Source organism: Tenrec ecaudatus, chromosome 5 (assembly GCF_050624435.1).
Source record: "Tenrec ecaudatus isolate mTenEca1 chromosome 5, mTenEca1.hap1, whole genome shotgun sequence".
NCBI lineage: Eukaryota > Metazoa > Chordata > Mammalia > Afrosoricida > Tenrecidae > Tenrec > Tenrec ecaudatus.
The window spans coordinates 113,222,059-113,294,147 of record NC_134534.1 but is presented as its reverse complement, the minus strand read 5'-3'; the positions used below and the strand labels follow the sequence as shown (position 1 = coordinate 113,294,147).

At 40.9% G+C, this 72,089-nt stretch overlaps 2 pseudogenes; both read right to left on the bottom strand.

The window, feature by feature from the left end:
* Positions 1–42,421: 42,421 nt before the first annotated feature.
* On the bottom strand, positions 42,422–43,496 carry LOC142448906 (ataxin-3-like; annotated as a pseudogene).
* Positions 43,497–68,731: 25,235 nt separating this feature from the next.
* LOC142448905 (triosephosphate isomerase-like) lies at positions 68,732–69,537 on the bottom strand (annotated as a pseudogene).
* Positions 69,538–72,089: the final 2,552 nt, after the last annotated feature.

Sequence of the window (72,089 nt, the reverse complement as noted above, 5' to 3'; positions counted from 1 at the left end):
GAAAAACTAGGAGGACTTTCAGCAAGATGGCAACCAGGTAGGCAGGCCACGCTGGGAGCTCCGTGGAAATCAGTGAGTAAGGAGATCGGGAGGCCCCAGCCCGTGCTGCCCATGCTGCTGCAGATCCCAGCATGGCTACCACCCCCTGGTCATCCATCTATGCCCAGGAAACCATGCCCTAAGTTTGCCAGCCAATCAGTGGAGGCTTTTGTAGTTGCAGATTCACACACACACACACACACACACACACATCACTGCTTTCCGTGTGCAGCTTTCCCTGCCATACCCAGGACTATCCCTCTGCCCCCACCATGACTGGCATTCTCCCACCGTCTGTACAGACCTGACAGTCACGCTGGGACCTCCATGCCACCTGCCTGTACTGCCTCTAACTGCAGACAGACCTCCCAGTGCCCCCACCCCCACTTCCCATGTCTGACAATCCTGTGCCCAGATCTACACTTACTCCTTCAGACCATGGCCTGCACCACTATAGTAGGGTTCATCAGTCATCCAACTGCAGCTTTCACAGTCGTGGTTTCCACGCCTATGGAAGCCTGAGCAGTGTTCAAACATGATACTTCACGCCATGGCCAGGTCGCTCCACAGAGTCTGACTGTGATACCTGATGCCTGAGAGGGCCACCCTCCAAACAAGGAAATCCTGATAGGCTATGGTGAGAAGAAAACACCAGTGGGAAAAAGGGGTAGCCTGACCCACTATCACAGTATGCTATGGACAGTCTGCAAATGCATTCCTAAGAGCCTCCTGAAGGGGGAGCTCAAGGCTGTTTAACTCCCTGGAAAATGGAACGGAGCTACTCCAAAATGACATCCATCTAGCAACCAGCCACAACAGCCTCAATGGGAAAATAAAAACGGGAGAAACACTACACAATGTCAGAGGCAGTCCTAAACCTCGCAACATCCATAGAAGAAACAGAAAGTGATCTATCACAGAGAGAAATCTTCAGAATGCTGCTTGGAGTCACGTAGGATATGAGGGAAGCAATACAGAAAAAGGATGAAATGATAGAGGTGATAAAGGCCACACACCAAAAGGAAATACAAGCGTTAAGGGATAAGGTAAGAAAAGCAAATAACATGTTAACAGACTTCCCCAACAGACTAGAAGAGGCAGAGAATCGTACCAGTGACCTTGAGGGTAACTAGACAGACTTCAACAAATGGGAAAGACAGTCAAACAAGAAAATCGGAGAAGCTGAAGAAAACCTGAGAACAATGTCTGATGTTATGCAGAGAACAATATTCAAATAATTGGACTACTGGAACAAGACACATCAAAGAAATCAACGCCAAAATTAGTGAGGGGTTTCTTAGAGGAAAACTTCCCAGCTTAATGATTCAAAATCATTCAAAATCAGGCAACCATTCAGGAAGCCTAGAGGACAGGAGCTGGACTGAATCCCAGGAAGAATTTGCTAAAGAATATAATAGTTAAACTATCCAACTTAGAGGAAAGGGAGAAAATCATAAGGGGAGCTAGGGAAGAAAAGGAAATCACCTACAAAGGTACTAAAATAAAAATATGCTCAGACACATCAGCAGACACAATGAAGAAAATAAGAGAGTGGAATAACATATTCCAAAAGTTGGAAGAAAATAATGCAAACCCAAGATACTCTATCCAGCCAAATTATCTATCAAAATAGATGGAGAAGGAAGAGTCTTCCTGGACAAGGAAATCTCAAAGGATATGTCAAAAGAAACATAGAATGGCATATTATGCTGGAAGAAGGAAGAAGAAAATGCCAATATTTCTCCCAAACTATTAAGGATTATGAGTGGAAGATAGGTGGCCCAGATGTGGGGATTCCAAATAATGTGATAGAAAAAGTTATATAAACACTGTGGGAGTCTAAAAGAAGATTTACCTGTTTGACTAAAAAAACACTTGGGGAATAAAGTTTTCTATTTCATTTCATCTATGCAAAGACACAGAACATTTCTAAATATCAGGAAATGTTATTCAGAAAACTCAATGCCTTTATTTGTATTCAAATGTAATTGGAGCCCTAATCTCTGACAATATTGATCTCACAGCGCAAGCAATGACAAGTGATAAAGATGGCCCCTACATAATGCTCAAGGGAGCAGTAGACCAAGAACCAGTAAGCATAATAAATATATATGTACCCAACAAGAGATCCATGAAATTCACCAAACACTCCAAACAATGAAAAAGAAATCACAGGCTCAACAATCATAGTGGGCAACTTTAATACACTGCTCTTCAAGAAAGCTACAGAACTAAAATCTGCAATTGGGCAACTTGACCTGATAGACATTTTCAGAGCTCTCCACCCAAATGCAAAAATATTCAAATTCTTCTCAAGCCCAAATAGCACATACTCGGAGAAAAACCACATGCTGGGTCACAAATTGAGCCTGTGTGAATTTAAGTACATAGAGATCACTCAGATTTCCCTCCTGGACCACTATGCCATAAGGATGGAAGTCAACAAAAGGACAATTAAGAAAATGAGGGCAAACAATCGGAGGATAAATAACTCCCTATTGCAGAATGAATAGGTACTGGCCCAGATCAGAGACACAATTTGGAAGTTTTACAAAATCAACAAGAATGAGAATACGACATTCCAAAACCCTTGTGACACAGCAAAAGCAGTTATCAGAGGAAGTTAGATAGCAATAAATGCACACATGAATAAGGAAGAGAGATTTATGAATGATATGCTGGTACAAAACCTCCAGCAATTAAAGCACAGTCAATAGGACAATCCTACTAATAACAAAAGAAAAGAAATAATAAAAATCAGGGCTGAAATACAGGACAGGGAAAACAAGAAAATAATGTAAAAAAATCAATGCACCAAAATCTGGTTCTTTGAAAGGATTAACAGAATCAATAGACTGTTGGCAAACATCGCCAAAAAAAGGAAAGGAACAAATATCAATAGCCAGGATGAGGGATGAAACAGGGGACATTACAACAGAACCTAATGAAATTAAAAAACTAATTACACAGGACTATTGATGTCTGTCCTGCAATGAATTCAACAACTTGGAAGGCATGGAAAAATACTTGGAAAAATAATCCCTCCCTAGACTCTCCCAGACGGATGTCAGAACCTCAACAGACCCATAGCAATAGGAGAAATAGACAAAGTTATCAAGGTTATACCTACTAAAAAAAACCCCTTTGGACCAGACAGCTTCACAGGAGAATTCTAAGCATTCAGAGAAGATAAGGGCCAAAAAACATCAAATGGGAAGTGATGCCCTCTTCAATAAGTGGTGCTGAGAAAAAATGGATACCTACCTGCAGAAAAATTAAGCAAGAGCCTTACCTCACTACATGCATTAGAATAAGCTCAAAGTGAATCAAAGACTTCAAGGTGAAACCCCAAACTATTAGGGCCATCAACGAGGTAATTTGAACAAACCTAAGAACTTTGGAACAGGGACTATATAGGCTATTGGAAATGGGAAAGGACACAAACACAGAAAATGCACAAATCGACAAGTGAGATATACTGAAGATAAAACACTTGTGTACAATGAAAGAAAATGCCAAGAGAGTAATAAGAGAGCCCACAGCCTGGGAAAACATCTTTATAATGACACATCAGACAAAAAGCCTTATTACTAAAATCTACAAAACTTTGCTAGCCTGAGGAAGGGACAAGCCAGCTAGGGTACAGTATAGCACTGACAAAACATACAACATTCCTCTATTTCTTTAATGCTTACTCCCCCTCTCCCCCTACTATCATGAACCCAGTTCTACTGTACAAATCTGGCTAGACCACAGCATGTACACTGGTACAGATAAGAGCTGTAAACACAAGGAATCTAGAGCAGATAAATCCCTCAGGAACAATAATGGGAGAAGGGATACCCTGAGTGTAGGGGAAAGGTGAGGGAGAGAAAGGAGCAACAGATCGCAATGATAGACATGTAACACACACACACCCTACCCCCCAGGGTGACGAACAACAGAAACATGGGTGAAGGAAGATAGCAGATGGTGTAAGATATGAAAACAATAAGAATTTATTATTTATCAAGGGTTCATGAGGGCGTGAGGGCGGGGGGTGGTGGTGAATAGGTGATACCAAGAGTTCAAGTAGAAAGAAAATGTTTTGAAGAGGATGATGGCAAAAGGATGGTGTCAACATATTGTGCTTGACACAATTGATACATGGATTGTTACCAGAGCTGTAAGAGCCTGCAATAAAATTATTATTAAAAAAGAAGAACTCTCCCCTTCTATATTATTCACAAAAACCCAAAATAGAGTTTTAGTCACTAACATGGACAGATAATAGACATTAAATTGTTCTACTTAGGGTAACACTTCCCTTCTTAGCAGACCTTATAGTTATAACAAAAATCCACTTATATTTTACTTATCAGTTTACATATTACCACTGCAACCATTTCTTTTAATTTATCTCGAGCACATTTTTACCTGAATGTGATATTAATGGTATTTGTTGATGACTTCCATTTCCTATTGGGTCACCTTTCTTTGGGTTGGGCACAAATATAGACCTCTTCTAAACTGCTAGAAGAACAAACAACTTGCCTTCGAACAAGTACAGCCAGAATGCTCCTTATAAATGAGGAAATTCCCTTCATCTCACATACTTTGGACATTATTGAGAGACACCAGTCCCTGCAGATGAACATCATGCTTGGCAAAGTAGAAAATCAACAACAACAAAAAAGATCTTCAACAAGATGGATGGACACAGTGGCTGCAACATAGCACCAATTTTGAGAATGATGCAGGATCAGGCAGTCTTTTGTTCTATTGTGCATAGGCTATCTATGAGTCAAAAACAATTTGATGGTACCTAACAAAAAAGTCTTTATATATTACATTCATTGAAACTATTGACTATATTAAAATCTTATTCCTCTAACACAAAACCTTTACTTAATCCAATGATCAAAATGTTGCACAAGCCTGTAATTAAACAATTTTCTGGAAGCACGAACAGATTCTATTAACAGTCTGTTCCTATGGCATGGTGGTGCACATCGAAAAGGTTAAACAAAAGAAGTTGTCATCTTTTAAACAGGAAAGGGATAGTTGCATCAGAGGAATGTGTTATTCTGGGTACACTCGAGAAACAAATTCATAGACACTCATATGTGTATAGCAAAGAGATTTATATAAAGAGAATTATACATTAGAAAGCATCCAAGCCCGGTCCAATCCAAGTCCATAAGTCCAATATTAGCCCATATGTCCAGTACCAGTCTATAAATTCCACTTCAGACTCAAGCAACATATGCAATGATGCCAAATGCAGGAAGATCACAGGCCAGTGGGTAGAAAGTCTTGTGGGTCCAGTGGTGGTGTAAGCATCTCAGCATTTGCATGGGTCTCCACGTGGCTCCTCGGGCTCAGGTTCTATCAGCCTCTCTTCGTATGGCTTGGCAACAGGAATGTCTCACAGGGAGTGTCTGTGTCCCGACTCCAGTGAGCTGTTTACCTCCATAGCGCCTCCCAAAATGAGGTCTCTAAGCTGCAACCTGATTGACAGGCTAAATTCCACTCTTCACTCTTAAGTCTAAAGTTGACGCCAGATTATGTAACTGTCACAGGAAGAAGAATGAGAAGTGTGTGCATGTTCTTTGAGATGTTCTGAGCTATAGAGCACGCATTTCCTGAGTAGTGCTGTTCCATGTTGATTAGAGTTTGGTGATTATTATATCTGGTACTTATATTTGATGAGCCCTTCCTATCTGCTCAGTTTTAAACCACTGTGTTTTACCAGTGTATTCTGTCCATCTTCATCGGTACAAAATAGAAGTTTACTCTTGAAATGTAAGTGCTCTCACCTGTAATGTTTCGTTAGCATCTCTACAATAGTTTCACAGGATTTTCCCACAATTCAGCCATTTTTAATATGCCTAAAACTTAACACTTTGACTGTTATAAATGACAAATGTTGCCCAAAGACACAAAATCTCTTAAGGAGTAAATCTTCAAAAACTCATATAACTCTTATGTGTTACTCTATTCTATTTTAGAAATATAGGAAACCTGCTTTAGGATGAAAAATCTTAATTTCAAAATATTAAGTAAATGCTCAGCCACATTTAGAACTCTCACTTGTGATTTATAAGGACAAATATGTTTTCAATGACTATTGAGTGCTTACTCATTGGAGTCACCAGGGAAGTAGAAATCAGACCAGCTAACCTCTAGGGACCTGTATATGGATGAAGGAATAAAGGTAGTAAGGCAGCCCCAAGAAGGTGAGGGGAGAGTGAGACAAGAGGGATAAGGATTTGTGGAACAGGAATATTACACAGCAGGCTTAAAAAGTGAGCGGATGAGAGATGCAGAGTAGACCAATTGGCAAACGGGAGGAAAAGTGATAAGAGAAAATGTATTATTTTTAAGAATTATCATGTCAAATGTCTCATGGGCTCATAAGTAAGGGAAGCTAAAAGGTGAATTATAACAGGCTGACCTCACCCAAAGGCATTCAAATTCAATTGAAGGATAGAGGGGGGAGGGGGAATCAATGAATACCAACCAAAACAGATCTGAGAGCCAGATTCAGCCTGTTAAATGATAGTTTTTAATTTCTAAATTAAAGAAGTTAATTTTCTGGTCCTAGTGGTAAAAACAGCCTCAGGAGCCAGGCTACTCAGATTCAAATCCTACTCAGTCACTTACTATCCATATGACTTTGGATAACCCCTTGTGTGTTAGACCAGGTTGACTAGAGAAGCAAATCCAGAGGCACTCATATAGGTATAACAAAGAGCTTTATGTCAAAGAGCAATTGTATATTGAGAAAACATCCCAGCCCCATCCAGATCAAGTCCTTAAGTCCAATATTAGCCCATATGTCCGATACAAATCCATAAATCCCTCTTCAGACTCATGCAGCACATGCAATGATGCCTAATGCAGGAAGATCACAGACCGGTGGGTGAAAAGTCTTGTGGTTCCAGTGCCAGTGGAAGCATCTCAGCATGGGTGTGGATGCGGGTCTCCACGTGGCTTCTTCAGCTGTCTGAGTGCCTTGATAACAGGAAGGTGAAGCAAAGAGAGAGTGTATGGGCTGCCTCCAGGTAGAAAGAGAGGAAGTTCCCAGAATCCTCATGAGAAGTTCATGCCCACAGGAGGTCTTATCAGGCTGTTAGCTGATTGACAGGCTAAACTCCACCCCTTTACTCTATTATCACGTTAACATGAAATTCTGTAACTACCACACTTTGAAACCTCAGGCTCCTCCATTGTACATTATGGAAGTATCATGTGTACTATATTCATTGTTCGTTGTTAGATACCATCAAGTCAGTTACAATGTACAGCCACACTATGTACAACAGAATGAAGCACTGCCCAACCTGCACTTTACCAAGTGGAATGTTCTTCCTCAGGGCCTGGTATTTTCTAATAATATGTCCAAAATACATAAGACTAAGTCTCACCATCCTCCATTCTAAGAAGCATTCTTTTTTTTAAGTTCATTTACCATATACTTAAAAAAAACCATTTTATTGAGGGCTCATACAACTCTAATCACAATCCATACGTCAACTGAATCAGGCATGTTTGTACATATGTTGCCCATCAGCAGACACATAACAAATCAAAACATATTGTTGAGAATGAGGGGGCTGGAGCAAAGATCCAAGTCCATCTGTAGACAGTGGAACAATCTCCCCACAGAGGGCCACAGGGAGGGGATGAGTCACTAGGGTGCAGTAAAGCATCGATGAAACACACTATATTCCTCTAGTTCCTTGAGGCTTCCTTACCACCCACTACCATGACCCCAGTGCTGATTTCCAGGTCAGACTATATCAGCCCATGTACATAGGCATAGAAATGGATGGGAGCTCACAACACAGAGAATCCAGGAGTGGGAATGGTGATGTCAGAAGGGTAGGGGGAAGAGGGTGAGAGGAAGGGGTAAAGGGGAAACTGATATCAATGATTGACACATAACCATACACCCCTCTACAGCGGGAAGAACAACAGATAACATGGGGAAGGGAGACAGTGGTCGGTGTGAGAGATGAAAATAATAACAATGTACAATCTATCAAGGGGCTATGAGGGTGGGGGTGAGGGGAGAGAAAAGAAAAGAAAAAAAAAGAAGCATTCTTTCAAAACAGTTCTGCTTTTTCTTTTGGAAGTCCATGCTACTTTCAATAGTCTTCACCAGCACCATAACTGAAATACATTGATCATTCTTTGGTCTTCTTTATTCAATGCCCAGCTTTCAAATGCATATGAGATGATTAGAAATACCGCGACTTGGATCAGGCACACTTTAGTCCTCAAATTGACATCTTTGCTCTGCAACACTCTTGTGCAGCAGATTTACCCAATGCCAAGTTCTTTGATCTCTTGACTGCTACTTCTTTGATCTTTGATTGTAGAGCCAAGTAAGACATAATCCTTGACAACTTCAAACTTTTATCTGTTTGCCATGATGTTACCTATTGGTCCAGTTGTGAGGATTTTTGTTTTATTTACATTGAGTTGTAATCAATATTTAAGGCTGCCATCCTTGATCTTCATCAGCAAGTGCTTCAAGTCCTCCCCACTCTCAGCAAGCAAGGTTGTGTCATTTACATTTCAAAGGCTGTTAATAAGCCTTCCTCTAATCTTGATGTCATCTTCTTCACATAGTCCAACTTCTCAGAGTGTTTGCTCAGCACACAGATTGAATAAGTGTAGAAAGGGATACAACTCTGCACACCTTTCCTCACTTTAAACCACACAGGTTTAGTAAAGGTTGTAGAAAAGGTCATTGTAAAGTACTGAGCTTAAAAGCCTACCCACTGACATCAAGTCGATTTCAACTTATTGTGACCCTTTACAGGATTTGGGGGGCTTTGTAAGTCTTTACAAGCACACTTTTCTCCCTTGGAGTGGTTGTTTAAACCCTTACCAGACAGCACAACCAGGATTCATTCAAAGTATTGAGCATAGTGCCTAATATATACAGTATATTAAGTGCTAAGTTACAAAGATATGAAAATTATTTTATGTAAGATGAAACCTATGCAGAATTAGGCAGTGAGGCAGGTTTGTCTTCAGAATTCCCTTTCCCCTCCCCCCACCCCCCCCCTGAACATTCCAATTCCTTCAGGTGACCTAGAACTCTTCACATTGGCTTTGCTCACACACTTGAACCCTTCCACGGCCACTCAAAACTTACCTGCCCCAGTAGGTTAAAATGTAGCATCTATGACTTGATCTTTCTTCAGATCCATTTTAAACCTGTTTCAATTTTATTTTGTTATTGTGTGTTGTGCTACACACACGCGCGCGGGCGCACACACACATGGAGAATGCATTGGAAAGTGTATTGTAGCAGATGCAGTCAGGTTAAAATTTAGCACCCTTTCATGATCCATTTAAATTTGTTCTAGTTTGTAATATTTTCTACCTTCTTTTGTTTTTGTTTTCCTTTTTTCTCTTTTTTTTCTACCTTCTTTTGATTGAGATTTTTATCTGTTTTACTTGTTATTCTTGTTAGATTTTAGTTTGTTTTTAAATATTTTTCTATATGTGAAATCCAGGATAGCTAAATCTTTTCTTAAATCATTTTATTGGGGGCTTGTACGACTCATCACAATCCATACATACATCCACTGTGTCAAGCACATTTGTGCATTGTTGCCATGATCGTTTTGAAAGCATTTTTTCCCTACTTGAGTCCTTTGTATCAACTCCTTATTTTTTCCACCCTCCTTCATGCACCCTCCATCAGGACCCCTTGATAATTTTTAAATTATTCTTATAATGTCATGCGTTACATTGATCAATGTCTCCCTTCACCCACTTTTCTGTTGTCCGTCTCCCTGGGAGGGGGTTATATGTAGATCATTGTAATAGGTTCTCCCTTTTGTCCCCCACCTTCCCTTTGCCCTACTGGTATTGCTACTTTCAATATGGGTCCATAGGAGTTTATCTCTCCTGGATTCCTTGTGTTTCCAGCTCTTATCTGTACCCATGTACATCCTCTGGTCTAGCTAGAATTGTAAGGTACAATTGGGGAAACATTAAAGAACTAGAGGAAAGTTGTATGTTTCATCGGTGCTATACTACACCCTGACTGGCTCATGTCTTCCTGTGACCCTTCTGTAAGGGAATGTCCAATTGTCTACAAATGGGTTTTGGGTCTCCACTCTGCACTCCCCCTCATTCAACTCAATATGATTTTTTGTTCTGGGTCTTTGATGTCTGATACCAGATCCAATTGACAACTCATGATCACACAGGCTGGTGTGCTTCTTCCATATAGACTGTTACTTCTTAGCTAGATGGTAACTTGTTTATTTCCAAGCCTTTATGATTCCAGATACTATATCTTTTGATATCCAGACACAATCAGCTTTTTCACCACATTTGCTTATGCACCCACTTTGTCTTCAGCAATTGTGTCAGGAAGGTGAGCATCAAGGAATGCCAGGTTATTAGAATAAAGTATTCTTGCATTGAGGGAGTACTTGAGTCAAGGCCCAATGTCCAGCTGTTTCCTTAAACCTAAGCTATAAATATATGTACATAGATTTATTTCCATATCATTATATAAAAATATATTTGCATATGTACATGCCTGTATTTAGACCTCTACAAATTCCCTTTGCCTTCCAGTTCTTTCCTCTATTTCCTTTTACTTCAGGATAGGTAAATCTATGGAAACACTAACTGGATTAATGGTCCCTTAAGGGTATTTCAGGGGAGGTTGGGTGGAAATGGGGTGCTAATAATAATGACTACAAGAATGAAGACAATGTTCTAAAACAGATTGCAGTGATGATTATACTACTGTTCTTGATGTGATTAAACTATTGAATTGTATGTGTGAATTATATACCAGTACAACTATTGAGGGGAAAAGACAATGAAATTTTCCATGAATTTAGAAGCTCCCTCATATAAGAGGATTCGGCCAACTCTAGATGTATCTTTTCATTCATATATTTTATACAATAAATGAACATTTTAAAACTTTTTAAAAATTGATAATTACCTCATTTAAAGAATTCAGACCTAATTTCTCAGCTCTTACCCCTTGAAATACCTAGTTAATCTAGATAAGTACTCAATCTTACTCAACTTTATTGAATGGGCAAGAAACAAGCTCCCAGATGTCTGAACAAATAAGGGAGCTAAGGAATGAATGGGATAGACAGAGATGAACAATTTGAGAAGACGCCACATTGAAGTTGTGAGAGGAAACATCTGTTGTCCTCTTTACTAAGGTATTTAGTAGTCATGAAGATGGAGTAAATGAACAATCTGCATTGAGATTTAGAGCATGAACACTGATGTCAATGTTTGCAGTTAATTAGATAAAGTGTTACATTGTGTCTTGAATTTTACAGAAAAGCACAATGTTCCTCTCCATCAGTTTACTCCCTATTTTCAAACACAACATGGTCTCATTCCCATTTCCCTGGCAACATAATGAGCAAGAATGAATTACAATAACCAAAATGTAGTTGTTTAACCCAGCTGTCCAGGTTTCACTAGTTTGAAGTGATGTAATTAAGGCATATGCTTTCTTATAATGGAAAAATTGTGGCTCTCAAGTTCTCATCCACTGGGTCCTAGAAAGTTTGGTGTTTCTACCAGGGATCTCCTAACCTGGACTCCTGGAACTTTTGTAGACTCATTTGTGGTCCCTGCAGCCTCAGCCAATGGTCAAGCTCTGGCCCATTGCTGGCAGCTCCTCTCTGGTCCCACACATTCTTCTTTTTGGCTGCTACCATTTTCCTTTGTCTTAAGAACAGATCCCTTCCCCAGGTTTCACCAATGAATGCAGTAACAAAGGAGGATGTTTAAAAGGAGGATGGGGAGGAGTTTGGAGTTATTACTATGTGATATTGACTCATAGCAATCCTCTGGACAGCAGAACAAAAAGCTGTCTGGTCCTGTACTACTCTCCTAATCATTATTATGTTTGAGTTCATTGTTGTAGCCACTGTGTCAATCCATCTCATTTAGGGTCTTCCCTTTTTAGGTTGACCCTCAAGTATGAGGATTGTTATCTCCTGGTGACATGCCCAATATGTATGAGAGAAAGTCTTAACATTCTCATATCCAAGGAGCTTTCTAGCTTGACTTCTTCCAGCACAGATTTGTTCATTTTTCTGGCCGTTCATGGTGTATTTAATATTCTTCACCAACATCATAATTCAAAGTCATTACTTCTTCTTTGGTCTTCCTTGTTTATGTCCAATTTTGTATGTATATGAGGTGATTAAAGATAACATGATTAACCACACAGCCAGTGGTTCAAATCCATCAGCCACTCCAAAGGAGGGAGTTGAGACGGCGACTGTCTGTTCCTATAAAAATCCTACTTGGAAATTCTATGAATCAGAATCAACTTCATGGCAGTGGGTTTCATTTTTGAATGATATGTTTAATATTGTTTAATATCTACATTCTGTAAAAGTGTGCATAAATATAGATCTCTCATAGTCGGTTGGCCATGTGACTATCTCTTGGCATAGGCAACTAAGCACCTCCAGCACTGCATTGATTTATTGAAATATTTCAACCAGTATTCAATCAATTCCTGGAGCCTTGTTTTTGTCAATGGTTTCAGTGTAGCTTAGACCTTTTCCTTCAATATCATTGATCCTTAATCAATTGGCCACCACAGTATGATAAGCTGGCAAATGGTATCAGAGGAATCACGAGAGAGAGAGAAACATAGTTGAAAGCAAATATGTTATCCATAGTTCACAAATATTTTATCCCTTGTTAGATGCCTCTTTGACTGGTGCCTCCTTTGGATTAGCAGGTGGTGCTAGCTTAATTTTACCCTGTGGAAACCCAATCCACTGCCATAGAGTCATTGCAACTCAAAGCAACCCTAATGTCCTCAAATATTTTTTCTACTTAAAACCAAGAGCATCAACTTCTCTAAGAACACAAAAGAGGAAAATATCTTTTCCCATTTTATCCCATGGACTGCCAGAAGAGCAAACAAACTGTCTTGGTATATGTTCTACCAGAATGCTCCTTAGAAATGAAGACAGCAAGACTTCATCTCATATGCTTTGGAAATGTCATCAGGAGGGCCAGATCTTGGAAAAGAACATCATGCTCAGTAATGTAGAAGTCAAGGGAAAGAGGCATGGGCTGACACAGTGGCTACAATAATAAACTGGAATACAACAATTTTGAGAATAACACAGGATCAAGGAATGACTCCTTCTGTTGCATGTGGGGTTGCTATGATTTGGAACCTTTTAAAAAGCACCTAACAGCAGCCAACACCTCAGCCCATCTGAGTCCTTTACTGGTCCCAGATCCTACTTCATTATGAGGTTGATTGATTCCCACAATGTCCAGTCCCATAAGGAAGAAACTATTCCCAAGACAAGGATGGCCCTTTGTTCTGGCAATATATTTCTACTTTTCAAAATCTACTTTTATTATACCATGCTGAGATCCAGACCTGGTGTGGCAAGCCCAGGGAAGTTCTCTCCTTCTAGCCATCTCAAGCTCCCACCATGCCTCGAATTTCTCCTAAGCTTTAATATTTACACACACACACACACACACACACACACACACACACACACACACACACACACAAGCACTTCCCAGGAACAAGCAAGAAATACAGAGATGTACATTCTTAGAAATAAAGCAATAACTTCTGCCTGCACCACTCAAGAGAGCAATCAAATCTGCAGAACTCACCAAAATGCCAATCCCATTACTTTGACCCACCAGACCCCTCAAATCCAGGAATACAAGAATGGGTCTTCAGGTAAATTCCCAGCATCTCCTTATTTCACTATAACAAAGCAGTGTCACTTGCCACTGAGTGAAAACTCATTGTGGTTGTTTTCTCAGAATAAAGGGATGCTTCAGAGGTATATACCTTTTGGAGAAGAAAAACTCCACTCTGGAAGATTGAAATTGTGAGGCTGTTATGTCCAAGTCATACTCGCTCTTCAAAGGAAGACACCTGGCACTGCCCATTTACAATTTTAAAATGTACGTAAAAAGTGTATGCTAACCTGACACTGTGCTATCTCTCAAGGTCAAGTAGAAGATCTTGAAGAAAATTCTCACAGACACAATTAGAAAGCGCAGTTTTGAATGCCATTTTTATTTATTCATTTATTTATTTTAATATATTATTAATTGGAAGTTAATACGGATATTATGTCATTCCATAGTTCAATCACATCAAGCAGCGTTGTACAATTGCGACCACAACCAGTTTCCAAACATTCTTTTCCATGCTGGACTCCTTGACATCGGCTCCCTTTTACCAATCCCACCACCAGCCCTGTACCACCCACCCCAATCCTGAAATTCTTATTCTACTTGCTGTCCCTATATGCTCATAAATCCTGGTATCATATACCAAAAAACATATAACTTCAAGAGGGTAACTCCCCAATGGCATAGCACCTCTGAGATAAATCCTAATGTGAACAACCAAACAAGAAGATACAGGGAATGTTGAACACCAGATCAGGTCCAGTGTGCATCAGAGGGGGCGATCAACTGACAAAGGTTTCACTGTTCGAGGCAGATTTGTCCTTGATCTTCTATGCTCACCTCTTGATGCACTCTGTTTTGTAACCACTTTCCCTTCCTCCGTTAATTATGGATAGAGGGAGATCACTAGAGGCTTATTTCCTATGTAGTTCCCACAAATGTACCTTGGGCTCCCGCTGTCATCCATAGTCTTCTGTAAACTGGATCCTCACAATTTAGGCTCTAATAGTAATCCCTTCTTTGACTCTGAATCATTTGATTTACAATCCTTCAGTGACTGGTAATGGTGTGCTTCTTCCATGTGCTCTTAGATGACATCTCATTTAGATGGCTGCTTGTTTTAAGACAACTTTAAGACCTGAGACTATTTAATCTGCTATCTGGACATCTAATTTCTTTGCTGCATTTTATTACAGCATCCATATCATCTGTATTCCCTTCCTGAGAGAAAGGATTGAGCGGCAACTGTGGACTTTTCACTTCCTGTTTTCCTAAATGGAGCAGAGTGGGCTAAGCATTCAGCTGCTAATCACAAGGTCATTGATTCAAACCACAGATACTCCACTAGAGAAAGATGAGATTGTGTGGACCTATAAAACGTTACAGCCTTGGAAACTCAAGGAACAGTTTTACTCTGCCCTATAGGACTCCAACCTAACTTATCCACCAAGGTTGAATAGCAGTGTGATAATCATTTTGATAAAAAGTGGTTTATTGAGACCAAACAAAACTAAAAGATTCCATCCTAATTCCACAGAGATGCAGTTCCCTCGCCACCACCCCTCTCTAATATATATATATATATATATATATATATATATATATATATATATATATATATATATATATATATATATATATTATATATATATATTCATTAGATTCTGATTTATCCTCATCAATCAGGAAAAGACTTAAGAGATTCACATAAATTCATCCACTATGTAATTCAAGGCTTTGATGTTGGCCTTCCTTTATTCACTTATTAATTCACTCAACTAATGATTCACATATTGATTTAATCATTCACATATTGATTCATTCAGTTGTTTTAATTCATGCAATCATTTGTTCACTACTTCAATCATCTAAAAAATTTTTAAAATGGCAGTAGCTATTGTATTGACTCTGACACGTGTTGACCCCATGCACAACATTGGCTGACTTTTGGAAGTAGATTGTCAGGCCTTTCTTCTAGGCTGTTCAGTCTAGAAGCTTCACTGAAACCTGTTCAGCATCCTACCAATTTCATTCTTTCAACAGTTGTAGAAGGCAGTTAATATTATTCCCATTTTTCATATGGAGAGTTATATCAGAGAGGTTTATGTAGCTTGTCTAGAGTTAAATACCTAGGAATTGGTGAAGTTAGAACTTGCACTAAAGGAGATCAATTAGAAAACTCTTGTAGTCATCTAAGCAAAAAAAAAATGTAGCTCACACTTTTCCCATTGGTTCAGTCTGCTTCTCCATGCAATTCACAGTCTCTGTGTCACTTACATCCTACCATTGACAGAACATGAGTCCTGGCCTCTCCAAAGTGATCAAACTTGATTCAAGGTGATAAATCTGGAAATTTAAAAAGAATTATAAGCCAGGCAGACATCTAGGAGGTACAGGCACAGAATCTTTATGCAATCTTTTCTCATCAACTGATTATTCTATAAAGAATGCAATCCAACCACACCAAAGACATTAGAGAAGCTGCTACTAGGACCACATGGGCTTGGCATTGAAGGTTAATATTCCATGTAACACTCCAGATCCACTCTATTCAACATAAAGTCACATACACTTACATTTGTCAAGATCTCCCTGGAGTAGGACTCTCTAAACAACCTTTATCTCCTGTTGTTTAGATCAAAGCTTCCACTGATACCCCGCACTTGAACTGACTGTTTGATTTGCTTTTCCCTATGGCGCTGAAGAGTTCAAGCTATTGATTTCTATTGACTGTCGTTCACAATCTCTCTTTTAATTGTAGTTCCGTCCTTGCACTGCTCTCTTTTTAAAATAGTTTAATCATCATATAACTCCCACATCATAGAATTTAATAGTTCAATCATATTAAGAAGAGCTGTGCCATCATCACCTTTAATCTAGCTTTGCTTACTGTTGATCCAGCTAGTCTTATATGTGTATATACGGACTGGGAATTCCTACATTTTCAACAAAGAGAAACCTGAGAACTCCTACACATATATCTTACCACTTCATATTCCCACCTGCATGCTTCATGTTTCTGTTGTTAAAACAGAAACAGGCAAAACTTGTATAGGTGATAACAACAAACAATAGTTGTCCTTGAAGTGGGGTGGATAGAATAGAGCATAAGAAATGTTCTGGGATAATGGAAATGTTCTCCTTGGAAATTAGGATGGCAGTTAGCACAGGGCTTATGTTAGATAGGGTTCTCTAGAGAAACAAAACCAGAATGGTAATAATTTTATATATATTTGTACAGATAGATATATAACATAAGAAATAAACAGTTAATTAAATTATAAAGCAGTACAAATGGCTCAGTGAAACTCACTCCTGTGAGACAGTTGTGAGACACTTGCAGTCCTTCAAGTCTTGAGGGCCGCCGGGTAGTCCTCGGTAGGGCTATTCAGGCTATCCAGGCACAGGCAGCAAACAGCAAGACAGGTCACCAACAGTCAGCCAGATGACAGGGTCCAACAGTCCCCAGCTCAAGAGAAGTAAATTCCAATGGTGTGGCGAAGCAGGTCCCGAAGGAACCTCAAGTTACAGCGACACAGTCCACGAGTTAGGTGTCCCACAGGTAGTGTAGCTTGCAAATTGAGTCACAGAACAAGCATGGCAGCGCACACTGGTCCAATGATCAAAGAACAAGAGACAGAGAGGTGAGGCATGCTGAGCCATTTATCTAGCCGCCCTTCAACTAACCCCACATGTGTTCATTGGCCAGGTTGGAACAATAAACTAACTACCTCAGGGATATGAAAACTAGTCACTGTCAAGTTGACTGGCTCACAGCAAGCCCGTGTGTCAACATAGAACTGTGGTCCACAGAGATCTCAACAGCTGGCTTGAGAAGTAAGTCACCAGGCATTTTTTCCAAGTTGTCTCTGGGTAAGTTCAAACCTCCATCTTTCCATGAGCAGCGAAGGGCATTAACCATCTACCCAATCATGGACTCTCCTTGAGTATATATGTTTGTCAAAACTTGTTGAACCTCAGTAGATTAGAAAACTGTGGCACATGCACACAATGGAGTACTACACATCACTAAAAAGCACTGGTGATCACATGAAGCACATCGTATCATGGGAAGAGTCGGAGGAAATCATGCTAAGCAAAGTTAGCCAATCACTAAAGGACAAGTACAATATGAGTCCCCTGAGGTAAGTATAATCAGCACAGTAGGAATAGAAGAAAAGTCACTTATCTCACACTATACGGGTTGAGGTACAGGCAGTAGGGTAGGGGACAGACCAAACCCAAGATATACATGTTACTCCAACACAAAAAAGGTGAAAAAGGGAAGGCTGAGGGAAAACAGGGAGGGTGGAAAAGGAGGGGAGGAGAGGGTGGTACTAACTCAGCCAGGGAGAGAGTATTGGTTATGTCTCCACAGAATAGGCTGTGTGAATACAGACCCCACACAAAACCTTGAGGCCAACATAACCACATGGAGCAATCCATGAAAAGAGTAAGCTACAGGGCCGGCCCCAATCAGAGCCAAACTGACCCCCTCCCTAGAAGCATGTGTTACAGAGGGAGGGGAAGGAGCCAGTATGCCACGCCCTCACGAAAGCAAACCAAGAAGGTAAAAGAGAGAGTGAGGGCCTAGACTCTATACCAGCAAACCAAGCCTGGAGGACATGCACAGAGCTACTAAGGCACAGGGAGGACTGTCGGACTGACAACAGTTCAAGACATGATGTCCCCTCACTGGAGCACACCACAACAGAAAACAATACTAGGGACACACAGCGGGGAGTTAGTCCGATCTGAACCCCCACACAGCAGGGCTAACCAAGACCAGAACATAACAGACAGCAACGGGAGCAAAGCAAAGCCACAAAGCCCCTAGGAGCCCCCAAAATAGACTTCGGGCCAAGAGGGGCAGTTCCCATCCCAGAATCCCCCCAGGGCCAGTGGGGAGCTAGTCATAAAGGTCAGCCGACAGACCTGGAATTATGTATGCTGTTTCGTTTTGTCTTGTTTTAATATCTCTTTCTTTCTCTCTTTTTATTCAATCTTTTGTTTTCTTTTTGTTTTGTCTCAGTTATTGTTGGTTTTGCCTACCTATATAAGATAGGCATGGAAAGCAAGTTTGAAGAGAAAGCAATGGGTGGGGCGGGGGAGGAGGAGGCAGGGGAAGGGAGTGGGGAGCAAACAATGCCATGGGCACGGGAACAACTAGGAAATTAAAGTCAACAATGAGGAAAACAGAGACCTAAAGTCAACAATGAGGAAAACAGAGACCTATTGGAGCAATAGCAATCTAGCTGACAGGAAATTCTAAAAGACAGGAAAAGGGCAAATGTGATGATGGGGCAGGAAGAAGGGAAAAGGAAACTGAGGAAAGATCTAGGAAGCAAAACTATGAATGGAGGTATAAGCACAGGCATGTGTGTATGTAAACACATTAATTCATAAAAACAGAGGTACTGGCCTATGTACATATATTTATATGGCAAAACACTGAGGAAGTAGATTGACTTTGGGCCTCTGCTCCAACCCTCCCTCAACCCCTGAACACTTTGTTCTAACAACCTGGCATTCTGTAATGCTCACCCTCTCAGCATAATCGCTGAAGACTAAATGGGTGCACAAGAAAACATGGAGAAGAAAGTGGATGGTCCCAGCAATCACAAGATATACTGTCTGTGGTCTTAAAAGGCTTGAAATTAAACATGAGGCCATCTAGCAGAGAAGCAACAAGCCCACATGAAAGAGGCACACCAGCCTATGTGATCATGAGATGTTGATGAGATCAGATAATAGATATCAGAAGACTCAAAACAAACAAACAAACAAAGACATATTGTTGAGAATGAGGAGGGTCAAAGCAGAGACTCAAAACCCATCTGTAGACAATGGGACATCCCCTCACAAAAGTGTCACAGGATGGTGTGAGTCAACCAGGGTGCAGCATAACATGGATGAAACACACACTATTCCTCTGGTTCCTTGAGGCTTCCTCACCCTCCACTATCATGACCCCAGTCCTGTCTTTCACTGGGGGTTAGACCAGAGCATGTACACACATACAGATAAGAGATAAGAGCTCGAGACACAGGGAATGCAGGAACAAGAATGAAAGTAGTGATACCAGAAAGTTAGGGAGAAGGTTGGGGAAGAAGGGAGGAAGGGGGAACCAATCTCAGTGATCGACACATAACCGCACCCCCCACCCCAAGGGGATGAACAACAGAAACCACAGGAGAAGGGGGACAGAGGTTGGTGTAAGATATGATAATAATAATAATTTATAATTTATCAAGGGGGTGGGGAGAAGAGCTGATACCAAGGGCTCAACAGAAAGCTAATGTCTAGAAAATAATAATGACAACATATGTACAAATACGCTGGATATAATTGATGTATGGATTGTTGTTTTGTCTTTTAAATAATTTTTTTGGTAGCTCATACAACTCTTATCACAACGATGTATGGATTGTTGTAAGAGCTGTAAGAGTCCCCAGTAAAATAATCTTTTAATTTAAAACAAAAAAGAACTCTCGCTGAATCACATACTTAAAATCTATACATCTTATTTGCATGTAAATTATCTCAGCATTGTAAAGTGGATTGCTGCAGTTGTAATTAGGTTAAAATGTGACACCTTGTCATTGCTCGCCTTCTTGATCCAATATAAAATTGCTCAAGTTTTCAATATTTTCCACTTTGTTTTTTATTGAGGTTTTCTCTGTTTCATTCTGTTTTTGTTGCTTATTGTCTTTTATCTTGATTTTGTATGTTTTTCTGTACATAGAATCCAGATTAGGTAAACCTGTACAGACAACAACAGGATTAATAAATTCAAAGGGACATGACTGGGGAGGCAGGAGGAAAATAGGGAACTAGCAACCATGAGTTCAAGGAAGAAGAAATGTATTGACTGGTATTGACTGTGGTCATGGTTGCACAATTCTTATGAATGTGATGGAGCTATTGAAATGTATGACATGTGAATGTCAGTGAAACTATTAAAATAAGCAAATTAATTTTTAAAAATCATTTCATCTTAAAAAATAATAAAATGACTACTGTGGGAAAAGAGTCAAGGGAAAAAATTCCAACTGAAGTGAAAAGGGCAGAGGTCCATAGTTTCTGTGCTAATATAAACTCAGTGTTTCATCTTTGCATCAGCTGAATTTTCATTACCATGGGATTATTGAAAGTCATAATCAGTCAGATGACTACAAAGAGAAGAGAGAGACCTTCCAGAAGTAATTTTCCTTGTGATTTTTTTAATGCACATTTTTAAGTCATTATCTTGAGAGCAAACAAGCAGCTGGTTCTCTTAACAAAAAGGCTTAATAGGATCCTAGCAAGGAAGGAGAGAGATGGAGGCAATGTTAACAATGCCTGTGCTAGTGCCACCATACCAAAGCAAGACGCACAGGTGTGCTAGTGCCAGCCATACCAAAGCAAGACGCACAGGTGTGCTAGTGCCACCATACCAAACAAGACGCACAGGTGTGCTAGTGCCAGCCATACCAAAGCAAGACACACAGGTGAAACTCTGTCTCCTGTCTGCCAGCAGCATCATTAGAGGTTCAGCACTCAACAAGGAAGGGTCCCCCAATTATTGGCATGATTTGAAGCATATTGTTCAAATATTCTAAAAGCTGAAATTGCAGCAGCAAACGCGTTTATGGCTCTCACCTTCATCTGTGAAAATAGCTGGAAATGTTACAGGAATGATGCTCAGGAGATTTTTCAGGTCCCCATATATTGTCTGGGTCTGGAACCAATGCCTCTCCTGTTTGTACCTTCCTGGCCACTCCAAATTCATCTGGATTTAGTTGTTGGTTTCAAAGTTTTCATCTGACCCCAACCCATTTGGTTTAGCTTTTACCTCCTTTCCAGTTTTGCCCAAAGTTAGCAAAATACAAGGAATGGATTATTTTTAAGGACATCACAGAATGTTCCAAAAGGACAAAAATAAAGCATAAAAGAAGCATGGGTTTTGTGTAGCAGGCTTCACCCTTCTGAGACCTCACACACCTGCTGTTTAATTCTAGAGCTCCGATGTTGAATGGTGGGGGTGGGAGGGTGAAGTCGGATAACAAAGAAACCCTGAGACGCCTTCTAAATTCTACTTAGAGTAAATTAACTACACGGGCAACAATGTCGGTGCTGCTTTTGCCTTTACAAGTATATATTAACAGAGATGCAGGCTAAATAAATAGTGGTTAGTAGGAAATGTATTATGTCAATGTAATTTATAGCATTAATTTAATCCATTCAGCATAGAAAGAGTTCCGTGCAGTGAATATTTCTAATGTTGTTTAATATGTTAAAATAAATACTGAGCAGCTGACATAAAAACATGTACTTTGCATCACAAAAGCTGTTTTGAAACAACATAACTGCCTACTGAATATTAACAACCATGAGTTTCCAACTCTTAGGTAAATTTTCTTCCTAAATATTCCTAAAATATTCAGTGTGCAGGAAGATTCAGATGACAACAGATCGAAAAGCATGCATGCCAGGAACGTTTTAGGTAAATAAGTAGCACAGTAGGGATTGGAGAAAGGCTTTTGTTTTGTTTTTTGCCACCTAGAAAGCTGCAGAAATACAAATATGTTATACCTGAAGTCTTTTTAAAACTAAACAATAGTTTGTATCCAATGTTCACCTTGAGGAAGCATCTCTGGTAATCACTTAAACAGTAAAGGGTGAAAAAATGAGCAATTTTGAAGCATCTTATTTAAGAATAAATTGAAATTTTATAAAGTTTTTTTTTTTAATTAAATGAAGGTTGTGGAAGGACAATTAGTCATGGACCTCTTTCAGTGGGGGGATAAAAGAAAATGCAAATATATTTAAAGGATTGCTTATAGGCAGACTTCGGGGAGGTCGCCTGGATTCTGCTAGTAACAAGATTTCATTGGATTATGGAGAACTCTAGGTTTGTCCTGCCTACCTGGCCAGAAAGGCTTTTATGACCATCAGGTGGGATTACGTGGGGGGAAGAAGTTTACAAACTCTCACATCAGCAATTCGGTGTGATCCCAAGTGTTACAGAATAGAACTGCCCCTGATCTGTGTAAAGGCAGGGGACAGTTCCTCCTGCCCTTGTGCTGCTAAAAGGGTTCGAACCATAAACCTTTGGGGGTAAGTAGTCAGGGGCAAGCTGTTTGCACCACCCTCAGAACTTTCTATTCAGGAAGGGATCATTTTGCATTTCTCAGAGTTATAAGCAGTGGTTCTCAACCTTCCTAATACCGTTTAATACAGTTCCGTATGATTTTCGTTGCTACTCCATAACTGTCATTTTGCTACTGTTATGACTCTGGCAACCCCTTTGAAAGGGTTGCTCGACCCCCAAAGGGGTCGTGACCCACAGATTGAGAACCGCTGGTTTATAGGCCTGGGAAGAGGAAAACCTAAAGGAGACACCACATGCAGGAACTCTATTCTCTGGACTAATCCTAATTTTATTCTAGATATTCCATGTAAATAGGATCATACACTGTGTCCTGAGTCTGACTTCTCTCCCTCAGCACACTGTTTTCAAGGTCTATCCATGTGTAGCATGTTTCAGAACTTCATTTCTATTTATGGTTGAAGGATATTGAATGTACTCCATTTGTCTTGTCTAATCATCTGTTGTCAGGCATTGGGGTCATTTCAACCTTTTAGCCACAGTAAACATTAGTGTCTGGGCTGTGGCTTTCAGATCTTCTGGCTATATTCCTAGAGTGAAATTGCTGAGTCATATGGGAGTCCAACGTTAACATTCTTAGGAACCAGCTACCTGTTTTCCGTAGCCACTGCCACATTTTGCATTCTCCTCAGCAGGATAAGAGGATTCAAACTTCTTCACATTCTCTCCAACACTTGTTACCTTTCCTTCTATTTCTTTTTTACAAGCAACAGTCCTTCTTGCATATTGTGAAGTGGGATCTCCTTGTGGGTTTGATTTGCATCTCCATCAGGAGCCCTAGTAAGAATCAGACTGCTAACAGAAAATTAATGGTTCAAATTCATCGACCCAGGGAGAGATGAGGGTCTCTGCTCCTGTGAAGAATTATAGCCTCAGAAACCACTGAGTCAGATTTTACTTCATGGCAGTGAGGTAAAGGGGACTGACTATTATTATTAACCACATTTTCATTGCTTATCTGGCATTTGTCTGTTCTTTGGGGGAAAACTTCCACTTATCACATCCTAACACACCAAACCCTGAGGACGATATTCCTGCTCAGAGCAGCCAATGCAAAGAGAGGACCATACGGCCAACTCCACCACGAGACACAATGTCCCTCACTGACCCATAGCTCTACAGGGGACAACACTGGACACACAGTGTGGAAATTGCACCTGATCTGATCCTACCACACCGAAGTGAAACATTAAGGGCATGCAACAGAACAGTAAGGGGAGCAGAGCAACAAAGCCCACATGGAATACCAAGAATAGACTTTGGGGCCAGGGCATGGCATCCCACCAGACTGGACTAGAAAACATTCCTAAAGGTCAACAAACAGACCTTCAACTATTTACAGGCTTTTCATTTTTGTCATTTTTGTCATTGGTTTTGTTGTTGTTGTTTTTTTCTTTTGTTGCATTACTTTGCTCTGTTTTGTTTTTTGTGCATATTATTATCTCTGCGGGTCTATCAAGATAAGATAGGCAGAACAAACAATCTGGAGGCAAAAACAATGGGACCAGACCAGTTCCAGGGGGCCATGGGAGAGGGGGAATTGGGGGAAAGGAAGTGGGTGTTAACAAACCCAGGGACAAGGGAACAACAAGTGACAGAAAATCAATGGTGAGGAGGGTGTAGGAGGCCTGGTAATGCTTGATCCAGGGCAATGTAACCGTAAAGAATTCCTGAAACCCAAATGAAGGCTGACAGTGGGACAAGAGGAAAGGAAAAGGAAAAGGAGGAAAGAACTAGGAGGCAAAGGGCATTTATAGAGGTCTAAATACAGGCATGTACATATGTAAATATATTTATATATGAGGATGGGGAAATAGATCTATGTGCACATATTTATAGTTTTAGTGACATTAGGCCTCTACTCAAGTACTCCCTCAATGCAAGAACACTTTGTTCTATTAACCTGGCATTCCATGATGCTCACCTTCCCGACATAATTGCTGAAGACAAAGCAGATGTATAAGCAAATGTGGTGAATCAAGCTGATGGTGCCCAGCTATCAAAAGATATAGTGTCTGGGGTCTTAAAGGCTTGAAGATAAACAAGTGGCCATCTAGCTGAGAAGCAACAAAGTACACATGGAAGAAGCTCACCAGCCTGTGTGATCATGAGGTGTCAATAGGATCAGGTATCAGGCATCAAAGAACAAAAAATCAGATCATTGTGAATGAAGGGGTGTGTGGTGTGGAGACCCAAAGATAGGGTGACCAGATTTTAACATTGGTAAAGCGGGACACCATTGACCAGGGGGAGGGGGGGTTCTTGATTTAAAATTTAGTCTATATGGAGCAACAAACATTTTCATAGAACACAAAATAATATTGTAATATTTTAAAAAGTTAAACATAAGTACAATTTATAAATATAATATATGAAAAATTATGTATAATATTATTTTATTCTTTCGCATATTTTTCATTTGAGTGAATTTTTTAGTAGATTGCTATCCTTGTTTAAAAGGTCATGAAATTTTTCACAAGAATTTGTTACATTATATTTCACACATAAAATGGCTTTCAAAGTCTCAACACTTAATTGTGATTTTTCTGATGTCCTCACTTTATCTACCGTAGGAAAAAATGCATTCAGTCGCAGCATTAGTTCCTGTTAAGGACAGCGCATATTCCACAATTTTTAGTGCATTAGTGTATGGAACATGGTTTGTTTGAAAATGATGAAATACTTCTAACCATTTGTTCTCTATTGTGATTTTTGCTGATGCCTAAGATGTAGCCTTTTCCTTATCAATATTTTTAATAGTGATACCTCGTTAAAAAGGTCATTTTCAGAAATATTTCTATATGGAAAATTTTGAGAAATATGATCGAATGATTTTTGCACATCATTCCACTTAAGTTCTTGTTTTAATGTGCAATGTACCATCCACTCTTCTAAATAATCTATGCAGTTACTATAGAACTTTTTAACATGATTCATGATATCTGCACGATTTATTGCTCCTTGTTCTTCTAGCTGGCTTATATTATTATGGATACTTAATGGAAGAAAATTATTTTCTAACCGCTCTTGACATGGAAATTTTAAATTATTAACTTCATTTGCTACTTCGATTAACCAAATTTTGTCACCTTTAATAAGTTTTATAGCATTTTGAAAAAAAGCTGCTTGACTGTATACAAACTCTAGCCAAATTTTTGAAGATTCTTATTCAAAAAACTCTTCTAAAATTGTAGGACATTTATCCTGTGATAGAAAGTAGGATTTCAAAGGATGGTATATTTTTAAAATTCTTTCGACAGCTGGCGAAAGAGTTAACCAGCGCATTTTACTGTATCCAAGTATTTTCTGATATTCAACTTTCGCACTTTCATAAAATTCTTTAAACATTTCAATGTGCACAGTGTATATAGAGAAATAAAAATATATTTTAATAACAATATTTTCCACATCTACGGGCAACAAATCAGCAGCTGTTTGAATGGCATTATGTATTATGTGTGCTGCACAACCAACACTAGTAATGTTTTGATTAAGGTTTCTGTTTAATTTATAAAAATTATTATTTGTACTTCTTCTCACTTTTCCTCCAAAATTTGCATTCGTGTTGTCTGCACAATATGCAATCATTTTATGTTTTAAATTGTTTTTTTTCCAAAATGTTAATAATGGAACTGAAAATTATTTCAAAAGTGTCGTCAGGCACAGAAACAAAATCTAAAATCCTAATTTTTATTCCAGTTTCTGCATCAAAAAAATCTAATAATTGTTGGAAATAACTTTATTTCTATGAGATGCATCAGAATATATGGATATAAAATTAATTTTTTTAGATGTTTGTTTAATACTGAAAATGCATATGGGACACACAGTTGCCTCGGGTTTTATTCTAGCACAGGCAAATTTTTTGTTGATTAACTTTTTGACAACTTGTGATGTACAGTCCATAGATCTGAAGGAATGATTGTGATTAATAGCATGAAAAGACATAAGTCCTTCTGCTAATGCTAATTTCTTTCTTCGTCTCCATAAGTTGTTTACTGAAAAAAATCCTGTATTTTGGCAGAAGATGCAGCAATATTTAAATATCTTTTATGTTTCTGTGTCTCCAAGTGCTTTGAAATATCATTCTTCCCACCATGCGAAATAGAAAATTCACCATTACGTTTCTCACATTTTACCATGTTATCGCTTTTGGTTTTTTTAATAAAAGAAAATTCACTTCTTAGATCATCGTTAAATTTGCATCCTCTTTTCTTACTTGTTATGTTAAAAATCTAAAAAAATATATCTCAAATTATATTATAAATTATTATAGACATATTGCTTAAAAGCACAGCAAGTAGGTACATAATTACATGAACATATTTTATTGTTAGTTTATAAATTAAATTAATTTGATTGTTATAAAGTAACTATATTTTAAAATAATTTTAATTTTAATCCTATATTTCTTTCTAAATAATAACAATACTAACTTGTATTATTTTTTCTCTGAATTTGCCATAACATAAGTCGTGTCACTTTCAAGGCTGGCGCTAGACTTTTTTTTGAAATAAATAAATAAATTGCTTACCTAAATTATCTGAATAGCTGATTTGTTGACATCACTTGTTTAACTAGCATTAGCACGCAGTATGATGTGTATCGTCTGAGAGACAGTTACAAAATGTTTTTGTCATTGCCAATGCCAAAAAATGCCATTGTTCATTAAGTTCACACAATGGTGGTCGAATTCTAACAACTGATCAACAATGCGAACTTTGATAAGCAGTTCTCGATAATCAGTTCTCAAAAATTATTTGTTACTATTAAAGTTTAACATTATAAAATTAACAAAAATAATATAAAATTCATATCCTGGCGAAATAGACACATGACAGCCGAAAACCATATATTCCCTTACCGTTCTCCCACCATTCCCTAGCTTGTCGTGCATTCTTTCCAAAAATCGGGACTTTTTAAAATGCCCCGGGATGCGGAACAAATTGTTAAAAATCGGGACTGTCCCAGCAAAAGCGGGATGTCTGGTCACCTTACCCAAAGACCATCTGTAGGCAACTGGACATCCCCTTACAGAAGGGTCACAGGGAGGAGAGAGCCAGTTAGGTTGCAGTATAGCACTGATGAAACATACAACTTTCCTCTAGTTTCTAAATGCTTCCTCCCTCCCATATCATGATCTCAATTCTACCCTACAAATCCAGTTAGACCAGAGGATGTACACTGGTACAGATAAGAGCTGGAAACACAGAGAATCCAGGACAGACAAACTCCTTAGGACTAATAATGAGAGTAGTGATACCAGGAGGGGAAGGGAAAGGTGGGGGAGAGGGGCAAAACCAATCACAGTGATCTACATATAACACCCTCCCTGGGTGAAGGGAGAAAAGTGGGTGAAGGGAGACATCGGACCGTGTAAGACATGAAAAAATAATAATTTATAAATTATCGAGGGTTCATGAGGGAGGGAGGATGCGAGAGAAGGGTGGGGGAGAATGAGGAGCTCATACGAAGGGCTCAAGTAGAAAGAAAATGTTTGAGGATGATGATGGTAACAAATGTACAAATGTGATCGGCACAATGGATGGATGGATGAATTATGATAAGAGTTGTATGAGCACCCAATGAAATGATTTAAGAAAAAAAAAACTTCCACTTGTGACCTTCTTTCAGACATACAGACACATTTTCAGGGAGGAAAAGAGAACTCTCGGGTAAATATTTTCTATTTTCCCTTCAGCTGAATGTTGAGGTTGGTGGATTAAGTAGAGTCGCCTTTGTTCTGGGGATCCAAGGTGAGCTATGTTCAATTAAAAATGTTCCAGCGTTTGCACACTCACTCTTCTGTGTGTTTATAAAACAACACTGCCAATACTCCCATGAATCATAGAGCTACCCAAAGAATGCAGGGAGCACGGAAGGCATAGTTTTAGCAAAGCTGGCAGCAGCCTCACTGAGACAAGGGCGTAGGGTCCTCGACTGAACTTTTACACGTGCTAACTTCCACACTCAACCTAAACCCAGTTCCATCGAGCAGATGCCAACTCCTAGCAAGCCTCTAGGACAGAGCAGAATTGCTCCTTCAGGTTCCTGAGACTGTACATCTTTCAAGGCTTAGACAACCTCATCTTTCTACCGGGGAGTGGCAGGCAGGAATGTGTTCAAACCACCTAAGTGGCCGTTACCGGCTGCACCTACTTGACAACCAGGGCTTGTTGCCACAAGAAGAGAACAAACCTAAATTATCCGCCAAAGCTGATCTGATCTGTAGCTGAAATACAACACTGGAAGTAAACAGGCAAAACTCCAGGACCCCTCTCCCTCAGGGGACAGCAATGATGAGAGAACCGGTTCCATTTCTGGGATGTTCAGCCCAGATAACTCGGAGACTGGACAAAAATTATGGGACTTCTTGTTGCGTGTGAAGGACTGGCCAGAAGAGAGTGAGAGCAGAGGGAGGGCAGTAGTCCAAGCTGCTTGTCGTTACAAAGCGCAGAGGGGAAGCCTGCCTCAGTGATGGGACGGAACTCTCCGCTGGTTCCAGAGTGTGCTAGGAGCCTAGGGCTTTGCATTTCCAGCCCGAGCCTTACTCTTCTCTCGTGGCGTGAGTCACATCAGACACAGAGTAGCTGACATATACACAGTGTAGGGTTCAGCCAACCCTCACTCAATGTGCTATGACACAACTGCAATGCCCACAGGACCTTCACTGGCTGTAGGAACCTGCTTTGTCACCTAATGACCAGAGTGCCATGGAATTAACCCTCTATAACAGTAGTCCTCCCCCTGCCCTAGCCCTCTTGGCTGGCAGTGTCCCCATGGGCATCAGCTCCAGCTGTCCATGTGGTAACTTGCTTGATAGTACATCATTGACTTGCTACCTTTCCTCCTTTGTCTCACTCCCACCCTCCACTGCCTGCATTTCTCTCAGCTCCTTGAATCATGGACTGCATCCAGATTCAAATTCAGATGTTGACCCAGCAAAAGAATGCTCAAAGCAGCAGGTGCCCCTGCCAGGATCCATCTGCCATCAATGTAGTGCCATGGGAGCAGGGTCCTAGGGACTGACTGACTTATCAGGGATCAGAGCTGCCCACAGTATCCAATCAGCATTAACTTTAGTAGTCAGAGGTGCTAGGGGTAAAATAGGGGTCCGGTCACCTCCTACCCTGACTCTCCTATTATTCACTTGTACGATGAAAATTCCCCAGTCTACTCTGGTACCAGAGGGAATGTGAGGGTCAGCCTGAGACAAAAGGAGAAGCCTGGCCTACCACCAACTTGACATTGAGTGAGGCTTACTCAGACCTTAGTCCCACATCTCTCAAATGCCAAGGTTATAGTAGCAGGTATTGAATGGCAACTCCTCCATGAAGCCTTCCTTGAAGAGGAGAATACAGTGAATCACTTCGCACTGAAGATTCTATATTCCACTCTTTACCTGGTCCCCTCACTGCCAGCTAGGCAAGCCTTGACAGGTGCCTAAGCCATCTGTTCCTGAGGTTCTTCATCCAGAAACAAAGGGGGGAAAGGGTAAGAATGGTGTATGTGCCATAAGGTTATTTGGAGAAGCAGATTAATTTCCTTAATAGCCAGCCACTGTAACTGAGTCCATCTCAATTCTTAATGACCCTATTGGACAGAGCAGAACTTCCCCCATAGAGTTCACAAGTCTGTGAATCTGTATGGAAGCAGACTGACACATGTCCCTCTCTCAAAGCAGCTGGGGAGTTCTAACTGCTTGTGGGCAACCAAGCATTGAGTCACTTTGCCACAAGGCTGTTTCTGCAAAATAAGCTCTCAATATTTTTTTAGTCGTTATTCTTGTTGTTGATATTACTGTACTCCCTCAGGCATGGTTAGTTGTGCCCTCTGGGTACCCACACTTTCTTATGCATTTCCATGGGAGCACTGATTATCTCGTGGTGTAATTACTTATTTCCACCCTTCTCCTCCCGGTAGATGAGAATGTCCTTCATCTTTGGGTCCTCAAAGCCCTATGTCCTCCACTGTAAAATGAGAATAAAAATAGAATCTGCCTCTCAGAATTATCTGGAAAAAAGCAATCAGCACTGTGGTTGATTAATACATGGGAGGTTCACTTATTACAGACTCTGAGTAGGAGCGTCCATCTTAGGCAACGGGCCAGAAAAAAAGGGAAATTGGGAAGGGTTCCATCCAGACAACCACCCACTTCAATCACTTTACCCTTTCAAGCACTGCAGGACAAGATGCCACGGGAAGTATGTCCTAAAAAAAAAACAACAACTTTGCTTTTAAAAAATATTTTGGAAAGAAGGCACTCTGCCTCATCTCTACATACCAACTGGGGCTGAGAGTCCTGTGTGGTACACTGTAAAATAGCAAGTGTGCTTCCTAAGTGCTGGCTAATAACAAAGCTCAAAACCTGGGAGGGCGGAGAGACCATGAGGACTGACTGCCAAGAACTCTCTGAACCTCTTCATTGTTTATATCCTTAAAGTCTACTTTCAGCATAGGCCAATGGAAATATAAAAAACTACCTCTCCAGTGAAGATCTGACCCTTAAAAACTAATGGAAATAGAGATGTAAGAGCCCCCCAGAAAAATGATTTAAAAAAAAAAAACTAATGGAAATAGGCAGTCAGTTAAGGGAACAGTCAAAATTGCATGGTTTGGGGTCAGAGAGACCTTGATTTGAATTCTGGCTCTGCCCTTTAGTAAGCAGTTCCTTAGGCAAGTTTCTTCTCTAAAGTGGCGGTGATGGAGGACTGTCATCTCTCTGATTTAAAAAAAAACAACAGCAGTGTTGGGTTGATTCTAATTCAGCGACTCCATGTATGTCAGAGTGGAACTGGGTTTCATAGATTTTTAATTATTGCTTTTTTTTGGGAAATAGATCACCAAATCATTCTTCCAAGGGCCCTGTGGATGGAGTTGAGCATCTAATTTTTTGAGTGAGCAAGTTAGCACATTAACCATTTGCACAACCCAAGGACAGCTAAGATGAGATGGCAATCAAAAGAACCTTAAACAATACCTAACAGAGTGATGTTTTTTAATATAGATGATCTCATCTCTCTGTCTCTCATACACCAGTCCTGCTGGAAATATTGCAGAGAAAGGACAAAATGTCTAATCTAAACATTATTTCTTTTGCACCCTCCTTGTTTTTCTCTTTGAGACTATGGAGAATGGGGGGGGGGGGGTGGTCAAAATATGTTGAACAGAAAGGAAAAGTGGGGAAAGACCTCAAGAACCCACAAATTGGACATGCTACTCTAGATGGGCCAAATTTTTTTCAACATCAAGTTTACAGATACTTAAAATGAAAACTATGTTTTCTTCATGAAAGTCTGTAAAAATTTAATTAGAGGTAGCCCAAAAAAAGAGATCAAGTGATTTCATGGCACATTAAATAAAACCTGTACTTGAATATTATACCAAAGATAATCATTTGGAAATACCTACATATAAACTATATGGATAGTAAAGATTGTTGTCATTACCCAGTCCTATCCTTCTCTTTAACAATAGAAAGTTCAGTTGAACCCAAGAATTTACAAACTATAGACTGTATTTCTTATCCTCCCTGTAAGACGGTACGGTTAAGTTCTGTCCAAAAGGTATAAGAGAAAATGGTGCAACTTCATTAATGTGTCCTCCAATGAAAGCTTCTCCTTGTTCTCTTTCCTGCTGGAGTGTAGACATGATGGCTTGACTGGAGCAGCCCTCTTGGATAATGAGGTGAGCAAGGGAATCGAGAAGAACAGTGAAAAGGAAACAATATTCCCTGATAATCTCACCAACTCTGGACCACCTATTCATACTTTCACATGAGAAAAATAATTTTCTATTTATTAAAGCCACTTATTAATTTGCTTTTTTGTCTCCTTGCTAATTCAATCCTAATAGATTCCATCTGAATGGCACAGACACACCACAGGATATCCAACAATGAACGTCTTAACAGTTTTATCTGTAGCAAAATCAGGCACTAAGATGCATTAGCAAGGTTGCTTGTACTTGTTGGTTCTGCTATTAACAAAAGTCTTACTTTACCGAGAAACAAATACAATATTGGTTGTCACTTAAATAAAATATAAAAGTAAACTACTTCATTTACTCTTGTCATTTGATACTTGAGAGATGTGAATACAAAATGAATCTTCATTACTGAAGATCACTTTCCGAGCTGTACACTGGTTGGGCTGTTGTCATCCTTTCCAACTAATAACAATTTTCTGAAGCTATCCCTAGTCCTTTATGGAGGGGCAGGGCAGAGTGGCGATGTCATCTTTTGTAAGTCACCAAGTGACCCAATTGCTCACACACAAACTTTTTTTCCCCCAACTGTGATCATGGCTCTGTCTTTTCATTCCTCTCCTTGTTGCACTAATAAAATATTGTAGGAGAATGAACTTTAAGGGAGAAAGAGGATCTAAACGCACAAAATTTTTCATACTATATTAAGGGTATGTGGAGAGACTTTCTGGGAATCCTACATTAAGAGTCTGTGCCCCCAGGGAAAAAGCTACTGAATGCAAACACTCCAGGGGTGAGGTCCAGGTAGTATGGTAGGGGCCAGGTGAAATCCAGGGGTACATATGGTAGCCAAATAAAACAGGGTCGAGGGAGGAAAGGGGAAAGAAAAAAAAAGATGTGTGATGGGAGAATAGCTCACTGACTCACCCAAGGGGAGGGTTGTGTCTCCACAGGGAAAGAGGGACCAGACACAAAGCCAATGCCAGATGAATGCAGTATGCCGGCAAGGAGTGGGGAGCCAGTGGAGGGGCCTCGGCCCCCATTCCAGCTACATTCAGGGCTCAGCCCCCATTCCAGCTACATGGACAACTGCCCCTCACCCCAGAAGAATTTACTTGAGAGCACAGCACTGAAGCTGCAGTTAGGGGAGAGGGGCATGTCTGATCAGAGCAAGGGGGGTGCAAATGTAGGGGGAGGAAGAGAGAGTGGAATACATCCTGGCCCATCAGGCCTGGAGAATGATATGCCCTCTCTGAACAGCCAATGGACATAGTGGACAATCCCACTAGGAGACATGTCATCCCCTGATGACCAAGGGCTCTAAGGGGGACAACATTGAAGACTCAGTGTTGGGACTGGTCCAGACTGGTTCTGTAACACTGAGGCAAACCACTAAAAGCGTGTGGCAGAGCAACCGTGGGAGCAGATCAGGGAGCCCCTGAGGGAGGTAATACAAAGGATAGAATCTGGGGCCAAAGCATGGTACCCCATAGAACCTGACTGAAGGACATGCCTAGAGATCAAATATCAGACCTTGATGTATTTACAGATTTTTCTTTCTTTAAAATTATTTTTTCTTTTAATTAATTTATTCTTCTATGGGTAATTGGTTTCCTTTTTTGTTGCCATAGCTGTGTTCTCACTCATCGCCTATCTTGCTATGGCTTGATTTTTGGTGCATATTATTATCTCTACAGATCTATCTAGATCAGATAGATTGGATAAATAGTCTGGAGGAGAAAACAACGGAACCAATGGTTCTGGGGGGGTCACAGGAGAGGGGAAGGAGGGGGCAAGGAGGTGGTGCTGACCAACCCAGGGACAGGGGAGCAATAAGTGATCCAAAATCAGTAGCAAGGAGGGTGTTAGTGCTTGGTAGGAATTCAGCAAGGGCAAGGTAACCAAGAGAAATTACTGAAACCCAAATGAAGGCTGAGCATGATAGTGGGACAAGAGGAAAGTAAAAGGAAATGGAAGAGAGAACTAGGTGGCAAAGGATATTTATAGAGGTCTAAAGACTGGAATGTACATATGTAAATATATTTATATGCATGTAGGGAAACAGATCTATGTGCATATATTCATAGTTTTAGTACTAAGGCAGCAGGTGGACATTGGGCCTCCGCTCAAGCACTTATTCAATGCAAGAACACTTTGTTCTATTAAATTGTCATTCCATGATGCACACCTTCCCGACACGATTGCTGAAGAAAAATGTGTGCATAAGCAAATGTGGTGAAGAAAGCTGACGGTGCCTGGCTATCAAAAGATACAGCTTCTGGGGTGTTAAAGGCCTGAAGATAAACAAGCGGCCATCTAGCTGAGAAGCATCAAAGCCTACATGGAAGATGCACACCAGATTGGCTGACCACGAGGTATAGAAGGGACCAGTTATTAAACATCAAAGAACTAAAAACCACATCAGTGGGTGCCCACCTTCCTGATACAATCACTGAAGACAAACGTGTGCATAAGCAAATGTGGCGAAGAAAGCTAATGGTGCCCGGCTATCAAAAGATATAGCGTCTGGGGTCTTAAAGGCTTGAAGATAAACAAGCGGCCACCTAGCTGAGAAGCAACAAAGCCCACATGGAAGAAACACACCAGCCTATCTGACCACAAGGTACAGAAGGGACCAGTTATCAAACATCAAAGAACTAAAAATCATATCAATGGGTGCCCACCTCCCGATACGATCAATGAAGACAAACGTGTACATAAGCAAATGTGGTCAAGAAATCTGATGGTGCCCAGCTATCAAAAGATATAGCGTCTGGGATCTTCAGGCTCAAAGATAAATAAGTGGCCATCTAGTTCAGAAGGAATAAAGCCCACATGGAAGAAACACACCAGCCTGTGTGACCACGAGCTGTCGAAGGGATCAGGTATCAAGCATCAAAGAACAAAAAAGCATATCATTGAAAATGTGGGTGAGTGCAGAGTGGAGACTCAAAGCCCATTGGTAGCCAACTGGAGACCCCTTACTGAAGGGTTGTGGGGAGGAGATGAGCCAGTCAGGGTGCAGGGTAGCAACCATGAAACATATAACTTTCCTCTAGTTCTTAAATGCTTCCTCCAACCCTCACCCCACTATCATGATCCCAATTCTACCTTACAAATCTGGCTAGACCAGAGGATGCACATAGGTACAGATAGCAACTGGAAATACAGGGAATCCAGCACAGATGACTTCTTTAGGACCAGTGGTGAGAGTGGCCATGCCTGGAGGGTGGAGAGAATGTGGAGTACAAAGAGGGAACTGATTACAAGAATCTACATATAGCCTCCTCCGTGGGGGATGGACAGCAGAGAAAAGGAGGTGGGGGAGATGTCGGACAATGTAACATATGACAAAATAATAATAATTTATTAATGATGAAGTGTTCATGAGGTAGGGGGAGTGAGGAGGGAGGGGGGAAATGAGCAGCAGATATTAAGGGCTCAAGTAGAAGAAAAATGTTTTGAGAATGATGATCGCAACAAATGTACATATGTTCTTGATACAATGGATGTATGTATGGATTGTGATAAGAATTGTACGAGCCCCCAATAAAATGATTTTTATAATTAAATAAGTAAATGAAAAGTGTCTGTGCCCCATCCTGGTCCACCAGGACTGGAGGACAATATCCCCACTCTGAACAGCCAGTGCAAAGAGTGGACCATATAGCTGATCCCACTACGAGACACAACGTCCCTCACTGACCCGTGGCCCTATGGGGGACAACACTGGAGACTCAGTGTAAGGATTGGCCTGGTCTGACCCCGTGACACTGTGACTCCAGGTCAAAACACTAAAGGTGTGTGGCAGAGCAATGGGGAGAGCAGAGCAGGGAAGTCCCAAGGGAGTGCAAAGGATAGTCTCTGGGGCCAGAGTGTGGCACCCCATTGGACTTGACTGGAGGACATGCCTAGAGGTAAAAAATCAGACCTTGAACTACTTACAGGTTTTCTTCTTTTTTAAATTTTTTAAGTTTTCCTTTTTCTTTTTAAAAATTAATTTATTATTTTATGGGTCATTTTTTCTTTTTTGTTGTCATCGCCGTGTTCTCTTTTGTCGATTTGTCTTGCTATGCCTTGTTTTTTGGTGCGCATTATTATCTCTGCAGGTCTATCTAGATAAGATAGACTGGATGAACAGTCAGGGGGAGAACCAATGGTTCTGGGGGACATGGGAGAAAGGGAGGCCGGGGAAAGGAGGTGATGTTGACCAACCCAGGGACAGGGGAGCAACCAGTGATCCAAAATTAGTGGTAAGGAGGGTGTGAGTGCCTGGTAGGAATTCAGCAAGGGCAAGGTAACCGAGAAAATTTACTGAAACCCAAATGAAGGCTGAGCATGATAGTGGGACAAGAGGAAAGTTAAAGGACATTGAGTAAAGAACTAGGAGGCAAAAGGTTTTTATAGAGATCTAAATACAGGCATGTACATATGTAAATATATTTATATAGGATGGTGGGGAAATAGATCTGTGTGCATATATTTACAGGTTCAGTATTAAGGCAGCAGATGAACATTGGACCTCCACTAAAGTACTTACTCAATGAAAGAATACTTTGTTTGATTAAATTGTCATTCCATGATGCACACCTTCCCAACACGATCGCTGAAGACAAATGTGCTCATAAGCAAATGTGGTGAAGAAAGCTAATGGTGCCTGGCTATCAAATGATATAGTATCTGTGGTCTTAAAAGCTTGCAGATAAACAAGCAGCCATCCAGCTCAAAAGCACCAAAGCCCACATGGAAGAAGCACACCAGCCTGTGTGACCACGAGGTATCAAAGGGATCAGGTATCAGGCATCATCAGAACAAAAAAATCATATCATTGTAAATGAGGGTGAGTGCAGAATGGAGATGCAAAGCCCATCTGTAGGCAACTGGACACCCCCTAACTGAATGGTCGCAAGGAGGAGACGAGCCAGTCAGGTTTCAGGGTAGCAATGATGAAACATACAACTTTCCTCTAGTTCTTAAATGCTTCCTCCCCCCACTATCGTGATCCCAATTCTACAGTACAAATCTGGCTAGACAAGAGCATGTACACTGGTACAGATAGGAAATGGAAACACAGGGAATCCAGGACAGATGTCCCCTTCAGGACCAGTGGTGAGAGTAGCTATACCAGGAGGGCGGAGGAAAGGTAGGGTAGAAAGGGGAAATCGATTACAAGGATCTACATATAACCTCCTCCCTATGGGGATAAACAACAGAAAAGTGGGTGAAGGGAGACGTCAGACAGTGTAACATATGACAAAATAATAATAATTTATAAATTATCAAGGGTTCATGAGGGAGGAGGGAGTGGGGGAAATGAGGAGCTGATGTTAAGGGCTCAAGTAGAAAGCAAATTTTTTGAGAATGATGATGGCAACAAATGTGCAAATGTGCTTGACACAATTGATGTATGTATGGATTGTGATAAGAATTGCAGGAGCCCCCATAAAATGATTTTTTTAAAGAGAGAGAGAGAGAGAACCTGTGCCCTTGAATTGATTGCAAATCCTGGAATTGCCTTTAAACAACACACAAAGAAACAAAAAGCTTTTATTGATTTTAATGAAAGTTTACAAAGCAGCTTAGTTTGCCATTCAGCAATTCATACACATTCTGTTTCATGACATTGATTGCAATCCCCACAATATAACAGCACTCATTCTACTTCCTCCCTGTCCCTGTGTTTGCTGTTTCCATCTGTGTTTCTTTTCTGCCTTCTGAGCTTTGTGCCCAGGTAAATGCTGCTCTTTTGATCTCATATGATTATTGTTCTAAGGGACTCATATTTCCCCAGTGTTATCATTCACCTTATATTGTTTGACTGAGACTAGAGTCACAGATTTAGACTTGAAGGTTAATTAAGGGCCTTAGTCTTAGAGGTTCCCCCAGTCTCTAGTCAATCAATAAGCCCAGTCTATTTTAAAGTTTTGTCACACATTTTACTCCCACTCTATCTGAAACCTCTTACTGTGATTTCTTTCAGAGTAGTTGGTAGCGGTAGTTAAGCATCATCTCATTCTTCTGGTCTCATGAACATGGAGGCTGAAGTTATGTTGTCCAAGTGTCTGATTTTCTTTACTCTATTTTGCTTTGGATGAGGAGAAACCAACAATCACACTTTAGATAGTTAGCTACTTCACTCACTCTCTCACTCACTGCCATTGAGTCAATGCCAACTCATAGCACCCCTATATAATAATGTAGAATTGCCCTTGTTTTTCCCAGACTGTAAATCTTTATGGGAGCAGAAAGCCTCACCTTTCTCCCATGGAACCACTGGTGGTTTCAAACTGCTGACCTGTGGCTGGCAGCTTAACAAGTAACCACTCTGGTACCAGGGCTCCTTGGGAGCTCCGTATTTTGCTGGCAGCTGCACACTCTAATAGAATGAGCCATTTTCCATCAGACATATCCTTTTGTGGATCTATATTATCACCAATCTGTACAATACTTTGTGATCTGAGTGCCATAACTTCTTACCACTGCCATGAAGTTGATTCTGATTCACAGCAACCTTATATAGGATTTCCAAGACTTTGTAAATCTTTATGTTGAGTGGACAACCTCATCTTTCTCCACCAGAAGAAGTGTTGAGCTTAAACCTTCAGCCTTGGGTTTAACAGCCCAAAGCTTACCAATGCTTAACACAAAGGCCCCCTCCACTTATTACTTTAATTGAATCATATTTTAACCTTAGCTTCAGTAATATTCCGGATATCACCAATGTGATGGACAATTTATATTTTCTGTGTTGTACATAGAATCTCTATGAGTCTAAATAAACTTGATGATGCCTAACTACTATAGTACATATTAAGAGGCTTGGCCATTAATATAAAATATCATTCCCATGTACTAATCTTGTAGCTTGAGTTAAAAGGAGGATTAGAGTTAATCAGATGTCATGACCAACTCATCTTAGCCTCATGTGTGTCAGAGTAGCACTGTACTTTCAAAGGGTTTTCACTGTCTGGTATCTGTAAGTAAATTACCAGACCTTTCTTCCGAAGCAATTCTGGATTGATTTTAATCTCCAAACTTTCAATTAGCAGCCGAGAACATTAACTATTTCCACCACCCAGAGACTCTAGGAATCACTAAGTACAAATTGTTTTTTAGGAGATGTTCCCAGGACCACCTAGATGAGTCGGGGGAAAGAGAGGAGAGAAAGAAGATGACATAGGAAGAACTAAAGAGCAATTTATTGCTATGGTCACTGCAGTTATAAGGCATAGAACACAGCTCAGTATATTTCACTATCTCCCCTTGATCATTGTTTGAAAGCCAATCTTGTAGATATGGGCATTAATTCCCTAGCACAGCAAGTCCACAGGCACAGAGTTACAGTCATTCGGTAATTTGGAATCAGAAGCTATCAGCAAGTATTAGTAACAGCATCCCAGGAAAACATGCTTAAAAGTCTCAATCACATTGACTACAACTTCCTAAAAGGACATGAATTTCACCATTAGGATATGTGCCTACCTTTAAGAATTCCTGCCCAAAGGGTTTGAAGCCAAATTAATTTACACAAAAGGATGTTTAGGTCAGGTGGACTTGTACCTATCTGTATTCTATAATTTCAAGATATCAGAGAAAAAAAATCTCCTCTACAAATCTATCTTTTGAAATTCCTTCTTCTCCTCCACTTCTTACTTAGTTCTTAAGGTTAAGCACTAGACTTTTCATTACAAATGTTATCTGAGAGGAATAAAATGTTAAGTCATAAGCTGTCAGTAGTTTAGATATCATTAGTTTAACAAATCAAGTAAAGATGTGAGACTCTAGCTAACATTTGTGACCATCTATACCACATTTGTCTTCTCTGTAAGAGAGTGGATAGCATGGGTTGGTAGAATCCAAATGTGTTCTGTTCATTGCTTTGTCCCAGGACTTAGCACAGTGCCTGAAATAAAGCAAGTCTCAGTGAATATTTATCAAATGGATGGGTGAATACATAACCAGAAAATAACAAATGGAAAGTTATGCTGGAAGAAGGAAAAAGAAAAAAAAACAATATTTCTTCCAAACTATTAAGGTTTATGGGTGGGAGGTAGGTGTCCCAGATGCAGGGTTTCAAATAACTTGATAGAAAGGTTAATGTAAACATTAAGGAAGTCTAAAAGAAGATTTTCCTACTTGACTAAAAAAAAAAAACTTGGGGAATAAAGTTTTCTATTTCATTTCATCTCCATTCAGGAGACAGAACATGTCTAAATATCAGGAAATGTTGTTCAGAAAACTCAATACCTTTATTTGCATTGAAATGTGATTGGGGCCCTAATCTTTGACAATATTGATCTCAAGGTGCAAGCCATAACAAGCAATAAGGAGGGACACTATAAAATGCTCAAGGGACGAATAGACCAAGAACTAGTGAGCATAATAAATATATATGGACCCAACAAGTGACACATGAAATTCATCAAATGCTCCAAACAATGAAAAAAGAAATCACAGATTCAACAATCATAGTAGGTGACTTTAATACACCACTCTCCGAGGAAGATAGATCAGAGGGAAAGAACCTTAACAAGGAAGATATAGAACTAAACTCTACAATTAGGCAACTTTGCCATATAGATATTTTCAGCGCTCTCCACCCAAATGCAAAAATATTCATATTCTTCTCAAGCCCACGTGGCACATACTTGAAGATAGATCACATGCTGGGACAAAAATTGAGTCTGTATAAATTCAAGTACATAGAGATCACTCAGACTTTCCTCTTGGATCACTATGCCATAAGGCTGGAAATCAACAAAATGATGATTAAGAAAATGAGCGTAAACAATTGGAGGATGAATAACTCTACTGAAAAATGAGTAGGTACTGGTCTGACAGATCAGAGACGAAGTTTCTAGAAACCAACGAGAATGAGAATACGGCATTACAAAATCCTTGTGACACAGCAAAAGCAGGTATCAGAGGAAGTTTGATAGTAATAAATGCACACATGGAAAAGGAAGAGAGACTTTTGATATGCTGGCACAAAACCTCCAGAAATTGGAGCAGAGGCAACAGGACAATCCTAATAGTAGCAAAATAAAAGAAATAATAAAAATTAGGGCTGAGATACAGGAGAAGAAAAACAATGCAAACATCAATGCAGCTAAAAGCAGTTCTTTGAAAATATTAACAGAATCAATAGACTCTTGGAAAACCTAACCAAAGAAAGGGAGGAACAAATTTCAATTGTTAAGATGAGGGATGTAACAGAGGCCATTATAATGGACCCTAATGAAATGAAAAGGCTAATTATGCACTACTATGAAGGCCTGTCCTCCAATGAATTCAACAACTTGGAAGACATGGACAAATACTTGGAAAAACAATCCTTCCCTAGATTAGTCCAGATGGACATCAAGAACCTCAACAGACTCATAGCAATAGAAGAAATAGACAAGATTATCCAGGGATTACCAACAAAAAAATCCCCCACGCCAGTTGGTATCACAGGAGAATTCTACCAAGCATTCATGGAATAACTGACACCAATCCTACATAAACTCTTCCAGAGTTTAGAAAAAGAAAACAAACTCCCAAACCCTTTCTTTTTTTTTTTTTTCCTGAGAAAGCCACTGTGAATTTAATTGCTGAGAGTCTCTCTGACTGGTATTTGGAAGATTATGTAGTCCTATAACTGATACATTTCCCACTTTTCCATCATTCTGTTTGCAAACCACCCACAAGTCTTATTTTCTCTGTGGCACACTGTTCTCTTTGACAAATGACTGGGGAGGAGGGGACCCCAAAACCAAAAGACCCTGTGTTGTCATCACGCAGGATAACGCTGGAAAGTATGAGTATCTGAGTGATCTGTAAAAGGCATTGCTATTTCTCCCCTTCTGGTTTCAGGTGATTTCTAACGGTTTCTAAAGACATGGTCACAGTCGCTTGAAGCATGTCCTCTTTGCCCATGGCAGCACTTGGGTCACTGCCAAGTGCTCCTGAACTTGTGGTTGGCCTTTCACTCGGATGTGGAACTGGTCCTGGGAGATCCACCTGCTGCCGCCCCTGCTGCTGCTTTTCAAAGTAGGCTTCTCTTCCGTAGTTCTTCAGAGCTCAGATTTGTACCCAATGTCTGGGGAGTTTCTTGAGCTGTATTTCTGGAGCTACCTTGCATGTTGAGCTGAATGGCCCTGCAGAGATCGGCTTCCTCATCTTCCATGTCAATTTCATGGTGACTTAGTGCCAGAGCCTTTTGCAATTCCTCCTCATCTTCATCTAATATTCCTGGCCCATCATTTGTTTCCAAGGCTTGTTCCAGGTCTGCTGTCTGGACTCTCTAGTCTTTCAGTTGTGCCAACTCTTCTCCAATAAGTTTTGGTCAATGCATCTGCTGGACCCTGATCATCTGCAGGAGTTGGTCAGCTTCACAATCTGGCAGATCTCCCTTCACAACAAATATGGAATAACCTTCCAGTTGTAACTGAGGCAAGAAAAGTGCAAGGTATGTGTCTGATATTAATGCTGGACCTGTCAAGAGAGAATTCAAGTTAAACCACTGTTTTCCTAATTTTCTAACTGTAAACCAGTGTTCTTTATAATTGCATATAAATGATCTTTCATTTATAGGATCGATCCCGAGCCTCTGATACTCTGGACTGTTGAACAGGATTAGTTCTAAACTCTACACTTCCAAGGCATTGCTTATAACTTGAATCGAGATAAACCCACTGTCATCCATGTTTCCAGAAGGCTACTGTAAAAACGTGTGGTAGTCTTCACTAGTCACACTGCCTTCCGCCATCCTCAGTCTCTCCTCCTCGTCCAGCTGATGGGCGATGGAAGACAGCTCCACGGGGCTGAAATACTGCCCTTGCAGGAGATTGTTCAGGCAATGTTGAGCATACAGGGAGCCTTCTTGTTTCTCGTGGAAGATGGACTCCATGTTTATTTGTCTGGAGCCAACGGCCCCCGCACCGAACCACCCAAACTCTTTCTATAAAGCTACTTTAACACTGATAGCTAAAGTGGGCAAGCATCCCACAAGAATTGAGAACCAGAGACCAATATTTCTAATGAACATCAATGCAAAAACCCTTAAGAAAATACTGGCCAATAGGGGAAATCAACGGTAGCCATGGACTTTTACTGGAACCAGTCCTAGAGCAAACATGTTCTCCATTTCCACTCCCTGCCAAGTGGTAGGGCCCACTAGGCCTCTGGGCATCCCTGGTCTCAAGTAGGCCTCATCTGCCAGAAGGGTGCACAAAAGATGTGAGGCGCCATGTCTCTCAATCCTTATGCCAGCAGTGATGAGAGTAAGCCAGATGAGGATGAGCCAGAGCCAGAGGAAGAGGAGGTGGTGACTCTACATCTGGGCCCACTTTCTGGGGCATGTTTGCTTCTCTTCCTACACCCAAGGATACAGCCTTGCTGCCTGCTCCACCTCAGATGCTGGCCCCAGTCTTTCCTTGGCTGCTGTTGCTACCACCACCCATAGGAGACCCCCAACTTTAGCCTCCTCCCCCTTTGCCCTTCAGCATAGGAACCTTTCCCCACCTCCAGACCTCCCCCTGAAAGAGCGCGACAGAGCAGCAAGGGGAGCAAAGCAATGAAGCCCCTAGGAATTTGGAAAATACACTTCAGACTCAGATGGCAAGGCTTGGCACCTCATCAGACTCAATCGGAAAACATTCATAAGGGTCATTGGTCAGACCTGGAACTATTTATGGGCCCTTCTTCTTCTTCTTCCTCGTCTACTTCTTCTTGTCTATATACACAAGATAGGTAAGATAAATGATCCCGAGGAGAAACCAACAGGACTGACAATTGTGGGGGACAGGGGAGAATGGGAGATGGGGGAAATGAGAGGGGAATCAACAAACCAAGCGACAAGGGAATAGCAAGAGATCTAAAATCTATGAGGAGGAGGGTCTAGAGTGCCTGGTGGGGTCTGATCAAGTTCAATGTAGCACAGAAGAACTACAGAGAGATAAATGAAAATCAAACATGATAGTGGTATAGGAGGAAAGTAAATGGAAAGAGATGCAAGAACTAGGAGTCAAAAGACATTTATAGAAGTATAAATATAGGTGTATATATGTAAATATATTAATATGTAACAATAGGGTTCTAGATCTATGTACATTTATTTATTTACCTTATATACTCATATATAAGCCAACTTTTTCAGCACATTTTTAATGTAGTTTTGTGATAAAATTAGGTGCCTGGGCTCATATTTGGGACAGCTTATACTCAAGTATATATGGTATATATTAAATATCAAGGTGGCAGATAGACATTGGGCCTCTACTCAAGTCCTCCCTCAATACAAGAACACTTTGTTCTAATAACTTGGCATTCTGTGATGGGAAGGTGAGCACCTTCCCAACACAATCACTGAAGTAGAATGGGTGCGTAAAAAAATGTGGTGAAGAAAGCTGATGGTACCCAGCTATTAGAAGATATAGCATCTGGGGTCTTAAAGGCTTGAAGTTAAACAAGTGGCCATCTAGCAGGGAAGCTACAAAGCCTACATGGAAGAAGCACACCAGCCTGTGTGATCACGAGGTGTAGACGGGATCAGGCATCAGAATATCCAAAGCGAACCATCATATTAATGTGAATGAAGGGGGGGGCGCTCAGAGTAGAGACCCAAAGCCCATCTGTATACAATTGGACATCCCCTCACAGAAGGGTCACAAGGAAGGGATGAGCCAGCCAGGGGGCAGTATAGACTGAAAAAACATGCAACTTCCCTCTAGTTCTTTAATGCTTCTTCCCCTCCACCCAAATATCATGAGCCCAGTTCTACCTCATAAATGTGGTTAGACCAGAGCATGTACTCTGTCAGAACACATATACAGATAAGAGCTCTCATCTCACAGAATCCAGGAGTGATAGACCCCTCAGGAACAACTGAAGTAGCAATACCATGTGGGTAGGGGGAAGGTGAGGGGAAAAGAGAGAACTGATCAAAATGATCAACATATAACAGCCCCTCCCCAGGGGCACAAACAACAGAAATGTGGGTGAAGGGAGGTGGTGTAAGATATGAAAACTATAACAATTTATAATTTATCAAGAGGTCACAAAGCTGGGACGGTGTGGGAGGGAGGGAAAAAAGAGAAGCTGATACCAAGGGCTCAAGTAGAAAGAAAATCTTTTGAAAAATATGATGGCAACATGCTGTAAAGGCGAAACTGAAAAAAAGAAAAAAGGTGAAACTGAGGAACAGGAAGGAAGACAGACATAACTGACACAACAAGGGAGAGTAGAAACAGAAATAGCTTTATTAAGTTGGGGGAGCTCCCAGATAAGGTTTCATGACCTAGGCCAACAGGTCAGGGAAATCATACTCAGCACCTGGGGCGAGGACTTTTTAAAGGGGTGGTGAGGAGTGTAGGGTAATTAGCATATAGGGTCTGGGAACCGGAAGAATTGTTTGTCGACTCCTTGAGGCTTTCTCTGAACCAGTAACATCTGGTTTCACTGGATATCTTATCTGGCACCAGCTGCTACTGACCTGTGGGATGTGCAGGGAAGCACATGCAGGTCCCGGACCTACTTCAGCTTAGTCCAAACGGGGCTGCCTAGTTCAGACCTGACCCAAACATTCCAAACTTCTTAATATTGGTAATGGGGCGATGTTTTCTGTCTTAACTACTTCCTGATGAGATAGGGCGAAGAAGGGGGAGATTAAGAGTTGGAAGGTTCAGGGCCAGGCTGGTTGGCAGTGGATTGTAAGGGTGAAGAAGCTGATTGAAGGTCAGGTTGGAGATACCTTTCATCCGTTCCTGCAAGAATCTAAACATACAAAGAGCTAAAAGCAAAAGTACACAGATTATTATCAGAGGCCCGATGAGGGGCATAACCCAAGCCATGGCAGAATCTTGAAACCATGAGAAGCTGGTGCTCCACTGACGTTTCCTGATTTTATTGGCCATGGTGCGGAGTGCCTTCACATGTTGTTTAACTATGCCTGCTTCATTAATACAATAACAACAGTCTTTATTTAGAAACATGCATGTTCCTCTTTTATCCGCTGTTAATAAGTCAAGGGCTTAGCAATATTGTAGGTTGACTCATGCTAAGGAGGTTAACTGCCTTTGGAGGGAGACAAGAGAGTTATCAATTTGATGTTTTTTTGCAATGGATGATAGCTACTTTTGCTAGCGGCTGAAGAGCCTGTAAGAGATTAACTATTAATTTACCATTTACTATGGGGGACCCTTTGGTAGTCAGAAAATCCCCACTCCTTCCAGATAGTGGCATGACAGTGAGCTATAAGGAATGCATAATTAGAATCAGAATATATATTAGCCATCTTTTCCTTTAGCCAGATGGAGAGCTCAAGTGAGAGCAATAAGTTTCACTTTTTGAGAAGTAGTTTTTATTGGGAGGCATGCAGCTTTCCAGACTTGGTCAAGTGAGAGGACAGCATATGCAGCCTACCGTTGCCCCTGGGCATTTATGACAGAACTGCCATCAACAAACAAAGTTAGATCTGGGTTAGGATACCGTTGACCAGCGTCTGGGTCGGGGCAGTGTTAGTGCCTCTACTGCCTGGGGGTAGGAGTGACCACTAAGTTACAGCGAGTCTAGGAGCCGAGGCAAGAGGGTTGCTGGGTTTTAAAAGGGAGCCTGGAGCAGAGTTACATTAGGGTTTTCGATAAACGTGCGATAGATTTTCTGCAAGCATCTTGGAGACAGCAAAGACAGGACTTGGTGTGAGAGGAGGTCCTGCAGCCTGTGGGGATAGGCTTTCCCCGGGGTAACTTTAGGGCTCTTTTGGTGAGAGCGGTGGCTGCCACCAGGGCCTAGAGGCAGGGTTGCCAACACTGCCTGTCATATCTAGTTGCTTAGACAGATAAGCTATAGGGGATAGAGTGGTCCCCAGGGGCTGAGCCAGGACTCCGATTGCTATACCTTGCTTTTTTGCCTGTGTAGAGTAAAAAGGTTTGGCAGGGTTTGGTAGATGCAGGGGTGTGGGTGAATGAGGGCATGTCGGAGTTTGTTAAAGGCAGCTTTGACTTAAACTCTGAGTGGTGGGGGTAGGGCACAGGCTTAAACAGATAGCAGCAGAATGAGATAGTTCTGTCTTGAGGGAGAGAGAAGTTAAGGGAGTTGGGCTATGTCTGCTTTAGATCTGTTTTAGGAGGGGCTGCAGGTAAAGGCAAAGGAATGTTGACAAGCTGGGTTAAGGGAGATGGTGAAAAAGGTATAGTGGAAGGGGGAATGTGGGATAGATGGGTATATGGGTTGGGAGCTACCGGTGTTTGGGGATAACAGCTTCGTTAATGAGACACAGGTCCTGGACCAAGCTATAAGTACCATTTGGTTTTGTTTGGTTTTTTTTACTGGTAAGATTGGAGTGTTGCATGGAGAGTGGGTAGGAATAATGATGTTGTTAGAAAGGAGGCATTCTATGATGGGTTAACATCGGGAAGCAACGGGGTCTGTGGGAACAGTTCTTCCAGGTCGGGTGAAAGAAGGGGAAGGATCAGAGGTGCTCTGAGACCAAAAGTAAGGTGAAAGGAGGTTTTTAACTAATTTAAAATGTTTCTTCCCAACAGAGGGACTGGGCACAAAGGGATTCTAAGGAGGAATGAGTAAAGGGCTAGTACACCTGGAGTAGGTAGGCTTGCCATCAATATCCATGACCAAGATTGAGGAAGGATTGCTTAGCCCAGAAAATGAGGGCAGAAAAGATAGCTTCTGTGTAAGAAGGAAATTTACTCACCCAATACCTTGAGCAATACCCCAGGCTTAGCGAGAGTGATGGGGGTCCAGTCAGGATCTCCTCAGACTTCAGCCAATCCCAGGTGGGTCAGGAATTGGAAAGACAGTCCCCCCACATGGAGACACCGGGCTGGGTTTGGTTGGAGCTTTAGGCCTGAAGCACTTTTGTGACCAGTGCCCTTCTCTGCACTTGAAGCAGGCACCAGGTGGTGGTCATTGTTCCATACATCCTTGCCTCACGCTGCCCTTCTGAGGCCTCAGGGGGGATTCCCAGCCACAAGACTGTTAAGGCTTGGGTTGAAAATTTACCTTCTGTCAGAACCAGGTATCACAGGCTGACTGCCTGCTCCTCACAGGTGTTAAAACCTTAAATGCCATATTCGCTAAACCTTGGAACAAGGTTTGAGGGCCTTTCTTCAGCCTCTTTAAGCTTTTAATGTAAAGCATCAGTTAAGCAGCTTAAAAAGGTGGCTGGATTCTTGTCAGGCTTTTGAGTGATCTTAAGATTTTCAAAATAGACTCCTATATGAGAAATGGCCTGAAGCCGAGCCAGGACACACTGAAGCATTTTATTATGGTGGACATGTCTGTTCCTACCTGCATGATTGTTAATTTGATCATTTTAACCAGGTTTTTGTCTGGGAACTGCCTAGGTCAGGGTCGGCTAAATGCACCTGATCGAGGTGCTGCTGAACAGTGAGAAAAATGTGTTCCCTCTAATCAGTGGTTAGGGTAAAGAAAATGATGACAAAAATATCATGCCAGCACAAAGCATAAGCTTGAGTTAAATATTGAATCTCCTTAATGTAGGTGGTGGGATTATTATAAAGAAGCCCAAACGCTTTTTAATCTGAGATAAATCAGTGAGAGAAGGGAAGATGAATCAGACCACTATTTCAGTACTGGCCACTTCCAGAGTGGACAATGGACAAAGGGGGTTCTGCCATCGCATGTGCTTGCTAACCGGCAGGCGAATGCAGATTTGGGTTCTTCCAGCGAGTCAGGTAGATCGGGAGAAGAAGACATGGGGGGCTCTGGGTTGTGGCCAGAATAGGAGAGCAGTGAGTAGGAGGCGAGGGGAGACAAGGTGTTCAGGCAGGTCTGAAAAGGCAGACACCAGAGGGGGTCCAGAAGCAGGAGAGGAGGAATTTTCTTTAGTTAAGAGGACTTGGGAAGGGGAGTAGGAAATACAGATAAAGGGATGGGAGTGCAGAGAAAAGGAAGCCTGGATGTACAGAATCTCAGACTATTGTTGAGTTTACTGGCAGAAATTGTGTAGATTTCAGAGGATATTGAAATTAAAAGTGTGGCGATAAAAGTTGTTACTTACCGGAGCTTTCTGGCCCCTCCCTCTTGCTGGTTTCAGGGTGCCAACCCTGGATTTGTACTCTGATTTCCTATCTGGGAGGTCTGTCAGAGGCTGCGGGTGTTGGCTCAGAGGAGGCTGAGCAGGGAGGGAGCCAAGAAGGGGAGAGAGGGAGAGACTCCAGGGAGTCTGAGGGGTCTGGCTCTGGGGAGGGGATGGATGTTGGAGGCACAGTGCCTCAGCCTTTGGGAGTTGAGGGGTAGCGGAGGAGGTGATGGCAAGGGATACCCAGAATATGAAGGAAGCCTTACTGGGGGCACAGACAAGGAGTCAGGGGGTCAGGGGAAGGGGAACATTGTCTGGTCCTGATTAAGAGTGTTTGGCTAAGAGACCTTGAGCAGGGTAACAGGTAGTAGAGAGGGATGGGAGCTAAAAAAAGAAAAAGACCTGAACATATAAGACTTCTGATTATTTGTGAATTTGTTGACAAAAATTGTTGAGCTTGCAGAAAATGTTAAAATTGAAAGTGCTATTTTCTGGCTAGCGCAACTCATTGTCCAATTGGTATTGAGGCCAAACTTGGTTACAGAAAAGAACCAGGTGTTTAGGGCAGAGATCAGGAGCCAAACCCAATTCAGTAAAGTTGGCTATAGGCACCCCAAAGGACTATCCTTAAGGGGTTGGACAGAAGACTTCCCGTTGTGTCTCATACTGCAGGGGGTATGGACAGAGGAGAAGGGCATCCCCTGGTCCTTGTTATCACCCATCGGTCAGGCGGTGGCCTGGTAACCCTGAGAGGTGTCCTGGTCAGAGCCAGGGGCCCAGTGGGAGAGTCCTGTACTCTCCGCAACAGGAAGGTTCCCTGGTGCAGGCCTGCGGCTTTAACCGGCAAACAGGGACCTCGGATCAGTGAGAGACACAATGGAAGACAAGGAGGGTAGGGGGTCCTGGCTTTATGGCCTGTGAAAATGGAGATTGGTCAGGCCTTTGTTCAGGGTGAGAGTAAGGAGAAGCAGAACATTTTAGAGAAAACGCTGCAGAGCTGCAAACACAAACACACAAATAGGTAGAAAGGGCTCAGACACACCCTCTGCATTCCAGTCCAGGCAGAAGGTACAGTGACTGCTCAGCCTAGTGCTAGGAGTACTGTTATCAGCAGGAGTTCCAGGAGGTAAGCACAGAGACAAAAGGCTGGAGGCCACATGAGCGAAGGCAGACACAGAGAAAAGATGGCTGTATGAGTTTGCTGGTCCTCTGTGTCCAGAGCAACAAACAAGACAAACGAGAGAGAACAAACTTACACAGAGAGATACTGACCAGAAGCCACTTGTTCAGACAGGCTCCAGAGGTTCAAAAGGAGAGGAGGGATGGGCTGTGTCCCAGCCGAAGCAGGGCCGGGACAGCACGGAGCCCATGTCCCTACCTCTCCCAGGTTTGGGCTCCAATGTAAAGGCGAAACTGAGGAAGAGGGAGGAAAACGGACATAACTGACAGGACAAGGGAGAGCAGAAACAGAAATCGCTTTATTAGGTGCGGGGAGCTCCAGACAAGGTTCCATGACTTAGGCCAACAGGTCAGGGAAATCATACTCAGCAGCTGGGCGCAAGGGATTTTTAAAGGGGTGGTGAGGAATGTAGGGCAATTAGCATATGGGGTCTGGAAACCAGGAGAATTGTTTGTCGACTCCTGTGACTTTCTTTGAACCAGTAACATCTGGTTTCACTGGTATCTGGCTCTGACTGCTGCCAAACTTTGGGATGTGCGTAGGAAAATATCCAACACAAAGGTACAAGATGACATCACAAAGTCCACAGATGGATATAATAACAGTGAATATCAATGGCCTGAACTCAGGCATTAAAAGGCAGAGGCTAACAGACTGACTCAGGAAATATAACCCATCGATTTGCTGCCTCCAGGAGACTCATCTGAAGCTTACAGACAAAAACAGGTTGAGAATTAAAGGCTGGAGAAAAATATACCAAGCAAATGGTAATGCAAAAAAAAGCAGGGGTAGCGATCTTAATATCGGACCAAATTGACCTCAAGATACAGGCCATAACAAGAAACAAGGAAGGGCACTATATAATGCTCAAGGGAACAATATACCAAGAACCAGTGAGCATAATAAACATATATGCACTTAACTGGAGACCTGCGAAATTCATAAGTGAAACACTCCAAAAGATGAAAAAAGAGATCACAGGCTCAACAATTATAATTGGTGACTTTAGTACACCACTCTGAAAAAGACAGCTCATTGGGGAAGAAACTCAACACGAGGTTACAGATCTTAAATAGCACAATTGGACGACTTGACTTGATAGATATTTTCAAAGCTTTCCACCCACATGCAAAATAATTCACATTCTTTTCAAGCCCACATGGCACATATTTGAAAATAGACCACATGCTAGGACACAAATCAAACCTGAGTAAATTCAAGCACATAGAGGTTATACAGACATCTTGCTCCAATCATTGCACCATAAAACTGGAAATTAACAGAAAGACAGTGAAGAAAAAAAGGGTAAACAATGGGAGGATGAATCATTTCCTATTGTGAAAGGAGTGGGTATTGACTCAGATCAGAGATGAAATCAGGAAGTTTCTAGAAACCAATGAGAATGAAAATACGATGTACCAAAACCTGTGGGATACAACAAAGGCATTTATCAGAGGAAGGCTGATAGCAATAAATGCACACATTAAAAAAGAAGAGAGACTCGTAGATGACATACTGACACAAAACTTACACCAATTAGAGCAGGGTCAGCAGAACAACCCCACTAATAGCAAGAGGATAGATCTAATAAAAAAATCAGAAACTAGATACAGGAGAGGGAAAACAAGAAAACTATCAGAAAAAAATAATGCCGCCAAAAGTTGGTTCTTTGGAATAATTAACAAAATTGATAAACCTCTGGAAAACTTAACCAAAGAAAGGAAGGAACAAATGACATTTGCAAGAATGAGGGATGAAACAGGGGACATTACAATGGACCCCAATGAAATCCAAAGGATAATTACACACTACTATGAAGGTCTATATTTAACAAATTCAACAATTTGAAAGACATGGACAAATATTTGGAAACACAATCCCTCCCTAGACTATCCCAGATGGATGTCAACAACCACAACAGACTCATAGCAATGGAAGAAATAGACAATGTAATCAAGTGATTAACAACAGCAACAAAAGAAATCCTCCCAGGCCAGATGACTTCACAGGAGAATTCTACCAAGCATTCAGGGAAGAACTGACACCAATCCTATACAAACTCTTCCAGAACATAGAAAAAGGCAGAAAACTCATAAACTCTTTCTATGAAGCTAGTAAAACTTTGATACTTAAAGCAGGCAAAGATGCCACAAGAATCGAGAACTATGCTTTATACAATTGATGTATGTATATGTATGGATTGGGATAAGAGTTGTATGAGTCCCTAATAAAATGTAAAAAAAGAAAAGAGGAGAAAAAAATGATTAGGGCAAAGACTGTACAGATGTGCTTTATACAATTGATGTATGTTTTTGTATGAACTGTGATAAGAATTGTATGAGCCCCAATAAATTGTTAAAAAAAAAAAGAATCGAGAACTATAGACCAATCAATATCCCTTATGGACATTAATGCAAAAATCCTTAACAAAATACTAGCCAATAGAATACAAAAGCATATTTAAAAAATAATTCACCATGACCAAGTGGGATTCATATCAGGGATGTAGGGATGGTGCAACATACAAAAGAACATTAGCATTATTCTCCACATCTGCAGGAAAAATGATAAGAACCACATGATAATATCAATAGATGCGGAAAAAGCATTCGACAACATCCAACAGGCATTCCTATCAAGAAGATAGGAATAGAAGGAAAATTCCTAAATATTATACAAGCCATATATGAAAAAAAAACAATAGTCAACATGGCAGTTAATGGAGAAAAGACGAAAATAATTTCACTGAAAAAGGGGACCAGACAAGGATGCCCCTTGTCCCCACTCCTATTTAACATCATACTGGAGGTCCTAGCTAATAACATAACACAAAGGGAAGATATTAAATGTATTCATCTGGGAAAGGAATAGGCAAAATTATCATTATTTGCAGACGATATGATTCTATATGTTGAAGATCCCTTAAACTCCACAAGCAGGGTGTTGGAAGCAATAGAGGAATATGGCAGAGTGGAAGGATACAAAATCAACAAACATAAATCTATTGGACTGCTCTACACATCAGACAAGACCACAGATGAGACTATTAAATAGGTAGTACCCTTTACAATAGCTAGACACAAATTGAAATACCTAGGGCTATACCTGACTAAAGAAATGAAAGATTTGTATGAGGAAAATTATAAAACACTACTTCAAGATATCAAGAGTAACCCCACCAAATGGAAGAATATCCCATGTTCGTGGATTGGCAGACTGAATCTAGTAAAGATGTCAGTTATGCCCAAGGCACTATATAAGTTCAATGCTATCCCTGTACAAATACCACCATCCATCAACAGACAAATGGATTAAAAAACTGTGGTACATACACACAATGGAGTACTATGCATCGCTAAAAAGCAGTGATGAATGTATGAAGCATATCGCTGCATGGGAAGAACTGGAGGAAATTATGCTACGTGAAGTAAGCCAAGCACAAAAGGACAAGTATAACATGAGTCCGCTGAGGTAAGTTTATATATATGAGAGAACAGAAAAGGTAAGTGCAAAAGGGGCACAGGGGAAAAGCTACTGTATGCAAACACTCCAGGGGTGAGGTCCAGGTAGTATGACAGGGGCCAGATCAAATCCAGGGATACATATGATAGCCAACTAAAAAGGGGGTGGTGGGAGGAAAGGGGTAAGGAAAAAAAATGTGTGATGGGGGAATAGCGCACTGACTCACCCAAGGGGAGGGTATTGTTTGTATCTCCATAGGCAAAGAGGGACCAGATATAAATCCAGTGCCAGACGAATGCAGTATGCCGGCAAGGAGTGGGGAGCCAGTGGAGGGGCCTCAGGGTTCGGCCCCCCATTCCAGCTACATGGACAACTGCCCCTCACCCCAGAAGAATTTACTTGAGAGGACAGCACTGAAGCTGCAGCTAGGGGAGAGGGGCATGTCTGATCAGAGCAAGTGGGGGGGGGGGTGCAAATGAAGGGGGAGGAAGAGAGTGGAACACATCCTGGCCCATCAGGCCTGGAGGACGATATGCCCGCTCTGAACAGTCAATGGATAGAGTGGACAATGTGGCTGATCCCACTAGGAGACACGCCATCCCTTGATAGCCCAGGACCCTAAGGGGGACAACACTAGAGACTCAGTGTTGGGACTGGACCAGACTGATTCTGTAACACTGAGGCAAACCACAAAATGTGTGCAGCAGAGCAACCGTGGGAGCAGAGCAGGTAGCCCCTGAGGGAATCCTAAGGACAGACTCTGGGGTCAAAGCATGGGACCTGACTGAAGGATATGCCTAGAGATCAAAAATCAGACCTTGATCTATTCACAGGTTTTTCTTTCTTTCTAAATTTTTTTCTTTTAATTAATTTCTTTTTCTATGGGTAATTGTTTTCTTTTTTTGTTGTCATCGCTGTGTTCTCACCCATTGCCTACTTGCTATGGCTTGATTTTGGGTGCATATTATTATCTTTACAGATCCATCCAGATAAGATAGACTGGATGAATAGTGTGGAGGAGAAAACAATGGGACCAATGGTTCCAGGGCAACACAGGAGAGGGGGAGGAGGAGGTAAGGAGATGGTGCTGACCAACCCAGGGACAGGGGAGCAACAAGTGATCAAAAATCAGTGGCAAGGAGGGTGTGAGAGGCTTGGTAGGGATTCAGCAAGGGCAAGGTAACCAAGAGAAATTACTGAAACCGAAATGAAGGCTGAGCATGATAGTGGGACAAGAGGAAAGTAAAAGGAAATAGAGGAAAGAACTAGGTGACAAAGAGTATTTACAAGACCCTAAAGACTGGAATGTACATATGTAAATATATTTATATAAGAGTGCGGGGAAACAGATCTACGTGCATATATTTATAGGTTTAGTATTAAGGCAGCAGATGGACACTGGGCCTCCCTCCACTCAAGTACTTACTCAATACAAGAACATGTTGTTCTATTAAATTGGCATTCCAGGATGCACACCTTCCCAACACGATTGCTGAAGAAAAATGTGTGCATAAGCAAATGTGGTGAAGAAAGCTGATGGTGCCCAGATATCAAAAGATATAGCGTCTGGGGTCTTAAAGGCTTGAAGATAAACAAGCATCCATCTAGCTGAGAAGCACCAAATCCCACACGGAAGAAGCACACCAGCCTGTCTGACCACGAGGTGTAGAAGGGACCAGTTATCAGACATCAAAGAACTGAAAATCATATCAGTGGGTGCCCACCTTCCTGATATGATCAATGAAGACAAACGTTTGCATAAGCAAATGTGGTGGAGAAAGCTGATGGTTCCCGGCTATCAAAAGATATAGTGTCTGGGGTCTTGGAGGCTCAAAGATAAACAAGTGGCCATCTAGTTCAAAAGCAACAAAGCCCACATGGAAGTAACACACCAGCCTTTGTGCCCACAAGCTGTCGAAAGGACCAGGTATCAAGCATCAAGGAATAAAAAAGCATTTCATTGTAAATGTGTGAGTGCAGAGTGGAGATTCAAAGCCCATCGATAATGGGTGAGTGCAGAATGAAGACTCAAAGCCCATCAGCAGCCAACTGAACACTCCCTTACTGAAAGGTTGTTGCTGGGGAGATGAGCCAGTCAGGGTGCAGGGTAGCAATGATGAAACATATAACTTTCCTCTAGTTCTTAAATACTTCCTCCCCTCCACTATCATGATCCCAATTCTATCTTACAAATCTGGCTAGACCAGAGGATGTACATTGGTACAGATAGCAACTGAAAACACAGGGAATCCAGGACAGCTCACTCCTCCAGTATAATGGTGAGAGTGGTGATGCCTGGAGGGGGGAGGGAGCGTGGGATAGAAAGGGGGAACTGATTAAAAGAATCCTCCTTCCTGGGGGGATGGACAGCAGAGAAGATGGCAGGAGGAGATGTCGGACAGTGTAACATATGACAAAATAATAACAATTTATGAATTATGAAGTGTTCATGAGGCAGGGAGGAAGGGGAGGGAGGGGAAAACGAGCAGCTGATATTAAGGGCTCAAGTGGAAGCAAATGTTTGAAGGATGATGTTGGCAAGAAATATACATATGCGCTGGACACAATGGATGTATGTATGGATAGTGATAAGAATTGTACAAGCCCCCAATAAAATACAGCTCCCTTGACCCCCACCCTAGGTGTCTGAATCACAATTTCTAGAGGTTAGACCTGGAAATCTGAATTTTTACATTCCCTATGTTGTTTGTAAGAAACCAATCTGTTACAGGTCAGCCAACCAACAGTTGGGAACATTTGTTACTGAACTTACAGATATGAATTATACCATTATTTTCATCAAGGTTTTTACTACCTGAAGTAGAATTATAAGACATGAATATAAATAACACAACATAAATAGGAAAATAGGTAGGACAGACCTCTGATGTTCTCATGAGAAGATTTCATAAGGGAAGTAGCATTTGACCTAATCCATGACAAATAAATAGAATTATAATAGGGAGGCTAGTGAATAAGGTGGACCTGAGGATGAAATTTAGAAAACATCTTAAACTCAATAAGAATTTTATATTTATTACAATAACATCATAAACTGTCACCACAGGAAGAGAATTTAAAAATACCTCCTTTTTTTGGAAGCTCCAATGTTTAAAAGAAATTCAAGACTCAGAAATATCAAGGGACCACTAGTGGTTCACACAGCTAGTTACTATCAGGACGTGCACTCAAATGTAAATCTATAAACTTCCCAGCCAAGGCTTTCCCCACCCTGCCTCCCAGCATCCTGGTGGTTTGGCCACCTAACTGGGAATGTCTTTTGGTTACTTTTAGGGACACTTGGCTCAAGTTCCTGAGAATACACTACCATATGCAACAGCCTCCTGGGGGTGCACAGACCACAAAGCCAGCTGTCAGGCCACCCACTTCTCAAGCAGAGCCCTGCTTCCCTTTTACCTGTCACTGACAGAATCCCTATGGACAACATTGTTGAAGGGGGTGAAAAGAACACACTTGCTTGCCAGCAAGCACACATGTGCGCATACACATACAAAGGGACATAGATGCCATCACTCCTCCTCCTGGAGCCACAGACCAGCAGCTTCAAATATTTGGACTTGTGACAAACTACCCATGTTGAGTCACATTCACCAGTGAAAACCAGATGACCCAACTTGTCACTAGTGCCACATCATCCGGACACACCAGCTGAAAGAACCCATCAAGGAGCATTCTGCATCCTGGCCAACAAAGGTGGAAATAAAAATCCACTTAATCTGACCTGGTGCCTCTGGTTTAAGGGACTGTACCACAGCAGCTATACTTCTGTGAATGTTAAATATTCAGAAACATTTAAAAATAAACTTTGTATATATTGCATAAAATACAAGCAAACCATGCTACTGGCATGCAGCACATAACATAGTGAATGGCCAGCACCCTGAAGCAAATTTTCTTCCCCTTTCTAGCTTGTACTCCCTGCCCCATCACAAATTAGCTGTTGAAAACCCTATGGAGCACAGTTCTACTCTGATTAACATGAGGTCACCATGAGGCCATATCAACTTGACCATGACTGGTTTGGTGTTTGTTATTAACGCCCACCAAAAGTAGCCACTATCTTTACCTCTAACACAATGTATTGGTTTTGCCCATGTTGAAATATATATAAGCAAGATCATACATTATCTTACACCTTCAAGCTTTTAAAATGAAAACATACAGATTAAGAAGAAGAAGCCTATAAACTTCTTGGGATGTTTAAATAACTATGTCATTGTTTTCAAGTGCCTTGGAGCTGGCTCTGATGAACAACAACCCTACAAACAACAGAATTGCCCTATGCCACCCTCAGAATTGTTGTAATGCCTGAGCCCATTGTGCCAATCCATCTCATCCAGGGTTTTCCTCTTTTTCACTGATCCTCTAATCCACCAAGTTTGATGACCTTTTCCAGGGACTGACCTTTTCTGAAAACATGTCCAAGGTACATGAGTCTCAACATCCTCATCTCTAAAGAGTATTTTGACTGTACTTTCTCCAAGATGGATTTGTTTATTATTCTAGCAGTTCACAGAACTTTCAATATCCTTTGCTAACCATAATTTAAGTGCATCAATTCTTCTCTTGTCTTCTTTACTCCTTGCCCAGATTTCACATCCACGTGAGGCCATCAAAAATACCATGACGTCGCACACTTTAGTCCTCAAAGTGACATCTGCTCTTTAATACTTTTGTGTTAGACTGGCTGACTAGAGAAACAAACCCAGAGACACTCAGATGTGTGTAAGAGAGAGCTTTATATAAAAGAGCAATTGTTTATTGAGAATACATCCCAGTCTAGCCCAGATTGCCCATAAGTCTGATATTAGCCCATATGTCTGGTACTGGTCCATAAATTCCTCTTTAGACTCACACAACACTTGCAATGATGCTGAATGCAGGAAGGTCATAGGCCGGTGGAAAGTCATAGGGATCTAATGGTGGTGGACATATCTCCAGGGCTCAGGTTGCCATCAGTATGGCTCCATGTGGTTTAGCAACAGAAATGTGAAACAGAGAGAGTGTCCGCCTCCAGGGAAGAAGAAAGGTATCAGAAGGCCACACCTAGAAGGAGCCATCAGGCTGTGACCTGTTTGACAGGCTAGACTCTACCCCTTCATTCTTATTTATCAAATTGACATGAAATTGTATAACTACAACTTTCAATAGATCTAGTGCAGCAGATTTACACAGCACAATATGTCATTTGATTTCTGGATTGCTGTTTCTATAAGCATTAATTACAGTAGATTCCAGCAAAGGGGAGTCCTTGACAACTTCAATCATGATGTTGTCTATTGGTCCAATTGTGAGGATATTTGAGGATGCAAGCAAAATTGAGTCATCTGAATATCACAGGATGCTTATGACCCTTCCTTTAATACTGACACTGCATTCTTCTTCATATATTTCAGCTTCTTGGATTATTTGATCAGCCATATAGATAGTGACTAAGTATGGTGAGAAGATACACCCCTGAAGCCCACCTTTCCTGATTTTAAGCCACACAATATCCTCTTGTTCTGTTTGAATGACTGCATGTTGGTCTGTGTACAGGTTCCACATGAGTATAATTAATTGTCTGGAATTCAAATTCTTTGCAGTATTATTCATAATTTGTATCCATACAGTCAAATGTCTTTGCATACTCAACAAAACACTTAATCATCTTGCTGATATCTTCTGCTTTCAATCAAGATCTATCATACATCCAATTATTTTCCTAGTTCCATCTCCTCTTCTAAATTTCTAGCATCTCCCTGCCAATGTACTACTGCATGTTTTTTAATTAACTTCAGCAAAATTTTAATTGCATATGATAGTAAGGATATAGTTTGATCATTTCTGAATTACTGGGGGTCACTTTTCTTTGGAATGGACACAAATATAGAACTCTTCCAGTTATCTAGTCAAATTTCTTGACATAGACTGAGTTTCCATTTTTTGAAACATGTCGATTGGAATTCCTTTAATTCCTGGAGCTTAGTTTTTCATTAATGCCATTAGTGCAACTTAAACTTTTGCCTTCAACATCATTAGTTATTCATACTTCCAGCAACACTCAATATCTTGCTCAAATAATCCATTATTTCAGCTCAAAGCTTGAATTTTCTCTTCAATTGTTTCAGCTTGAGCTATACTGAGCATGTTCTTTCAGTTTAGTTTTTAACCTCAAGTTTTTGCAGATTCGTTATACTTTACTGCCTTTTTTCTCCTTGAGCTAAATCTTGAATTTTCTCTTGAGTTTTTTAACAGTTTTGTTGACATAAAATTCACATATCATGCAATTCAATAGTTCAAACATATTTAGAAGAGTTGTGCAATCAACATCACAGTCAATTTTAGAACATTTTCTTCTCACTTGTACTTATTGTTTTTAGCTCCCCATTTGCCCCTGCCATACCCCTAACTCACACTCGCTTCCATCAAGTCAATTCTGACTCATAGTGATTCTGTTCAACAGGGTAGAACTGCCCCTGTGTATTTTTAAGATTGTAATTCTTTACAGGAGTAGAAAGTCTGGTCTTTCTGCCTCATAATAGCTAGTGTTTTCAAACTGCTGACCTTGAGGTTAGCAGTCCAACTAGTAACTACTACTGTTAATCCGACTACTATCTTCATAGATTTACCTTTCTCATATACAGAAAAACATAATAAAATAAAAACAATAACAAAGTAAAAAGAAGAAAATATCAATCAAAAAGACAGCGGATCACATTCCCCATACAAATGCTGAAGACAAATGTGTGCATAAGCAAGTGTGGTGAAGAAGGCTGATGGTGCCCAGCTATCGAGACATATAGTGTCTGAGGTCTTAAAAGCTTTAAGTTAAACATGTGGCCATCTAGCCCAAAAGCAACAAAGCCCACATGGAAGAAGCACACCAGCCTGTGCAATCACAAGGTGTCGAAGGGCTCAGGTATCAAGCACCAAAGGACAAAAAAATCATATCATCATGAATGAGGGGAAGTGGGGGGGTGGGGACACAAGGCCCATCTGTAGGTAACAGGACATCCCTCACTCAGGGTGAAGTATAGCATCAATGAAACACGCAACTTTCCTCTAGTTCTTAAATGCTTCATACCCCACTCTCCCACCCCACTATCATGATCCCAATTCTGCCTTATAAACCTGACCAGATTCTACCTTACAGACCAGAGGATGTACACAGGTGCCGACAGGAACTGGAAACACAGGGAATCCAGGAGAGATGAACCCCTTGGGACCAGTGGTGAGAGTGACGATACTGGGAGGGTGGAGGGAAGATGGGGTAGAAAGGGGAGACTGATTGCAAGGATCTACATATAGCCTCCTCCCTGGGGCATGGACAACAGTAAAGTGGGTGAAGGGAGACGTTGGGCAGTGTAAGATATGATAAAATAATAATACTTTATAAATTATCAAGGGTTCATGAGGGAGGGGGAGTAGGAAGGGAGGGGAAAAATGAGGAGCTGATTCCAAGGGCTCAAATGGAAAGCAAATGTTTTGAGAATTATGAGGGTAACAAATGTACAAATGTGCTTGACACACAATGGATGGATGGATGAATTATGATGAGTTGTACAAGCCCCCAATAAAATGATTTTGAGGGGGAAAAGACAACAGAAAATATTGAAAATTAGAACAAATTTTAAATGGATCAAAAAGAACTCAAATGATAAAGGGTTACATTTTAACCGAAGTACGACTACAAAATCCAGTATCCAATGCACTCTGATAGCAAGGTTGTTCACCTCCCTGGAGAGGGAATTCACTGGAGGCTGAATCCATATGTGAACCTTGCAAGTGAATTGTGGGCTTTCACCGTCATCCGTAGCCTTCTGCAAACTGGGTGCTCAGAATCTAAGATCTAATGTTCCTCTTCTGGTCTTAGATTTTATTATTTATAATCCTTGGATCACACAGGCTGTTGTGCTTCTTCTGTGTGGACTTAGATGACACCTCACTTAAATGATTACTTGTTTTAAGACAAGCTTTTAAGACCCTAGATGCTGTATTTTCTGATAGCTGGGCATCATCTGATTTCTTCGCCATACCCATATCTTCAATGATCTCTTCATAATGGCAAGTGTCAAGTTGGGCAACGCTGCTGAGCTCTTTTACTTCATTATTTCTCCCATTTGCATTACAAGCACATTTGATATGTGTAAAGGGCAAGGTTTAAAGTCTTTTCTGATATTAATTTTGATCTTTTCTTTCTTGCTTGCTTTTTAATGAGCTTTATCTTTCTTGGTGTATAATGTGCTTGATATTATCCCATAACTTTTCTGGTCTTTGCTCATTAATGCCCAATGTGTCAAGTTTGTTTTGAAGATATATTCAGGTGGGATATACTCAATGTCATATTTTGGTTCTTATGAACTTGTTTTAATTTTCTTCAGCTTCAAAATGAACTTGCATAGAGAATCTTATGGTCTTTTGCATAGTGATCCTTTGGTCTTGTTTGTGCAGACGGCATTGAGGCACTCCATCATCTCTTCCCACAGATATAGTCAATTTGATTCCATCTAGTGAGGTACACATGTATAGTCACTGATAAAAATGTAATTTGCAATAAAGTCAGTAGTCTTGCTAAATTCTATTATGCAATCGACTTCATTTCTATCACTGAGACCATGGGCTCTTCCTCACTGTTACCAATTCTCTAATTGCAATCACCAGTAATTATCAATGCATCTTGATTGACTTCTGTGATAGGTTTATTTTGCCAACCTGGACAATAGGAACATGTGGGATTATATATATGTTTATACATGTGTGTGTATATATAATCATAAATGTCCTGGTTTTGTTTCTCTAGAGAACCCTGCCTAACACAACTTCAAATTGGAGACGTTGATCGATTTTTTCTATTTCCTCATCACTGGCTTTAGTTGTTGGTTCACAAATTTGAATAATAATTTAATTAACTGGTCTTCCTTGTAGACATATAGATATTATCCCAGGGTGGATACTGAAATGTTCTTTCTGAAGATGAATGTGACACAATTCCTCATTATGCTGAGAATTTGTCATGATAATTTGTCATTAAAACTTATTCTCTGCATAATGAGCCATATGAGTACTCAATTCAAAATGGATAATGCCAGTTCATTTCAGCTCACTAATGCCTATGATATGTATCTTTATGTGCTCCATTCCATTTTTGAATACTTAAGTAACAAGAAGAATGGAAAATACATTTAGCAAAGGGTGTATTCTAGGCGAGGCTCAGAGAGCTCTTTAACTTGGACTTCACTTTCAGAAAGAGCCTCAAATTTAGACTTTTGACATAATTTCCAAATGATATTCACAGGTATATTCACAGAGAAAGATACCCTGACAGCACTGAAAAATAGGCCAGTCATACAACTTTAAAACTGGGTCCCATTTTTGGACTAAGTCACCAATTATGAATTAATATTTTAAAGATTTTTATAATTGGCAAGGGCAAAATTATATTACCTTGAATTTCTTGGTGTTAAAGAATTAAATTATTCATTGTAAACACTTCATGTGTACTGCTATTTGGTGATCTTGTATTGTTATCTCCATTTTAATATACTGGAGTCTCAAAAAATTAAAAGTGGGCAAGGCATAGTGGTCCTGCTCATTGAGGATCCTGGGGCTGCTGTGGTGCCAGGCCTGAGTAGTATTAGTTCCCTGGAAGACTAGAGAAACAAGACTGGGAAGGACATAGATTCCCTGGCTGGTGCAAATGGTTAACATGCTCAGCTGCAAACTGAAAGATTATAGGTTCAAGTTTACCCAGAGACAATCCAGTCACTGGATTATGAATGAAATCCCTTACTAAGTGTCTTTAAATCAAATTTGTAGACTAATTAGAACAGATGTGTATAGTTCTTATTTAGAAAGACAGGGCTTTCTACTCCCATCATGAGTCACGGTCTCAGAAACGTACACGGCAGTTCTATCCTGTCTTATAGGCAATTTTGTTTGTTTTTTTAGAGCAGGCAAGAAAGAAGTCCTGGACCTCCTCCCCCCCCCCTCCCACTTACTCTCATGATCCTAATTCTATCTTACAAATCTGGCTAGACCAGAGGATGTATATTGGTACAGATAGCAACTGGAAGCACAGGGAATCCAGGACAGAAGACTCCTTCAGGATGGACGGTGGACAGAATGTGGGGTAGAAAGGGGAAACTGATTACAAGAATCTACGTGTAGCCTCCTCCCTGGGGGAGGGACAGCAGAGAAGAGGGCAGGGGGAGGTGTCAGACAGTGTAACATATGACAAAATAATAATAATTTATGAATTATGAAGGGTTTGTGAGGTAGTGGGGAGTGGGGAGGGAGGCAGAAAATGAGCAGCCAGTATTAAGGGCTCAAGTAGAAGGCAAATGTTTTGAGAATGATGATGGCAACAAATGTACACATGTGCTTGACACAATGGATTCATATATATGGATTGTGATAAGAATTGTACGAGCCCCAATAAAATTATTTTTTTTAAAGGAGTCCTGGGGGGGGGGGGTGGCCTCTGGGGACTAACCATTGGACTACTAGAACAAAATCGGTTGCTTGTTCAAACCCATCAGTCATTCTGAGGGAGAGAAATGAGGTTGTCTGCTCCCACAAATTTTATGGACTCAGAAACCTTAGAGATCAGTTCTACTCTGTCCTAAAGGGTCACTATGAGTCAGAATTTGTGCAATGGGTGGGTGGGTTAGTGCAAGAAAAGATTTAAGCCATTTCAATGATTTAAAACTGAATGTGCTTCAAATGAAGGTGATTGTGAGGAAAATTTTGCTATAGTCGAAATTGGTTCAGTTGTTTTCAAAAAAATCTCAAAAGCAAACTCACTGCCATCAATTTCATACCAACTCCTAGCAACCTGTGTTAGTCTGGGTTGACTAGAAAAACAAATCCAGAAACACTCATATGTGCCTAAGAGAGAACGTTATATCAAAGAGCAATTGTACATTAAGAAAACATCCCAGCCCAGTCCAGATCAAGTCCATAAGTCAAATATTACCCATTATGTAAATACTAGTCCATAAATTCCTCTTTAGACTCACGCAGCTGAGTGCAGGAAGATCACAGGTCAATGGGTGGAAAGTCTTGTGGGTCCAGTGGTGGTGGAAACATCTCAGCACTGGCATGGGTCTCCACATGGCTCCTTCAGCTCCAGGGCTGTGGCTCCATCAGCGTAGCTACATGTGACTTGTCATCAGTAATACAAAGCAGAGAGACTGAGTGTGTCTGGCCTCCAATGAGCTATTCCTCTCCAAATGATGTCATCAAGCTGCAACCTGATTGACAGGCTAGACTCTACTCCTTCCTCAAGTTGACAGTAGATAATGTAACTGCCACACAACCCTATAGGACAAGGCAGAACTGCCTCTGTGAGTTTCGAAGACTGTAACTCTTTACTACAGTAGAAAGCCTTGTCTTTCTTCCATGGAGTGACCGGCAGTTTCAAACTGCTGACCTTGCAGTTAGTAGCCCAAATTTACTTACCATGAAAGGATAAATATAAGCTGTCTAGAAATTAACATTTTTAAGCCAAGCACTTACTATACTTGCAAAAATGTCATTGAAAACCCTACTAAGCACAGCTCTACTCGGACAGGTTTGTTGTGAATTGGAATCAGCTTCATGACAGCTAGTTAAAAGTGGTAAAGGAAGTTATGCAATTCTTCTCTAACAAATTCCTGCCAGTGAGAAATAACATTTTAGTTCTTTCATCTCTTGGCAAATAATGAGCTCTGGTAGCATAGTGGTTATGTGATTGGCTGCTAACTACAAGGTCAGCAGTTCGAAACCACCAGTTGCTCTGTGAGAGAAAGACAAAACTCTCCTGTAAAGAGTAACTTACAGGAAAATTCTACCCTGTCCTATGAGTCAGCATTTTTTAAAATTTCTAATTGTCTTACAGATAATGATTTAGAGTATTTCTAAATTAGTGTTTTTTAATTGACTTCCATATGCCATTATATATATATATATATATATATATATATATATATATATATATATATATATATATATATAAATTAGTGTCATGGTTTTGTTTCTCTAGAGAACCCTGCCTAACAGTTTATTCATGTTTCCTTATTAAAATGTTGAAGTTTTCTGTAGAGCCTTTAGATTAGCCCTATATCTCATATTTCATTACTAAAAATTTATTTTGTGTCTGTTGTTCTCCTTTTGTCTGTTGATGAAGTTTTTTGATGTATGTAAACATCAAATGTTTAGGAGAATTCAATGCTCTACTTTCTTTTCTACAGTGTGGGTGTTCTTCACTGTTTTAGGAAGTGTATTTACACCTTATATTAAGCCCATAAACTTGTCCTTATTTTTTCATTGGTAATCATTATGTTCTAGGGCAGCGAATCTCAACCTGTGGGTCATGGCTCTTTTGAGAATTATACAGCCCTTTCATATGGGTAGCCTACTTCATAACAGTGTAAAAATTACAGTTATGAAATAGCAACAAAAATAATTTTATGGTTGAGTGGGGTCACCACAACACGAGGAACTGTATTCAAGGGTTGCAGTATTAAGAAGCTTGAGAACCACTTTTCTAGGGCTTATATTTAGGTCTTTAATCCATCTTGAGGTCATTTTGTATATGATGTGAAATCCTATTTCATTCTTTTGCAGGTGAAGATCTAGTTTTACCAACACCATTTGTTGAAAAGACTATTTCTCCCACAGTTTAGTGTGTTGAACCCAGGCAGTGTTTCATTCTGCCATATATAGGGTTGCTAGGAGTCAGAACCAACTCAACAGTACCTAACAACAACACATCTTTGTTCAAAACTCAGGTTATCTTAGACTCTTGGTTAGATTTCTGGGTTCTCTGTTCTTACTCTTGGTCTAAAAATCTATCATTGTACCAATACCAATACCTGGCTATTTTGATTACTGTGTTAGTCTGGGTAAACTAGAGAAATAAATTCATAGACACTCATATGCGATGAGCTTTATATAAAGAACAATTGTATATTAAGAAAGCATCCCAGCCCAGTCCAGATCAAGTCCATAAGTCTGATATTACCTCATATGTCCCATACCAGTATATAAATTCCTCTTCAGATTCATGCAACACATGCAATGACACCAAATGCAGGAAGATCACAGGCTAATGGGTGGAAAATCTTGTGGCTCCAGTGATGGTGGAAGCATCTCAGCACTGGTGTGTGTCTCCATGTGGCATCTCCAGCTCCAGGGTTCTGGCTCCATCAGCGTATCTGATATCAAGGGCTCAAGTAGAAAGCAAATGTTTTGAGAATGATGATGGCAACAAATATACCAATGTGTTTGACACAAAGAATGGGATGTATGGATTATGATAAGAGTTGTACATGCTCCCCCAAAATGATAAAAAATATGCTAATGATGTTTGCCTTGTGGCCTAACATATGCTTTATTCTGTAGCACTTTCCATGAGTTCTAGGGGCATGGAGGGGGATGTATATGATGCTGTTGTTGGGTGAAGTATTTGGTATATGTTTAAGAAATCAAATTTATTGTTATTTAGTTATTCTGTACCTTTGTTGATTTTCTTTCTAGTTAATCAATCTATCTTTGATTCAAATCTCTAGCATTATTGTATTATTATCCATTTGTCTCTTAAACACTATAAAACAGTGTTTCTCAACCTTCCCAATGCGGTGGCCCTTTTATAAGTGCTCCTAATGTTGTGGGGACCCCCCCCACCAACCATAAAATTATTTTCATTGCTACTTCAGAACTGTAATTTTGCTACTGTTATGAATTGGGTGACCCCTGTGAAAGGGTCGTTCGATCCCCAAAGGGGCCGCAACCCACAGGTTCAGAACCGCTGCTATAAAACTTGGATTAATGTATTTTGAAAGTCTTTCATTGGGTGCATTGTCTAATTACCTTTTTGTTTCCCTTGGTTCTGTTGTGATGTTGCCCATTTCTTTTCTTTTGTTAGGTTGGCCAGTACTTTATCAATTTTGTTAATCCTTTCAAACTTCTTGTTAATTTTTAGGATTGAGAATTTAGCATATTCTTTAAGGTTGGTTTGTATGTTTTTTCAGAGTGCCAGATATTTATTTCCCCCATGACTGCAACAGCTCACACATGACACAGGCAATGGAATCATGGGAGACAGTAGCACCCCTGGGCCCTGAGGGGCAGACAGGGCCTCCTCTCAGCGCTGACCTCAAGATCTGCGGGAGGGGAAGAGGAAGGTGCTTTCTCTCTCCTGCCTTTGCTGGGGACAGAGCCTAAGGGCACCCAGGGGCAAGCCTCACCCCCCACTTCCACCTCTCAGCTTACAAGAAGCCACCTTGGTAACATGTAAAGTTCCAACCATTATAGTCCTGGGTGAAGTGATTGGCCTGGTCCCAACCATGACAGGGGAAGGTACACATGGTGAGGTTTGGATTAGGCCAGAGAGGGGGCAGATTACATCATCAGAAGCATGTGGCCGGGTGGCAATTGATGGGCTTCTGGACTGCCTAGTCTCTGGTTGGGCAGGAAGGGGGCCAGGGAGATGGAAGGGAGGGGCTTATTGTTTGGCATTGATGATACCCACAAATTCGGGCTTGAGGGAGGCACCACCAACCAGGAAGCCATCCACGTCAGGCTGGCGGGCCAGTTCCTTGCAGGTGGCCCCTGTCACAGAACCTCCATAAATGATGCGGGTGCTTTGAGCCACCGCATCAGACACGTTGGACTTGAGCCATCCCCGCAGCTTCTCATGGACTTCCTGGGCCTGTTGGGGTGTTGCAGTCTTGCCAGTTCCAATGGCCCACACAGGTTCATAAGCCAAGACAACCTTGCTCCAGTTGGTCACATTATCTGCAATGACATTGGTCTGCTCAAAAACGACCTTCTCTGTGATGCCAGCTTCCCTTTCATCCAGCTTCTCCCTGGTGCAGGCGATTATTCCAAGGCCCTCTGCCAGGGCATGGGCCACCTTCTGCCCAATGAGCTGATCCGACTCTCCAACGACATGCCTTCTCTCCGAGTGGCCCAGGACTACCCAGGTGACTCCACAGTCTTTGATCATGCCAGGGCTGATGTCCGCAGTGAAGGCCCCATTGGTCACTTTGTAGCAGTTCTACGCAGCCACGGCAATTTTGGCATCCAGCTTCTGCCTGACGAAGTCGATGTAGGCAATAGGGGTGCACAGACCACCTCGGTATCGGCCGGCACCTTGGCCGTGTTCAGGGTGGTGATGAGCTCCCCCAGCCCCTTCTTTCGCCCGTTCATCTTCCAGTGTCCCCCCAGGAAGAACTTTCTGGAGGGCACCATGGTGCTGGTGCCAAGACACTGAAGGTCAGAATCCGGTTTGTTTGTTTTTTACTGTTTTCTTTCCAAGTTTAAGATAGTTTGTTTTCTTTTGTGAACTACTTGATTTCTTCTCCATTAGACTGTTCAATATTTACTCTGTTTCTTCTATTATTTTATTGTTGTCTTTATTGAAGAATATTATCTGTGGTTTCCTATTTTAGATCATGTGGTTTTGTTACACTTTGTGTATTATTTAAGTAGGATGACTTCTAGGTAATGATGTCTTGCATGAAGATTTTAGATTGCTTTCTGTTGTTGATTCTGTCTGAAGAACTCCCTTTAGTATTTTCCTTTCATTTTTCCTTTTCTGAAAATGTCTTTATTTCTCCCTTGTATTATAGGGATAATTTGCTGGATATAAGATTCTCGGTTGGTACAGTTTTTTTTTCTCTTAAGCTTTATGTATATTGATATATTGCCTTCATGGTTTCCGTTGAAAAATCTGAACTTATTCTTATTAGTTCACAATTATGGATGACATCCCCCCCCCCCATGTTTCTCTCAGGACACTTTTATTTGATATTAGAAAGTCTGACTTTGGTGCCATGCCATGGTGATCTCATTTGGGGGTCAATTATCTTTGAGATTCTCTGGGCTTCTTGAATGTTTATTTTCTGTTCACTTGGCTCAATGTTCTTCTTTCTATTCTAGAAAGCAGCTGAAGATTATTCTTTAAAATTCCCTTATAGGAAGACCCAAAACTTTTTCTTCACATGAGATACCTTCCAGGTTTAATTCTTTATGCAATCCACTCAATTGTGACACCTTTTCTCATTTCCTTATGTGCACAGAGATTGGCTGTTGTTTCTGAGACATGATGTTGTTTTTTACATTTGTTTCTTGAATGAATGCTATTTTCTCTGCATTTGTCATAGTTCTTGAAGAGTAAATGGCAATAGCCTAATTCAAGCAGAAGTTGATGACAGAAAAAAAATTTTAATATTACCCCCTGTCAAAGTCCCAGTCTCAAGATTGGCTCTTGCATCTTTCAGGAAGTGTAGACCAATGACCAATACAGCTGTCATTAAAGAGAGAGAAAATGATATCCAAAACATTTTGTCAGCTCACCAAAACAAGCTTCATTAACTTTGAATATCAGAACAGGCCCCAGAGTCTTTTAAAAAATAATCCCTTCTGACCATGAGCTGACAAGTAGGCTATATATCTTTTAATCCTCAGGGTTGTGGAGAATTGGGCTTCAAATTCTCCTATGCCAAGTTTACCCACTCCCAGGGTGGACTGTCCCCAAGTATACTGAGAAAAGTGTGCCACCATCATCCACGCGGCCAAATCAAGTCTTCGGGTAAGGTGGACATTGAGAGTGAGCCTCCAGCTGATTAAAATAATTTCTAACAGGAATCCTGTGTGTAAGCTTCATCTGTCTCAGCCCTAAAGCTTCAGGGAGCTAATGAATTTTCCTTATCTGAATTCAATCATATGAACCCCATCCCCTCAGTACTGGCTCTCCCTCAGGTATATTGGGGGAGAAGTACGATTATCCTTTGTGAGGTTAAATTATGTCTTGGTTCTGGGGCAGGTATGAGGAATGAGGAATCACCTCACCTTCCCTCCCCCACCTCAGCTCCCCACCTTTCTCCCCTGAGACCTGGAGCACTGGCGCAAGAGGAAATGATGTCTCGGAAACAAGATCCAGGAATACCTGTCACTGTTTCAGCTGAAGACAGATTGATTTGAGACCCTCTAAATTTATTTTGGTATTCAAAACAGATGTAAATAGTGAGATTTGCTAACTCCAAATAGCTTCAAAGATTTGTTTAAAAAAAAAAAACAGGGTAATAATGAACAGGTTTACAATGATCAGAGAACCTCAAACAATGGAACAACAAAGCAAGGCTCACAGAACACAGTCAACATTTCCCCAAGGGATTATCAGACCATCAATTGACATCAACACTTCTCCAGGGGCTGTCAGACCTCTATTGCTTATCTAAAAGAACTTTCTTACCTCCTGAGCTAGCACATAATTACTGACTAAGTTTAAAGGAAATTTTACTGAAAGAAAGGAGACCTTTCCATTCTAGGTTTTTAACTAACTAGATCTTAAATTATATTTCTAGGGTTTTGATTAAGAGAAGGCTAACTCTTTCACCTCCTTTCTCACTAATTCTCAGGAGTCATATCTGGGCAGCCAAGAACCCAAGACTTTTGGGGGTTCTCTCAGCTGACTTCCTCAGTCTGAACTACCAGGCTGTATCCAGTACAGGTTTCTGTTCTCCTGGAGAGCTTCAGAATTTAAGCTTTTTTTTAAGTCTTCTCCATTTGTGAGTGTGTGTGAAGTTTTTGTTTGGAGAAGGTGTTACAGAGCTTCTGGTTACACAACCCTGTTTTTCTCCCCCCTCAAGTTCTGAGACTTCATTTCTAGTAAAGAAATACAATTATTTTATATGTTGACCTAACTCGGTAGTAGTTTCACTTGCCTTTTTTGTAGATTATCTAAGGTCTTCAATATAAGTGACCATGTCTTTTTCTTTCCTGTTGTACTGCTGTGACCTCAAATATGTTGAACAGAAACCGTGAAA